The sequence below is a fragment of the Myotis myotis genome, unplaced genomic scaffold (assembly GCF_014108235.1).
Source record: "Myotis myotis isolate mMyoMyo1 unplaced genomic scaffold, mMyoMyo1.p scaffold_m19_p_1, whole genome shotgun sequence".
Classification (NCBI taxonomy): domain Eukaryota; kingdom Metazoa; phylum Chordata; class Mammalia; order Chiroptera; family Vespertilionidae; genus Myotis; species Myotis myotis.
Genome location: NW_023416313.1, coordinates 173,643,514 through 173,715,602, shown reverse-complemented (window position 1 = coordinate 173,715,602; position 72,089 = coordinate 173,643,514). Strand labels below are relative to the sequence as shown.

Here is a 72,089-nt window from a genome sequence, read left to right as displayed (position 1 = left end):
ACTGAATAAGTTAACTTCTGTAAAGTTCCAACGCAGGTACTATTACATTTATTACCACATGAAGATGCTTTGAAAGGCCCTCAATGCCCAAGGACTGTGTTCTGTTTTAGCAGTGACAACCTATCAAAATTGCATATTAGAAACGACCTAGGTTCACGTCTGAAAAAGAGAGATCTGGGGAGGGGAGAGTGCTCATAGAAAAGCATAGTTTCAGGATTAAAAAAAGAAGTGTTACATGTTTCAATATAGAAGCCCTCTTGCTCATCTTTCTGCCTTATTTTTTTAGGGTGCTAGCAGAAAGACTAAAATGAAAGAAAAAGTCTGATAAGCCAAATTACACACGGGAATCTGAGGGTCTGGGGATGGTGTGGTGATGGGTGGGAGTAGGGGCAGAGGCTTCGAGAAGGTGGTGATGCTGGAGCTGGCTTTGGAAAAAGAGGAAAATATGCTCAACAAAGAAAATTGCACAGGAAAGGCCCAGAGGTGACAGCTCTGTGTGTGGGCAACAGGGGGTCCTGCTTAGGAAGAAGGGCCAGTTCCTTGAGGCGAGTTGGCCGATGGTGGTGGGAAGAAACCAAGGCAGAGATGAATTTGGCTTTTCTCAGGCCACCTCCAGGACCAGTGCTCTGAATTGTCCTCCTAGATATAACCGGAACCAACCAAGGAGCTGGAACCTCTGCTACATTCCCACCGGCAATCCCCAGAGGGGAAGGGCAATAATCCCCACCCAAATCCACAGGGTTTCCACCTACCATTCCAGAAATCAGTTGAATGGGAGCATTTCTCTTATAGTGATGTATCTAGAGGAATCCACGGATTTTAAAGAATTTTTGCTAAGGAAATGTGGGGTCTAGTTCCACAACTTCAATCAAAGGAGGCACCACGAAATCCATGCTCAGGAATGGCCCATGAGTTCAAGCTCCCAACAGTCTGACATTCTCGTGGGTGTAAACAGGGGGATAAAGGAGAGGACTGAGGGTATTTTCAGGCATTGGTCCATGGTTTTTGTGTAAACAAAGGGACGAAATCGGGCTCAGGAGCAACTGGCGCCTTTACACCACAGATGACTAAACCTCTCTGTGGGAACCACACTTATCATGACATAGAATATGCCACTTGGGCCCTCATTAGCTGCAAATGGAAGACGTGTGAAATGAAACCCAGGCCTCCTATTTGGGGAATTGGGTGATGTGGAGAATCTGCCCTGGCCATCCGGGCTGGCCTTGAGTGAGCTTTACTTTTTAGTAATTTTTGAAGCAATTTACTCTTACATTTATCAATGTAAACCCCCAAGTTCTCACATCACTTATGATACAATAACCCATGAAGTTCCAGGGAGTAAATGTTACTTTTTCCACTACGATGACCAATCAAGAGAATGGAATTATCTCTCAGATTAGAAAGGAGAAAAGAACTACAGAGTTTTGCCCAAACTGAAAAGGGTGAGCATCCTCTTTCCATGTCAGCCAATGTCAAGTACTCTGATAGGGAGGGACCATGAGCTACAGCTTAAGGCCCTTGAGAACTGGGATCACGTACATCTCCTTGTGGATGGACCCCAGGGGCCTCCCCCGCATGGGGTTGGCCCATAAAAGGAGCTCAACAAATAGTCATTGAACTCATGAATGAACAAGTGGTTATGGTGCAGTATTATTTTCATATGCATACACATACCCATATGAAATAGAATTCGTATGTTGGGTCATATATAGATAAATAAAAGATATTCGGTGCCTTGAATGTGGTGAGTACGTAACTTACTGGAAGTATGTGAATGATAGCACATGTCCCTCCACCTGGGGAGAATGCTCATCAATCTTCATTTTCAAAATGTCAGCCCAACCACTTGAACAGAGAACTAAAACAGTTGGACCAATAAAAAACAGGACTCCAGGCACCTGTCTAAGGGATCAGCTGAGAACTGACAGGAATCTATACCTTGCCAAAGATTCATTTGAGACACTGGCTCTCTCAGAGACAATCCAAAGACACAGGAAGAGGCTATTGTGATGAGTAGGAGCTGCCTAGTCAATGGCCACATGTAGCTAATCTAAATGGAGTTGTGCTATACATGTAAAATACACAGCAGATATCAAAGACTTAATATAAAAAAGAACTTAACACATTAGTAAATGTTTTACTTTGATTATATGTAGAAATAATAAAATTTTAGCTGCATTAGCTTAAATAAAACGTATTTTTAATGAATTTCACTTGTTTCTTTTTACTTTCTTAGTTGTTACTAGGAAATTTCACATTACAAATGTGATTCACAAGAGTCAAAAGGTGGAAGCAACTCAACTCAAATGTCCCTCAGTGCATGAATGGATAAACAAAATATAATGTGTGTGTGTGCACGCATACGCGCGCGCGCGCACACACACACACACACACACACACACACACACTGGAATGTTATACAGCCTGAAATAGGAAGGAAACTCTGACACTTGCTACAACATAGATGAACCTTGAAGACATTATGCTAGGTAAAATAGGCCAATAATGAAAGGACAAGTATCATATAATTTTACTTACATGAAGTAGCCAGACAGAGAGCAGAATGATGGTTGCCAGGTACTGGGAGGAAAGAGAGTGAGAAACTATTGTTGAATAGGTATCATGTTTCAGTTTGGAAAGATTAAAAAGTTCTGGAGATGGATGGTGGTGATGGTTGTACAACAATGTGAATGTACTTAATGTTAGTGAACTGTATGCTAAGAATGGTTAAAATGGTAAGCTTTGTGTTATGTATGTGTTACCAAAAGAAAAAAAGAAAAAGAATGCAATTAACTGAAAGGACTTTTAGAGAGTTCCAAAAAGAAAAGAAAATCTTCGTTTTATTAGATCTTTCATTTCTAAATTGATAAAAATGCTAACTTCACTGCTTCTCATATTTCAACCCAAGAATCTCTCTACAGGAGGAAACCAAGATGGCGGCATAGGTAAACACCGGAAATTGCTGCCTCCCACAACAAATTCAAAAATACAATTAAAAGACAAAACGGACATCATCCAGAACCACAGGAAGGCTGGCTGAGTGGAAATTCTACAACTAGAAGGAAAGAGAAAAGCACACTGAGGCTCAGAGGATGTGTGGAAGTGCAGAGGTACAGAGGCGCATGCAGCAAAGGCTGGCAACTGAGGACGCGGCTGTCTTTTTGAATAGGGAGGGAATCACAAGCCCCCTACTGCTCTGAACTCCAGTTCCAGGTGAGTCTCTGGGGACCCAGACTCATACAGGGAGAAACTGGACTGTCTGGCAGCAGGCAGAACTCAGAACACGACGGCAGCTTTCTCTCAAAGGTGCTTGCAGCGATTACTGGGACACTGAGACACGGGGCCCCTTAGGGCAGGGCTGAGGATCAGCCATAGCTGCTTGCTCCACCCTGTTGATTCCCCGAGACCCCACCTCACCCAAGCTGCGGCAGAGACTTTTGTGTATTAATTCCCTGGCCCTTTGCAATCTGAAAATTTCCTAACAAACTGCAGCTGGGCCAGACAGACCCAGAACTTCCAAGAGAAGGCCTAAGGCCCCACAGCAGCTTGCATTGCTTCACAGCTGGGCCTCATTTGGGCACCTCCAAACCCCAAACAAGGAAGGGGAATCTGCAGATTTCTTCGTAGCCCCTGCTGGGTAGCCTCAGGCAGAGGCTAAATTAGCACCTCCTTAGATCCAAGAGCCAGTGTACACAGTGGTCAGAGTGGGACTATCCAATTACAACTCATAAGATCCATAGGGACACACTCAGAGGGCAGACTCAGTGAGCACCAAAGCCCCACTGAAGCAAGTCTTGCCCCAGAAGGGTGTCTCCAGCACAGAAGTTCTCCCACTGCAGACACAGCTGATTCTCACAGCCAATTAGCCTGGAGTTCAATTCCTCCCAGTGATACTTACAACAATCAAGGCTTACCTACAACAAGACTGTGCACAAAGCCCACAAAGGTGTGCACCAAGAGTGTCCACCTCAGGTAACTGGGGAGGCTGAGCCACTGGGCCCTATAGGACACCTAGCACACAAAGCCACTCTACCAACACAGGGAAGCATAAAAAATGTGGAGACAAAGAAACAGGTCACAAATGACAGAAATGGAGGAAAGCAAACGACTGGATATATAGAGTTCAAAACCACATTTTTAAGGTTTTTCAATAACTTTCTAGAAACCGCCAATAAGTTTAGTAAGACCCTCAAAAAGACTGGTGAGACCACTGATAAATGTAGTGAGACCCTCAAGAAATCTAGTGAGACCCTCGAGGTTATGAAAAAGGACCAATTAGAAATTAAGCATACACTGACTGAAATAAAGGATATTATGCAGAGTTCCAACAGCAGACTAGAGAATTGCAAGAATCAAGTCAAAGATTTAAAATACGAAGAAGCAAAAAACACCCAACCGGAAAAGCAAAATGAAAAAAGAATCCAAAAATACGAAGATAGTGTAAGGAGCCTCTGGGACAGCTTCAAGCACACCAACATCCGAATTATAGGGGTGCCAGAAGAAGAGAGAGAGCAAGATATTGAAAACCTATTTGAAGAAATAATGACAGAAGACTTCCCCTACCTGGTGAAAGAAATTGACTTACAAGTCCAGGAAGCGCAGAGAACCCCAAACAAGAGGAATCCAAAGAGGACCACACCAAGACACATCATAATTTGCCAAGAACAAAAGACAATGAGAGAATCTTAAAAGCAGCAAGAGAAAAATAGTCAGTTATCTACAAGGGAGTACCCATACCACTGTCAGCTGATTTTTCAACAGGAACTATGCAGGCTAGAAGGGAGTGGCAAGAAATATTCAAAGTGATGAATGCCAAGAACCTACAACCTAGATTACTTTACCCAGCAAAGCTATCATTCAGAATTGAAGGTCAGATTAAGAGCTTCACAGATAAGAAAAAGCTAAATGAGTTCATCACCACCAAACCAGTATTATATGAAATGCTGAAAGGTACCCCTTAAGAAGAGGAAGAAGAAGGTAAAGATACAAATTATGAACAACAAATACACATCTATCAACAAGTGAATCTAAAAATCAAGTGAATAAATAATCTGATGAACAGAATAAACTGGTGATTATAATAGAATCAGGAGCATAGAAAGGGAGTGGACTATTCTTGGGGGGGAAAGGGGTGTGGGGGATACGGGAAGAGACTGTACAAAAATCGTGCACCTATGGATGAAGACGGGGGGGGGGGTGAGGGTGGAGGGGGCAGTGGGAACCGGGTGGAGGGGAGCTATGGGGGGAAAAAAGAGGAACAACTGTAATAATCTGAACAATAAAGATTTAATTTTTTAAAAAAAAGAATCTCTCTACATTTAAGGGGATCTCTCACTGGTTATATAGAAGAGTTTTCTAGGTCATTCAATCAGGAATTCCATGGTTTGCTGAGCCAGGGGACCCCAAATGTGAGTGTATATGACTTGATAGGGGTGGAGAGTTCTAGTTCGGGGCTGAGGAAGCAGGAAGGAGGGTTTTTTGTTATTGATCACAGGGTATCCCAAGAGAAAGGAGAGAGGTGAGAGCAAGAAAGGGGTGGCACAAAGGACACAGTCCCTACTAGGTCCCTTGGGTCTCCAGAGGGACAAAGAAGTCAGGGCAGAAGAGAAAGGAAGCTGCTGTCAGGAGGAACCATCTGAGACATAACAAAAGCAGGGCCACTTGAGGTCCAGGTGACAAATGTAGCACCAAGCAGGGCAAAGGGCTCTTCTCCCTCCACTTGGGCACACCAGCCGCCTGAGGGTGACTGTGGGAGCGGAATCTGCTCTGGCACAGAGGCTGGCATTGCCACCAGGCAAGGGACTGAGCAAGGAGCAGCAGGGAAGGACCAGGGCAGAAGCCACATGGTGACTACAGATGCCGGCTGGTTTGTGGCCCCGTGGGGGCTTCTCTGTGTAAAGCCACAAAACTATTTGGAGAGGCTTTGTAGGAGGCTGGAGGGCTCTTACGAGCACGCGGGGGAGCCAGAACAGGAACTCAGAGTTATTGACATGAATGTGACTTAATTTGCAGTCAGACTGGTGAAGCCTGGGAGAGGGGTTGTGTTACATGTGTGCTCTAAGGGTGCCCCAGTTTTGCTCCAGAGGAAAAATATACCCTGTAAATACCAGAGAAGGGTTTGGTAAAATAAATTGAAGTTCCCTGAACAAACAAAATTCCAAAGGCAGGATGCTTTAATTCAGTTTGAAAGGACTGTAATGAATAACAAGGAGGAAATCCATTGTCCAGAGGAGATTCTCCTAAGAAAAGGCCCCAATGCTAGAAGCTGGGAGCACTTTTCCTGGCAAGAGGACCACTGAGGGAGAAAGTGAATGCTTTACTAAAGTAATTAGGATGCAAGTGACCCTGCGCCCCTGGCATAGCCAATGGGACCAAATATGCACAACCCACCTAGCATGAGGTAGCTGATCTGTGGGCTGCCAAAGCTATGAGCTGTGATCCAACGTGAAAAATTATCAGAAGCAACCATTTTCAAATAAAGAACAAGGCATTTGGCAGGAGACTTAAAGCAAAAGTATATATTGGGGGTTGCGAGATTGTAAAAAAGAGGGAACTCTCTCTGCCCCTCTCCCCCACATCTCCTGACTCTTGTGCAAGAGAAGGACAAATATGCCTGGACCAGGGTTCAGGGCACCGAGTGGGTCGTGTGTCCCAGGGACCTCATCCTTCTCTTGCCCCCGGTTGAGGTGAACCAGGGCCTTTCCCAGCACAGGGAGAAGTCTGAGCATTTAATCTTTTCCTCCTATTCTGCTTAGGGTGCTATTACTACCCTTTTGATCTCCAATCTATGCTCCTAACAATTTATGAAAATTTAATACATGCAAACTCTTCTGAATTAGAAAAAGCAATAAATAAATACAAACAGTCCCCAACTTATGATGGTTCGACTTTCAATTTTTCAACTTTATGAACGCAAAAACAATACACATTCAGTAGAAACCATACTATGAGTTTGAATTTTGATCTTTTCCTGGGCTAGCGATTTACCATGTGCTACTCTCTCCTGATGCTGGGCAGTGGCAGCCAGATGATTTTGCCCAACTGTAGGCGAACATCAGTGTTCTGAGCACGGGTGAGGTAGGCGAGGCTAAGCTATGTTCAGTGGGTTAGGGGTACTAAATGCGTTTCTGACTTACAATCTTTTCAACTTAGATGGGCTTATTGGGACATAACCTCCTCACAAGTTGAGGAGCTTCTGTATAAGGTTTGATGGCTACTACTCTTTTTATCATTACCATCCCCTTTGTGATTTTCATTATGGTCTGTAACAGAAGCATACCACCAGTCCCCAGATGGAATTTTTACTTCATGAGATATTTTCACATGAAAAAGAACAGCACGCTCAGAAGGAATTGAGACGCTCTGTTCTTTGGAGAGAAGGGTGAGAGCCAAGACTTCTGTGGATTATTTTTTTTTAATATATTTTATTGATTTTTTACAGAGAGGAAGGGAGAGAGATAGATAGTTAGAAACATCGATGAGAGAGAAACATCGATCAGCTGCCTCCTGCACATCCCCCACTGGGGAAGTGCCCGCAACCCAGGTACATGCCCTTGACCGGAATCGAACCCGGGACCTTTCAGTCCACAGGCCGACGCTCTATCCACTGAGCCAAACCGGTTTCGGCTTCTGTGGATTATTGATGTCCACTGATGCCTATTATGTTGATCCTGCGAAATCTAGAAGGCCTTCGGAATCATTAAAGAACGCTTAGACTGTGTCTAGTTTACTTGTTTAATGTTAAGTGTATTTCCTTGCATTTGAATTCTCCACAAAGTTGGAATCTGCCTGTGGTGACTCAGTTATTAAATCGTGGAATGTGCACTTTATTAGTCAACCGAGCCAGATACACTTCGATTTGGACCCAGACCACCTGAGATTTCATGTCCAGCTCCAAAATTCTCCATGTCTGTGCTCCCCTGCCTCACCACAGGACCCGAGGGCAAACCCTCCCTAACATCCTTCGTCAACATGTAAATTAAATCAGAGCAAAACTAGCTCCCTGAATCGCTTTTATGTAAATCAAAGCCCTTTGGGAAAATCAGGGCACCGCACAGAGCAAAGGCACAGCAGGTGGGCCTCAGCCGATGGGGCTCCTGGCCCAGCTGCAGCTGCACCTCCCAGGGGCCAGCTACCTATGCACTGCCGGGGGCCACCTAGTACTCGGTACTCATGCAATCGTTCCTCATAGGAGTCCATTGTTTTACATTCTTTTACTTTTTTAAATTTTTCATTGAAAATAATTTCAGACTTAGGAAAAGCTTGCAAAATTAGTACACGTATACCCTTCATCTGGATTCCCTAAAAGTGAACATCTTAACCATAGTACAGGCATCAAATCAGAATATTAACATCACCGCAATCCTTAGAACCTATACTGCACACCTCACTCACATTTCATCCATTGTCCCCCTGATTGTCTTTTCTGGTCCAGGACCCGGGCCTAAGCCACATGTTGCATTCAGCTGTCCTGTTTCCTCAGTGTCTTGGAGCCAGTTTCTCAGCTGAGGCCCCAAGGAGAGTGGGCATTGCGCTCTCCTGGAGGAGACACTCTCCGCTCCAGAAACCATGGGACGGTTCGTCTGTATCTCCCCACGCCCACACCACACCACACCGCAGTGAAACACCACCGGGGACTCGATGGAGTGCCCCAGACCTGGGACAGCCTCAGCATTTTCATTCTCCCTCCTTTCAGAGTCCTCACAAACTGCATTATTACTTACTTTTTTCTTGTCAAATAATTTGGATTTTCCACAGAGAAGTTTTTCATCCTTAGCAATGCTGTTTAATCAACAAAGATTCCTTTTCATCATGTTTTCCCCAACCACAATCAGAATATGATTACTATATGTCAGCAAGTTATATTCACCATTCTCTCTCTCTCTCACACACACACTCACGCATGCGTTTCTGAGTGCATATTAACAAGTTTTAGTTGTTCTTGAAAAATGCATAGTAGTTAAATGCCACATTCTGGAACCAGACTGTCTGAGTTCTAAACCCCGCTCTATTCCTGACTACCTCTGTGACCTTGTGCCTCGGTTCTTATCTATGAAACGGGGTAGTAACAGTGTAGACCATATATGTTAGGAGTAATGCTTGCAAAGCATTTAAAACAGCTTCTGGGATATAGTTAACACTATATGGATATATATTTTTAAATGTTTAAAAATAAAGAGACCAGTGAGACTACTTTACCCAATTAACACCCTTGCTATTAATATGCAATTGGCTATAAATCTTCCTAAGTGTAATTGGCCACATCACTTACATAGTTAAAGTTCTTGGGTTGCTGGCAGTGCTCTAAAACTAGCAGTTTCTCGAGGGAATTCAGTCTACGGATGTGTGTTATGTTCATGTGTGTTTTGCATGTGCATTTTTTTCATTTGTTATTGGGCCAACATGTAAAATGAAAGATGTCATGGAAAGTGAATTTCTGACATTTCTCCAAAATTCAGACTTATCCACATGAACCTTATGTTCCCCCAGAACAATGGCAAAAGGAGCTAAACAGATCCCCTTTAGAAGAGACTAGAATCAGCCGTGGGCAAACTATGGCCCGCGGGCCGGATCCGGCCCGTTTGAAATGAATAAAACTAAAAAAATAAAGACCGTACCCTTTTATGTAATGATGTTTACTTTGAATTTATATTAGTTCACACAAACACTCCATCCATGCTTTTGTTCCAGCCTCCTGTCCAGTTTAAGAACCCATTGTGGCCCTCGAGTCAAAAAGTTTGCCCACGCTTGGACTAGATGGTGCATCAGCCACAGCCCCCACTCCTCCTCACAGTCTTCCTGACACTGAAGTGAGAGTGAATTGCCATATATGATCCCATGTACACTGTTTTTCTCAGAGTAGAAAACTGTTTCTCTTTACCTCTATCAAGAGTAGAACAAATAATTTTCCAAGCACAGGTCTTTTACATCCTTGGTTAAATTTATTGCAATTTTTTTAATGCAATTGTAAATGAAATTATTTTCATAGTTTCCCTTTCTGATAGTTCGTTATTAGTGCATGAAAATGCAACCAATTTCTGAATATTGATTTTGTATCCTGCTACCTTATGGAATTCATTTATTAAGTCTAGTAGTTTTTGGTGGACTCTATATACAGTATCATGTCATCTGTAAATAGTGACAATTTTGCTTTTTCCTTTCTAATTTGGTTGTTTTTATTTCTTCTTCTAGTCTGATTGCTGACTTCCAGTACTATGTTGAATAAAAATGGTGAAAGCAGACATCCCTGTCTTGTTCCTGATCTTAAGGAAAACACTTATTTTTTTCCCATAGAGTATGATGTTGGCTGTGGTTTATTATATATGGGCCTTATTATGTTGTGTGATACATTTACACAGTGGTATACTACTCAGCTGTAAAAAAAGAAGGAAATCTTGCTTTTTGCAACAGCATGGATGGATCTAGAGAGCATTATGCTAAATGAAATAAGTCAGTTAGCGAAAGACAAATACCATATGATTTCACTCATATGTGGAATCTAATGGACAAAATAAACTAACAAACAAAATAGAAACAGACTCATAGATACAGAGAACAGATTGACAGCTGTCAGAGGGGAGAGTGTTGGGGGCTGGGTAAAAAAAGAAAAGAGATTAAACAAACAAACAAAAAACCACCTCATAGACAGACAATAGTATGATGATTGTAAGAGGGGAAAGGGGACGGAGGGAGGTAGATGAGGATAAAGGGGAGAAAAATGGTGATGGAAGGAGACGACTTTGGATGGTGAACATAATAAAAAGGACAGATGATATATTATAGAATTGTACACTTAAAACCTATATAATTATTTTTTTCATCTTTTTAAATTTGATTTTTAGAGAGAGGAAGGAAGAAAGAGAGAGAAACATTGATTGGTTGCCTCCCACACACTCCCCAACCTGGGATTGAACCCAAAACCTGGGTATGTGCTCAGGAATCAAACAGTCACCTTTGGTGTATAGGACGACACTCCAACCAACTGAGCCACACCAGCCGGGGCAACACCTATATAATTTTATTAATGAACTAGGGGCCTAGTGCATGAATTCGTGCACCTTGAAAAGAACTGTGGGCTGCAGGCTGTGGCGGGCACAGGGGTGGGTCTTGGCCCATCCTCTGCACCCCCACCCAACCCCTCCCACAGCAGCCCCCAATTCCTTGTCTACCAGCAACCCTGCTCCCGCCACTGCTGCTTTCATGCACTGATGGCACGGGCCCCACTCGCACCCGCTGATGCAGAGCAATTGGGGCAGGTGCCGTCAGCAGGTGCAAATGGCGGCTGCTGGCCCTGATTGTCCCTCAGGAGCAGAGGGAGGTGGAAAAGCCCTGAGGGGCAATCGGGCCAGCGCTGGGTGCTGGCAGCGGGTGCAAGTGGTGGCTCCGGCACCGGCAGTGGGTGCGAGCAGGGCCGGTGCCAGCAGCAGGTGCAAGCGCCAGGCAGGACTGCGGTGCGGGAGCAAAGAATTTTCAGAGGCTTACCCCAATGACAGCAACCGGCGCCCCGCCTTGGTCTGGCGCCCCCGCTCTACCTGCTCTACCACTGCAGCTGACTCCTACCATGTTCCACTCTCTGCCACCTGCCACCGATGCCTGCCATGTTCCAAGCACACGCCTTGGTGGTCAGCACACATCATAGTGACCAGTTGTTTGGTTGTTCCGCTGTTCAGTCTATTTGCATATTAGCCTTATATTATATAGGATGTCACCCCAATAAATCCAATTAAAAAATTTAAGAGTAGAACTAATGAAGAGATGTGAGGGTCACATTTAGAAAAAAAAAAATTACAAAGCATAGTTCTTCATAACCATGACATTTTTTTCTACACATTTTATAAGAAAATTGTGTCAGGTATGAAAAAATACAAATCAAAGCTGCCAATTCGTATACTAGACCTCTTCATTTTCTGTAGCTTCATTCATTACTGCCTGGCCACAGTAGGTTTTAGAGTTTGTGACCCCTGGTCCAGGAAATAAAGTACCAACATTTGGCCTAGAATTTCAGACCCTTCAGGACCTCATCATCCCTGTGGACCCACTCACATTCACTTCCCCACACACATATGCTATATTCAGCAATTTTGAACTATTTTCAGTAATGTGACTCCATGTCTTTTATGCCTCGCTGATGTCTTATAAATGGAATATCTAGCTATAAAATAGAAATATTAGCCTGATGCTCCATCTTAAATCACTGGTATTTATCAACATTATACATTCCAAAATATCCATGAAAAAAAAAAAAGATAACGTTTGGGTTAATCATGTAACCAAGTTTAGTTTGATGGTAAATCAAAGCTTGACCATCAAGAACAAAAAGTATCTATAAATCGTCAAGCATAATTCATTCTGACTACAATACAGTAAAAACATGCATGAGGAGTGCAGATACAATCCCATGTGCCACACAGCGATTTTAGAAACTGACATGTGCTATTATGAACTGGAAAATATATGTGACAGTATATATTTTGAATAGATTAGTAACATGCTGACATGTCCTTCTGGAGGTTCAGACTATGTATATATTACCAGAATCATCTGAGCCCAAACAAAACTGATCCTGGTTTAGGAAAGTTCTTCACTTGGTTGAGAGTTCAGAGTAAATGGAGAGGGTGCTGAAAAGAATTTTTTATTGAATGGATATCTGTGGGAACAAGAACATGATTGCTAGTGGTGATACCCACATGTCAGGTCCTTCAGGCAGGGGAAGAGGCCCTGGATTGGGGAGGGCAGAGGAGGGAGGGACAGAGGAAGGGAGGCTCTCTTATTCTAGCCCCTGGCAGCTTGGTGACTTAGCAAAACAACAGCATGTGAAATGAAGGATTCTTTGATAATTCCCTGAAAGAGGTGAGATCTGGGAAAATGTTCTCTGCTCAAATTCACACATTTATTGAGGTACACATAGCCCTTTTAAATTCTCGGTTTCAGGCGAAGAAACTCAGGCTCTGAGAGTTTGATTTGTTTAAGAATGCCCAGCTAGTAAGAGTTCAGGATTATTAAACTCCAGGGACTCTGATAACTAGCCCACAGCTGCTTCCCCTGTTGCAATGCAAATAAATGGGGACATTTCGAAGTTTCAATATTTTACTAAATTTTCTCTCATCTTAAAAAACTATTTCAGTGCTAAAAGTCTATCATTCTTTTGTTGTGGGATGGCAAATGATACAGAAGTAATGATACATCTCACATACGGAAATAATTGCCACGTTGCTTGAGCCCTACTATGTGCTAGTCCCTAAACCTGTGTCATCTTATTTCTCACAATAATCCTATAAAATAGGTAGCATCATCCCCACTTTACAGATAATAACACACAGGCTCAAATTAGTAAAATAACCTGTCCCGGTGACATAATTCACAAATGGTGAAGCCAGGATTTTTCAGGTTTCTCTGACTCTAAAGCCTGTGCTCTTTGCACTGCATTAAACTGTCTCTCCAAATACCATCCTATCTAATAAAAGCGTAATATGCAAATAGGCCGAATGGCAGAATGACCAGAATGCCTGTGGCCCATCTCCCTGGCTGGCCCTGCCCCCAATCGGCCCTCCACCCCAACCAGCCCACCCCCAATGGCCCCCATCAGGGGCAGGCTGGACACCACCGGTGCACAAATTTATGCACCAGGCCTCTAGTAGCATAATAATCATGATTCTTCATTGAATTTTATAGGTCAGGTACTGGACAGGATGCCTTACTTTGGTTCTCAGATTGTCATTACCACACCACCATGGGGGATGTATGATTGCCTATTCAGGGAGAGGTTGACTTGCCAAGGACACAGAGTCTTTCAGAGTCCAAAGCCAGGCTTCACCTTAGAAGGGCTCACAGCCTCTGGTAGGACATTGTAAATGCAGTGAGCAAGTGGTCTAGGTGAGTACATTGAGAATCGGCTGTACAGCTTTTTAAAATTCTATTACTCATATTGGTTAATGGGTATGGCGTTTCTGTTTGGGTGAAAAGTTCTGGAAATTGATCCTAGTAACAGTTGCACAACATTGAAGGAGGTTGGTATTGCTCCCTCTACAGTACTGGTATTGTAACGGCGCGTGTGTCCAAAGCGGCAAAATCACAACTTGGGGTCGGGTCACATGGGTGCATTTTGAAGACGCAGTAGGTTTGGCATGAGCAGAGGATTCTTTTTAAATTGATCTAAAACGCTGAAAGAAAACATTTTAGCACAGAGGTGTCCATCTCTGGCTTTTCCTTCTGCTTCCCTCTCAGTCCCAAACCAAGTCTTGCTGGTCCTGCCTTGGACTCCAGCTCCAGCATTCCTGCCCTGCCTCTACCCACCACTGTCTCTGGCCTGGAAACAGCCACTGGCGCCAACCACTTCCTTCAACCCAAGCTCTCCTCACCTGCCCAAATCCTCTTTCCAACAGGCAAGGCTATCAAGTCTCTCCCACGGGACTTAAACACGCCAACAGGCCCCGTGCCCTCAGGAGAAAGGAATCCCTTGGCCTGGCTACTGGATGCAGCATCAGTCCCTGGGCACTGGGCTCCATCTCCACTCAACTGCTTACAGGTTCCCACATGTCCTGCCCTCTCAGCGCCTGGATTATGCTGCTGGTCCTTCTACTCGGCTGCCCTGCCTTTTCCTTCCCCATTACCTTACCTGGGTAACTCTACTCAGCCTCTAGGTCTTAGCTTAATCATCCTTTTCTTCCAAATCCTTCCTGACCCTTCCCCCTCCATCTGCATCCTCAAGCTCTACTGAGGGGCCAGCCATGCTCCCACACTGTGGCAACCACACTGCACTGCAGCCCCACACCCAACTCTTTCTCCCACTAGGCTTGGGGACAAGAACAAGTAAATCTAGTTCGCAACTGGATCCCGAGCCCTGGCCCAATGTCTGGAACAGAAAGTGTGCTCAACATCAACTACTGAATTGTTCAAAACCTGAGCCCCCAGGGCCTTGAGGAGGCAGAAAGTGTGCTCAACATCAAAGTACTGAATTGTTCAAAACCTGAGTCCCCAAGGCCTTGAGGAGGCATGATAAAGAGCCTTCTTACCGGAAGCTGGTCGGCTGCCCTCCCTGGGAGCTCACCTGTCAGCATCCACCAGTGAGTCCCATAAGGAAAGGGAAGGGAACCATGGTACCAGGGCCTGGACAAGCCAGCAGCGGGCCTGTGTTCCACTCACAGTCTACTGACTCTGCGCCTGCGATTGTGGCGCTCCTCTGCTCAAACACCCTCGGGGACAAAGCTGCTCCCCTCGATCAGGACGCCACTCCCCACAACCCAGCCACTGCACCGCTTTTCAACCTTTTGCCCACTCTTCCCTTCATATGCCTCACAGTCCAGCCAAAGAAATGCCTCCATTTCCCCATGCACGCCCCAAGCAGATCCGCAGCCGCTGTCCTTCCACTGGATGCCTTCCTGGGCCCTGAGCCCGCTCTGCGAATGCCCAGCCTTCCTGCTGCCCGTCCCCGGTATTACCTTCACCTGAGAGTTTCTAAGATCCTCCAGCTGGAGAAATAGCTCCTTTCCTGTTGCCTCTTTCACATGACTGTCCCTTCCTATCACGCCTTATAGTTTTCTGTATATTTGTCCTGTCCCCGCGGTTCTCAACCTGTGGGTCGCAACACCTTTGGGGGCCAAACGACCCTTTCACAGGGGTCACCTAAATACATCCTGCATATCAGATATTTACATTACGATTCATAACAGTAGCAAAATTACAGTTATGAAGTAGCAACGAAAATAATTTTATGGTTGGGGGTCACCACAACATGAGGAACTGTATTAAAAGGTCGCGGCAAATACCTCATCTGCTCACAGTATTGTCTGCACCCCGCCCGCTCTTAGGCATATATCGCAATAACTAATTAAGGAGGTAAGCAAGCTAAATGGCAAGAGCATAGACCGAGAGAAGGCAGTGAATAATAATAACTACCACCACTACAATCACACTTTCTGTTGTGGAGCCTTTATACCTTACACAGCGCCTTCACAAATGCAACCCGCCAAGTCCCATGACTATCTCTACGCCAGCGGGTAGCTTCCACTCCGCCTAGTTTACAGGTTGGGAATGAGTCTTTAGGAGGCTCTGTGGCTTGTCCAAGACGCAGCAACTGGCATGAGGTGGGGCTAGGATTGAAATCTTCTAAATCCAAATCTGACCCATTTTTATTAAACCATGTTGCCCAAATAATAACAGTTTGGCCCACTCTTACCTTTTCAATAAAAAGTCAACAACAAGTACAATTTTGCTGTTCCTGATCCAAAGCCGCAGGAGGGTGGAAGGGAAGGAGGCAGCCTTCACTGTAGGGTTTCTCGTCCCGAAGAGGCTCCAAGCACCATGAGCCAACAAAGCCTTTCTTTCCTGCAGTTGGCACTGCCGGCCCCAGCCCAGGCCCAGGGAGCACGCCAGCAGGGTGATTGGCCAACTCTGGTCAGGATTAGCCCTCAGACTCCTTCTTCCCCTAAAGCCTGCAGGTTTTTGCATTATCTGTTCTCCATTCCACTTAAAAAAAAAAAAAAAAAAAAAAAGCTTCTGTTTTTGCTTAATTTTAATCCTGGCAATGGAGAAACACAGTTTGCTTTTGGTTTCTAACCAAAAAGGCTGTAGGAGTTTAAATCAGCTGAAACCTCCAAGTCCCCTTGCTTTCCTTAGTGTGAGGGTGATCTTAATGGGCCGAGCCTGCCCTGCTAGGGCCAGGGTGCTGAGAACCACAGGCCCAGCTCCCTCCCTGGGCCCCTGTGAATTGCACTCAGACCCACCATGGCTACTTCCCTTCTTCTAGGAAGCCTGCATCCTTCTGAAGGCAATGGCCTGAGACAACTCTGCCCACCTGGGGCCCAGCAGGCCTCTGAGAAGCCCATCAGGCCCCTGCCTGATGAATCTGGAGGTGCAGCCTTCTCAGGGCCAGGACTACGGTAAGGCAAGTGAGGCTCCTCCTTCAGTGCAAACTCTAAGGGACACCAAAAACCTCAGTCATCACAATATGTAATATGTAAATGCAGCATCAAAAAACCTAAAGTAGTGCAAAAAAACCATGATGAATTAAAGATCAAAATCTTAATTAAAGGCAGAATCAGTATTCCCAGTTTTCCTTTTGCCTCAGGCTCCAAAGTGACTATTTTGTTCAGCATAAATTTTTTGGCATTAATTTTGATTTTTTTTAAATACAGTATTAAAATATTTTATCTGCATTAATTACTGTGGTTTTTGGCAGCCCTTAAATTTTGTGCATGAGGCAAATGCCCTCTTCCTAGCCCAGTCCTTTCTGCGGGAGAGTAAAGTGGCTTGTTGTGTTAGCTACTCTGCCACATCCCCAGGTCGAGGCTCTGACAGCTACAGAAAACCTGCAAAGTTACTCTTCCTACAGTCTACCCAAGAGCCCCTTCTATCGCATTTCTGACCATGATCATCTGGCTTCAAGGTCAATGATTCTAAACCTTGGCTGCATATTGGAATCACCTGGGAAGATTAAAAAACTGCCAATGCTGGTTTAAACCAGCATCGCTGGGAATGAAAAGCATCAGTAAGGTGCCCAAGCATGTTGGTTTGCCCAAAACAAAGGGTTCCCCAGGACAAGGGATGGTCAGTACTAAAACTGAAATAGTCCATGGCAAACGGACATGATTGGTAACCCTAGTTGTTGTCTGCTTCTCACATGATCCCAGTGTGCAGCCATGATCAAGACACTGATGAATAAGTACTTCTAGCAATGGGGACTCACTACCTAAAGACAGCAGCTGTAGTAGATTCTCAAACCTGGGGCATTATTTGCTTCCCTCTAACCTAGCAGTTCTCAACCTGTGGGTCGCGACCCCTTTGGCAGTCGAACGACCCTTTCACAGGGGTCGCCTAAGACCATCCTGCATATCAGATATTTACATTACGATTCATAACAGTAGCAACATTACAGTTATGAAGTAGCAACGAAAATAATTTTATGGTTGGGTCACAACATGAGGAACTGTATTTAAAGGGCCAGAAGGTTGAGAACCACAGCTCTAACCAAAGCATAAACCATTACAGGAAACCACAGATGGGAGTCTCGATAGAAAGGTGTGAGGAGCAGAAGCAAAGTGAATAGTAAATCCAAAAGCCAACCTAGTGTGAAGTCAAGTTTGGCGGCAAAATTACATATGATTCAGGACAAACGGGTATGTAAGTAATGGAGACATTCCACATCTTAGCAGTACTGACCTACCTCCTATCATATCTGGGGGTGGGGCGGGCAAGACTGGAGAAGAGAATGGAGGGAGAGTCAGTTTATACATTAAATGTCATAAGCAAAACCCTGTGTCCAGGCCCACATCCAAATATTACTTGGCTACAAACTTTATTCATCCCTGTTTTTTTTCTGACAAGAAAACTTTGTCTTATTCTTTGACCTCCTTGCCATTGTCTGTGGTCTCAATCAGAGGGTTAATTGAATACTATAAAAGATATATTCAAGGAGACAGCCCTAAATTAAATTAGGAGAAACATTCCCACGGTTTTGATTTACTTCACAGGAAGAAGCAAAACATTGGACATCTTCTATTATTTCACTCGTGCCTGGAGGGTAAATGCAAGATAAACTTGCAGAAAATTCTAAAGAGGTCACTTTAATCCCTAACCATTCCTGGGATGATTTCATTCCTGGGAAGGAAAGGTTGTCTTTCCGATGCAAAGGCACCCTTGGCGATCCTGTGGGAATCTTCTCTGAGGCCAGTAGATCTCATCATTTGGGTTCTGGGATCTCTGAAGAGAATGGCACAGAGGAGCACTGACTTTTTTACTTTTTAATTGGAAAAGTTGTCTTTCGGCCAACCTGCTTCCGCGGTGGCAGGAGATGTTTGCTGTGCTGCTGACATCTACTGAGGGACTGTGAAATAGCATTTCTCCACGGGAAGGAAATGCAAGCTCCTCTTGAGAGAGCTGTGTCTCCCACAGGTGAAGCCATCTGTAGCACATCACGGACCTTTGAGCTAGCACTCATCGATTTCCGTGGGAGGTCAGGGGCCTGGAACACTTACCCAGGCAGCTTGTAAAAAACGATGGGGGCGGCCGCCCTTAGTGGAGAGTGGTTCCAACTCAGGCTTCTCTACAGGGCGAAAAGAACCAGTGTTTCTTAGGGTAGAAGGCGTGCAGGTGCTCCACACCCGTGTCACACTTGGTCCTCCTAGCAGCCCTTCCAGGTTAGTATCATTAGCCCCATCATACAGATGTGAAAACTAAAGTTCAAAAATCAGGCATGTCCTGTCTAAAGCTACACAGCTGGCAAGTAGCAGACCAGGAACGGACACGGAGAAGACTGGCTCCATCCCCAGGCCCTGTCTGCACTCCCTGTCCCCAAAAGCACAACACCTAAAACTCCCAACCCTGGGAACTACATGTGTTCTCTTCATTTCCAGGAGATCCCTATGGGTCTATGGAGGAAAATGAGACAGTAAGCAAGGAATTTAGACTCTGCGGTGAAATCAATACAACCTTTTCCTCTAAGTTATTATTTTGTTAATGACAAAAATATGCCACTAAAAAATTATCTATGCACTATAACCTTTGAAAAGATCTGAGTCAGATGGCAATTATATTTGGAAAATTAAGGGATTATAAAGACCAGTTTCCCCCTCACTCCATTTCCTTCTTCCATGTGACCCTTTTGGAAAGTCACTTTTATTTTATCATTGATCATGTGCCTTAACCCTGGGCTCAGGGCAGAGCCTGCCTCTGGGTAGGCTCATTCTTTATAATAAAGAGCTAATATGCAAATGGTCATCATGCCCTCGCACCCTCCTGCCAGAGCCGGGGGACCTAAGGATGCGCCCCCTGCCTGGTGGGCTTGACAGGGGACCTGAGGCTGTGCCCCCTGGGGGGTGGGGCCGGCCGGGTCTGGGTCTTGTGCGATTTCGAGGTACACAGGTGGGTGTGGACTTGACTCTGTGTCCCACGGCACGCCCCAGACTTTGACAGGAGGGAGATTTTCATATACATTTTACTAATTTTCTTTCATCTCTGACACTTCTATTATAGAGAAAGGGCAAGTAGCAATATTATAACATTTCCTCTAATTAATTCCCTTTTAATGTGCACGAATTTCGTGCACTGGACCACTAGTTTGTAAATAAACGTATCCCTCTGCAGGTGGATTTCAAATAATCAAAGGGGCCTTCTTTCCACACTCAGAGGCCCCTGTTTGTAAACATCAGAAGCCATCAGCCTAAACCGTTTTTTGACATCTGGCATCCTGGTCACAGTTTTTCTGGGCCATGACTGCTGAAATTAAAGGGTGGGGGGTGGGGGGATATCAAGGCTTAAAAATGTTTACTTCTTTGTTAAAGATCATGGTATTGGGGTTCCTGTTGGTTGGTCTGCCAGTGGGATAGGGAAGAACTGGTGTAAGAATATTTGTTTCTATACATTTAGTTGGGAAATTTGGTTTTCTTCTAGAAAGTTGGGTTCCAAAAGACTACACAGAGAAGACAGAGGGCTCAGTAAGTAGTTATTTGGGGGAACAATAGGTAATGGTGTACTTGGTCTAGATTTCAAAAGACTATACAATGCAAAGCTGGTCCCTCTCTGCTCTGGACCCTCGCCAGCCAGCCCGTCTTCAGGATGCAGCCAGTGTTTATATCTCCTTCCAGATATTTTAATACACAGATACAGAAATGCTTCTTAATTTTTTAACCTATGATAACATATTATGCACATCGTTCTCCCCCACTCCTTTCTCTGGACAATACATCTTGAAGACCCTTTGTCCCATAAGTACAATTTAAACAAGTTAGGCCACCCACCAGGACTCTGAGAGCACCCTGTAACGTTATAAGTCTTTCAAAGCGCTCACCAAAATGAACATTCATCCTGGGATTAAAAGCTCTCTTTCTCTTTTGAGGCACCACTAACCTTTGGCTGGGGATGCTCTCAGATTTTTCTCATCCGAGGTTTCTAATTCTACCTTCACATATTAGATGGGATGATCAATTGCTATTGTGTTGTGTGCATTTCTATTTAATTATCTTCTTCAATGAACCTGAGAACATCCATGAATCAACAACCCAGCCCTGAAGTTTAGTTCAAAGTAGCATTGTACAGGTTTTAAAATGAATGCCCTGGCATTCTCTTGGGGTGAGACAAGTGCTACAGAGAAAGCCTGGGGGAGGGGGCAGCTTTGCAAAGGGAAGGGAAAAACACATGAAACATGTACAAACAGAAACCAACATTTCCGGTCAAGAAAGAGGAGTCTCCACCCCATCCCCAGGTGATTGGTGAGTGGGACACTCAGCCCGTGACACAGTCCCGCTCTAACCCCCAGGTCTGAGAGGCTGGTGTCTGCCAAGTCACCTTACCTCAACTCACCTACTTCCTCAGTCCAAGTTCTTCCATGCAAACGGTACCACCACCCTATAGTCCACAAACCTTCTAAATTTTACTTTCATCAGCACATCTTTTCTCCTTAAAGATGCTGATGGCGACTGTGGCATCACTCCGCACGAGACCACGTCATTTAGCCAATTTGCAGACGGGCCTGGCCACGTCCGAGAGCAGCTTGTCCTCTGAGCTGGAAAACGGCGTCTCAGAAAACAGGCCTCAGCTTTCAAGCCCATTCAGATCCAGGGAAGCCTGAAGGCCCCTTCAAAATACAATTCACTCCTCTACTCCCAGAGCCCTCCGTTCCCGTGGATCCAGGAACACTGAGTAGAGGAGGTAAATCCTGACCTCTGACCTTTAGCCCGCCAATGATCTTGATAACAGCACCCAGTACACGGGCAGGGAGATTTGAAGTGAGCAGCGATCCTGCCCAGGGGTACTCTGGGCACACACAGTGTTTTCACAAAACAGTCAGATGCCCCGGGAAGGATGTCAAAATATGTGGCATGATCCTCAAAAATCCTCTCCCAGAGATGCACCCAAGGATGGTTTCAGACTGGCCTTGTGTTCCATGGAGACCAGGGCAGCTCAGATTCGTATCAACATTTCATAGACTCTAATAACAAAATGCTCCACACACAAAAAAAAGTTGTCTACCAAAGTACATGAAAAAAAGACTCAAATATTAAGACCAGATGTGGGCAATACTGGAGGAGGCATTTACTTTTGATATTGTACCCAGTGAGATATAAAAAAAAATGTATGTGATATCAACTGAATATAGCTTTGACTGGATTTCTCCCCCCCCCCCCCAAAATACTGACCAGTAACAAAGCAATTTGTACTTAAAGATTTAATCCCCAAAAAGAGGTTTCTTTCCATTGTTGGCAGGGACCGCTTTTAGCGTGAAGCTGTAATAGCTCAATAAATAAACAAAGTCACCTCTCATTGTCCAATGTTCAAATGTCAAGTGCTAGGGGAGGGCAAGCAGTTCACCTTCTCTCAAGTGCCCATCGATTTAAATTATAATCACTCCCCTGGTGACAGCCGAAGGGGTGATGGGGAATGTGCGCTGGGCGGCTCCAGGCAGATGTTTCTGTCTGGCTAACAGGAAGGTTCCATTAACACAGGGAACCCAGGGGTTGGAAGTTGGGGCTTTCTCTGGGGAAGTCTGCCTTCCCCACCAACCCTCTAAGAGAGGCAAAGGGAAGAAGGAGGCCTGCGACAGAGGGATCCCCCCAAATGCCAAATGAATGATGGGCAAAGCAGCCTGGCCCCCAGAGGAAGTCCAGGAGCACTGACAGTGGGTCAGGCTGCCCCGCTCTAAAGCCAGCCGGCCAGGGACAGGATGGAGGAACTTGGGACCCTCCGTTTCAAATTTCCTGGCCATTGTCAATTTGTCTAGCAAACTCCGTATTATCTACACTTAAGAGACTTTTAATTTCCTTTCTTGATAATAAAAGTCTGTCTGAGGTGGTTGTAAAATGTATATTTATTTACCTCTGGGAATAGGGCGGAGGGCAGTGGAGTGTGGGTTGGGAAGGAAGAGGGGAGGAGGAAAGCCTCTGGTTTCCTTTTGCTGAGCCGTCCTCACCCGCCGGCTGGTCCTCCCCTGCTCTGGCTGATCTCAGGAGGAGCACACTTACTAGTAATCACCTCCGCATCCCCGTCCACTTCAGCGCTTGCTGAGGCCGCTGAGGCCAAACAAGAAGGAAAAACCTACTGTGGGGAGGACATCCGGGAGGCCGGCTGAGCAGAGGGGCTTGTCCGGCGAACTGGCTCCAGCTAGAGCAGGTCAGCAAGCTGCAGCCAGCGGGCGACTCCGGCCACCACCTGTTTCCGTGAAGAAAGTTTTACAGGAGCACAGCCACATTCGGGCTGTGGCTGCTTCCCAGGGATGGCCGCAGAGCTGAGCAGTTGAGGCTTGAGTTATAGGCACATGGCCTGCAACGCCTAAAATATCTACTGTTTGGTCCTATGCAGAACAGGTTTGCCAGCCCCTGAGCAGAGAAGGTGCAAAGGCAGGTGGGAGGTTGTTCCCGTCCTCTGGGTGGGAGATAATAGTGTTTCCGGTTCAGTGCTGCTGATTTTCATCTTCCAGACAGGGTCTTTACGTGTTTGAAGGAAGGGCAGTGTGTTTAGGGGAAGTCTACTTTCTTTAGGAGCCTCTATTATATCTGTGACTCAAGCCCCGATGACAAAGAGAAGTCACTGAGAGCTGAGGAAGCTGGGGACAATCCATGCAGACTCAGGGATCTGAGCTGCATCTGATGGATGGGCAGGAGGGACATAACCTAATAAGCCTGGTGTTCCAGGGAAGGGTGCCATCGTGGGCAACACAGAGAGAAATCTCTGAGGCCTGTGAAGAGGCCTCAAGGGAGCTGAGGGCCCCTACTATTTCGAAGCAATAGGAAAACATCCTAAGAACAGCCACCACTTATTCAGCACTCTCAATAGCGTTGTCTGTATTAACTCTGTCCTTACAACTCTGTGAGGTAGGCATTATTGTTATCCCCATTTTGCAGATGAGGTAACTGAGGCACAGGGAGGGTAAGTAACTTGCCAAATGTCACACAGCAATTGAGTAGCAGAGCTGAACTTTTAGCATGGTGAGCCCCGCACCATGAGCTGATCGCTGTGCTGAAATAAGGCTACAGAGGAAGGATGGGAGACCAGGGTGATTTTTTTTTCTTGAAAACTGGAGTAAATTCATGAGAATGGTATTTGAGAAAAATTAGCTGATGACAGAGAGAAATTCACAGTCAAGGAGCCTGGGAGGAGACAGTTGAAGTAATCAAGGTGTGAGTGATGTAGGAGTGAACCACGATGGTGGCAGTGGGGATGGAAAGGAAAGTCAAGACCAGCCAAGACTGAGGTCCTTCTCACCAGCATTTATTGAATGCTGCTTGCACAGCTCCCTGCGCACCTCTCTTCCTGGGATTGCCTGGAATCCTTTACCCATATCCCCCCTTCTCTAGACTGAGCACCTTTGGGTCTCTTGGTGACTTTTATTCATCCCCCTACCCTGAGACCGAGCATGCTGTCTGACACCCAACAGGTGTTCAGTAGACTTTTCATAACTGACTCCAACGTTTCTAGCCAGGAACTCCTGAAAGACAGCGGAGCCCTGGCTGAAATGGATGCCTGGATGAAGCACCTGCACGTCTTAAAGGGGGTGAGCAGACGCAGAGCAGCGCTGTGAGCACACTCAGGCTGAGGGATCCAGGATATGTGAGTGGAGATGTCCTGTCAGCGGGTGGAAATGCAGTCTGGGGCACAGGAAAGGGTCATGGCTGCAAAGGTCGACTTGCACGTCATCTGCAAAGAGGTGCTAATGAAACCATGAGAATAGACGAGCTCATGGTGAGGGGCATGGCTATGATCAGGGACAGGGGCTGAAAGAAGCCCATTGTTGGGGAATGAGAGGAAGGAGAGGCACCCATTGCAGGGGCAGCCCGAGAGGTAAGAGGAGAAGAGCAAGGTCAGGTTAGGGGGCCCCTTTCTTTGGGAGCTGAAAGACACACTTATCAGCTGGCCCAGGCAGAGACATCAGGGTCCTGCCTTCCCACCTTGGGATCTTTCTGAAAAAATAAATAAATAAATAAATAAATAAATAAATAAATAAATCCTCAAGGAAGAGCAAAAATGTCCAACAAGAATGAATTCGGGTACTCTAGGTGGGAATTTCAGGGGGCTCAGCAAGCTCCCCCTTGCCTGAGGTTGCCTACAATCTCTATGGAACCTTCTTTTCTTTATTGTAAGACTTTGGTTCCAGTTAAAACAGGCCGCAGCTCCCAGGAAGAGCCCTGTTCCTGAGGGTGAATGAGTGCTCTGCAAGCCAGTTTGGGTACAGTGTCCAAGGATGAGTGACAGGTCACTGGGCTCCAGAAGGCACAATAAGAAGAGGTAAGACAAGCAACAAAGCAGACAAATGCTGCTCATTTCACCTTGCCAAAGGGGCAGCATACCACGGTTTTCCAGCCATTTCTTATTGTTTATTGACTAGTCAACATGGCAACAATAATCTCAAGAAAACTAGTGGTAATAGTGCAAAGTGAACAGCTTACATGTGGTTAAGCTTTCATGCCGTGTCTACTTGATGGGGAATGCAGACTCAGCCACAGGCAAAATGGCACGCACACCCCAGTACCTTCGATGAGCAAGCTCAGTGCAGGGAGTCACCGGAGGACAATGAGCTGGACGAGTGCTTGGAGAGCCGGCCCTTCACATAGGTGATACCTTTGAAGTGTCACAGGAGAATCGGGGAGCCGAGGCCCTGCAGCCTGTGGTAGGAGCAATGCCATTTCACCCCGGTTTGGGAGGCTGCAGAGGTCATTGGCAGAGATGGGGCAAGGGCGTCCGGCTAGTGGTGCAGAAGTGGAGAGCAGTGTGCAATGACTAAGAGGGAGAAGGGAGGGGCTGCAGGGGCTGGCTGGTCTCTGGCTATGGGAAGACATTGAATGTCAGATAGACACAGCCTGTGGGTGGGATAGAAGTGGAACATCAGAAATGGCAAGCCTCGAGCTGGGAAAGAAGGGCCTGCACCCCCAGCAGAAGCTTCACAGAATAGGGAAGAGAGAATACGAAACAATTCAGACCCCAGCTCTGCAGCTGACAAGCTCTGGAATCTGGGCACACTGGTTTCCCCATCTATAAAGTCAGGGTCATTATAGCACTGATTTCAAAGATTCATAGGGACTGTAAGTGAGATAGGGGACCGCCAGTGTTTAGCACAATGCTTCTCACATCCTGAAGGCTCCCCGGTATTCTCTATGACTGAAACGACTACTAGTCAGTAGGAATGTTAGGGGAGGGCGCCTCCCTGGGGACTGGCCCCACTGGGCTCTGCCTGCAGACTGCACACTGAGCCCCTCATTGAGAACCTGCTGGACAAACACTCTTTCTCTACTGTTCACATGCCAGCGGCGGGCTCGTCCAGCCACAGGTACAGGAACCAGGCTTAGGTAAGTTAGCAGTTGTGCTCAAGACCACACCTGAGTGTAGTGTGGACCTCCCACAGAGGGGTCACAAAAGACCAGGGAGAAATGGCCCAAACTTCAGGGGTTGGGTGGGATGGAGGTGGACAGGGAGCAAGCATCATGGGAAAGGAGCGCATGCCGCCTGGGACAGAAAGAAAACGGCTGGAGGCCTCAGGCTGCTAAAGACAGGGGAAGCCTCCTCCACTTTCACATTCCAGCCTCAAGCAGCCTTACACAGAGCACTAAGTCAGGTTCCAGGCCCTTCCATACTCTGGTCTAAGGCATTGGATGTGGAAAGGCAGGGATAGCATCAAGGCGTTACCGCACGTGGTTACTTCCGCTACAATGTGGCTAGTCACACTAATAAGAAGAACCAATACTTTCTGCACCCTTAATAGCGTCAAGCTCTGCACTAAATGCTTGTCATGCATTTGATCTTTACAAAATCCATTTTATGGGTAAGAAGCCTGAGATACAGAAGCCCTGAGTAACTTGCCCAAGGTCATTCGGCCAGGCAATTCGAACCGGGATGTCTGATTCAGGAGTCCACGCTGTCCTGGGGAAGGGACGCTGGGCCCTCAATGAGCAGGTCAGGAAGGGGCACTGATTGATGAGACAGACAGGCAGCCCTGGGTGGGTGGCCTTTGGTGTAGCTGGGCTTTACCAAGAAGGCAGGGCAACCCACTCTGGAGGCGGCACCGCCGGGAAAGGTTTGGGAGCTGTGAGGGGTCAAATGGAGAATCTTGCAATTCCACCTGATTCCTGTAGAGTTGTTCTCAGCTCTGGAGAAGCTCTGGGCTACATTTGAAATGTTAAATGCCCAAGGACAATTTGCAGTGTTAAAAAAAAAAATAACTATTTTTGAACTTCAGTGGCAAAATGTTAAAGACAGAACTTAAAATACGTTCTATCCGCAAAAAAGCTGGGAGTAGCCAGGCCAAAGAGGACAAAAACCCACCATTTGCAGAATTCTGCTCCTATATTATATATATTTAATATATTTTTATTGATTTCAGAAAGGAAAGGAAAAAAAAGAGAGAGATCGAAACATCAATGATGAGAGGGAATCATTGATCGGGCATGTGCCCGGACTGGAAATCAAACCATGACCTCCTGGTTCATAAGTCGACGCTCAACCACTGAGCCACTGCGGCCAGGTCACTCCTGTAGTATTTTAACTTGTATTTCCATCCCCCTCCCCCTTTTTCCCTTTGGCTGTCAGCACCTTCTGTCAGAGACCTGGGAAGCAAGTTTGCAATTCTGTCAGAGTTCTCTAGTCTATCCTTCCTCCCTCTGCATATAGGAATCTCATGATTGAAGAGTTAACACAAAGGAAAAACAGCCACTACTGTGACAGTTCATATGAAAGTGTACTGTTACTATCATTTCCAAAACTTCCTATGCTTTAGGGTGGGAAAGAAAATGGCTCAAGTACCACTGATGTACATCAACAGATGCTTTTTTCCCCCTTAAGATGAGAATATATTTCAGGTTTCAACTTTAACACCAAAACCACTAGGAAGTCCTCTCTAGGGATACATTTGGCCTTTGCTGCTGCTCCTCAGATCCCCCGCCACTCACACCCCACCTCCCTGCACTTCACATGTACTTCCTGGTGTTATAGGAAATGACAATACTGAGGTAAACATGCATATGCTTTCAATATGTCATCAATCCGTGTTACATTTGGGGAGCATTTAGCAACAGCAACCACAAAATTGGAACCTTGAATTCTGGAGAAATTTAAACTATGGAGACATTGCGACTCAGGGCTCACTAAGCCATGTACACAAACCATCCAGAAATTGGCCTCAGAGCAGAGTTCAGGGCCTGGCAGGTCAAAAAGAGGCTCCAGAATACTGATCGGAACACCTCTGGCCCGTCCACAGAGGAAACATTACAAGTGCAGATGAGTGAATCTCTGTGCAAAGAGCCCAAGGTCCCCTCTCCAGACTGCGATTCTTGGAGAATTAGCCTCTCACCATCCCATCCTCACCCAATAAGCTTAATAGTAGAAAAAGAGGATCCCACAGAGTGAAAAACCTCTCATTTTAAACTTACTTCGCGGGCCATTCAAAGAGAGTAGAAGAGAGAAACCCTGTTATTATTTCAATTTTTCAAAAAGCCTAAAGATATTTTAGATACGTTTCTCTTCTTTTGTTTTTGGCTGGAATTATATCAACTCTGTGAGTGAATGTGGGTTATCACAGACTAACCAGGGGAGTTGGAGGTTGATATATCTCCAACTAAGCTGGTTCGTACCAGGTTTGCATAAAGTTGGTTTCTAAAGAAAATCTTTCAAGCTGTGGGGTCTCTGGGAGGAATGAGTAACAGAGCCATTGCTGCTGAAGAGCCTGGGAGGCCCTGGATAAGCAGCGTCAATGTGGAGAAAATAGGGATTCTTCATTTCTTTCACATTTTTTTTTAATTATTTTTCAAGTACATTTTATGTTCCTAAAACCTTGCTCAACGGTTGTACCTAACATGACTCGTTGTTTTGCAATCTGGATGCTGGAGAGAACCGGAGAAGTAGATTTGGAAGTAAAAGATATTTAATTGAATTGCCTTTTGTTTTGACAGATGTTTTATACAGTACTTTGTCTGTTAAGAACAAGATGTTCCAATAAATATTGGATAAGTGGGAGAGAAAATTTACTACAAGGCCGTAAATCAATTGGCAAGAGGTCATAAACTGCAAGATTGGTGCTCAAAGCATTTATTAGATTATCAGAATCTAAGATTGATCTGTAGCTTTATCTACCTTCCCCTATCCATCATTTTTATGGGACATGAAAAAGAGTTATAAAGGACAAATTGCATTTAAAAAATTAAAATACAGGTTTTAGACAAAGCAGTATGCTAGGATATGGAACCAGATTAAAACAAGGGATAAATCAAGAAAGATATCCAAAGTTGAAATATTTTTGTCACTTGGTAGCAGATAAGTGCCAGTTTAGTAGAAAATGACTTACTAAGATAAAGGAAATCAAGAACTTTTTAAAATACAGAAGGGACTTAGAGATTGTCTCATCTGATCCCCCCATCATCTTACAAATAAAGAAACCAAGGTCCATGAGGTTAAGTGACTTCTAGAATAACACAGCCAGTTAATGGGCATCAAAGACCCTAGTTCTGCTAAAGATAATGCAGAAAGTTTTGTGATTCTTTTTTCTTTTTGGAAGAATATATTTTTATTAACAGAGAGGTATATATTTTTAACTTAAGACACACACTATAAACTCCTTGAGGACAGAAACTGACTCTCATTTTTACTACATATATCCTAAATATTTGTCTGCAGACTTCAGAAGTTTGGGAGACTTTTCTGGGTTCCTAGAGTATAGGTTTCCCACACCTGCTCTCATGCGGTAGCAATGAGCTGGTGGCCCCACAGACCGTAGGTAGGGACCTCAGCATCTGCATGCTCTGGTTGAGGCCAAGGGACATCAGTGGATAGAGCATCAGCCTGTGGACTGAAAGGTCCCAGGTTCGATTCCGGTCAAGGGCATGTACTTGGTTGCGGGCACATCCCCAGTAGGAGATGTGCAGGAGGCAGCTGATCGATGTTTCTAACTATCCTTCTCCCTTTCTCTCTGTAAAAAATCAATAAAATATATTTTTAAAAAAATTTAAGGAAGCACTCACTCCCAGTGTCATGCAAGTACAGTGTCAGTACTTGCACAACACTGGAAGTGAGTGCCTTCTTAAATCATAGGATCTAGTGCAAAGTAAGGGACCGCCTAAGAGAAGAGGGTGTCTCTAACGTTGGAGAAGACAACTTCTCCACAACCGGTTCCTAAGTGCCTCCAGACCCGACCCCCACACCCTGGACACAAAGGCTGAGGCGCTAGAGGGTGAGCAAGACAAGGTCTCAGCCCTAGAGAGGATTTCAGTCAAATCAAGGAGGCAGCCATGCAACATCTGACAACATGCATGAAGTCAATGACTCTGCCCTGTCCATTATCCCCAGACAAAATGCTGTGGGGGACGCTGAGAGAAAGACAAGGAAGATGGATTTGGAGGAGGCGGTATTGAAGCTGGCATTGAGAAATGTGAATGTGCTATTTATAAGAGAAGGTGGCATGGGGAGGTGGGGCTTTGGTTCTGCCCATCCACTGGCGTCTACTACAGGGGTTGGCAACGCCTAGGGGAGCCGGGGCCAGGGGCAGGCTGCTTCCAGATGAAATGTTCTACAAGCCTCAGTGTTCTGCAAAAGGCTGCTCTGAATATAGGATTGCCAGATGAAATGTGGGGCATTCCATTAAATCTAAATTTCAAAGAATCAACAAATATATTTGGGGCATTAGGCTTAAAATCCGTATTTGTTGTTTATCTGAAATTCCAGTTTAACTGGGTGTCCTGTATTTTTATTAGCTAAACCGAGCAGCCCCCTCTGAATGGAACCGGTGCAAGGTGGACAGGGTGGCCCTCTGCTCTAAAGGGAACGTGGGAGGAAGAATCCGGGGCTGGCGGAGGATTCAGAGCAGCATTCTCAGTCCAGGATGCACATTAGCATCTCCCGTGGGAGCTGTTAAAAACCGTAAGTGCTTGAGTCCATCCTCTGGTTTAATTGGTTTCAGCATGGCCTAGGTATTAGCATTTTTTTAAAGCTCCCTGGGTGGTTCTCATGTCAGACAGGGTTGAGAACCACTGCTTTACAGACCACCAAGCCCAGACCTCTGAGGCAGAGGGTCGGACAGAGCCGGGTTAAGATCAGCCTCTATCACTTCCTGGCTGTGTAACTTAAACTATGCCTATGTCACCAACTGTAAACCGGGGATAATAATTATTCCTACATTATAAGGTCGCTGAAGAGATTGCTTAAGACTTCCAGTTAAATACTGCAGATTGAGTGCATGCATTTAAATCCACCCTGTTCTGAAGCCCTCCTAGCAGAAGAATAAAAATTATACCAACCCATGCACCCTCCCACCTACTTGAGTAGAGAAAGCTGATATGTAACTGTCTACAGGCGACGAGAAAGCAATAAAGAATGAGCCAGTTTACAACACTGAACCCCACAATGGTTCAGAAATGGAGGCAGTGGAATTCTCTGAAAGATGGGCTAAAAACTGCAGGGTTTGCTGATGGTGTGCAAAGGGAGTGGACAGGCCCCAGACCCCTCCTCCAACCCCTGCATCTGGTGGTGGCTCCTCGAGAAAGAGACATCAGAGACTCGAGGACACTCAAGGATGCACAGTGAAGGTGGGGGTGAGGCAACTCATTAACAATAAGGGGATGGGGTGAAAGACTGCCAGCTGAGTGGGGAGAGTTCCGGGACGCTACCCTGAGTGCCTGACACTAGGGCACACCCCCAAGGCAGGAGACTTTCTGAAGAGCCTGGCCAGCATGAGGGAAAGATGGGCAGTTGCTGACATTTGGGGGTGTCCCAAAGAAAGGCTGGGTGCCCCCATCACTCTAGGCTCACACATCCTCCCAACAATTTTTTAGTAACTCACTAGACAGCAAGGCTAGAAAAGATCAGAAGAAAGCCTCTAACATGATCAAGAGACCAAAAGCAAATAGGAAAGAAAAAAAAGCACTTGAAAGAAACAGATAATTCAAGGAGTAGAATAAAACAAAAAAAGAAAACTATAATGAATAGAAATGTCAACATAAAAATAATCATCCAGAAGATCCAATATCTGACTAATAGAAGTTTCTGCCTGAGAATACAAAAATACAGAAATGAGTAAATTATCAAATAACTAATACCAGAAAATTTCCCAGGAATCAAGAAACACTTTTCTGGGTTGAACAAATCCAACCAGCAGCAACCCACTCCATACCTCCACACAAATAAAAGGGCAAATACCAAAGTACATCGTCATGAAACTTCAATATCCTAGGAATAATAATAATAATAATAAAGACCTGAAGGCTGACGAGAGAGAGAGAGAGAGAGAGAGAGAGAGAGAGAGAGAGAGAGAGAGAGAGAGAAAGATCATACACAAAGGATTTTGGGTCAGAATGCCATTAAATTTCTCAGCAGCTAAAAGACAGAGTCATTAATGCCTTCAAATCCTAAGAGAAAATGATTTCCTATTTAGAATTCTATACCCAGCCAAACTATGAATCAAGAGTAGGGGTAAAAATAAAACCATCAGACATGCAAAGGCTCCAAAATTTATTTCCTATGCTGCCTCTTTGCCACTTCCATAATTGATGGAAGATGTGTGCAATCGAAACGAGAGAAAATCAAGAAAGACAAAGATGCAGGATCCAGCAAACATATAATGTATAAGAGTGAGGTGAAGGGAATTCCAGGATGAGAGTGCAGGGAAGTCTCAGGGAAGACAGGGTGTGGCAGACCAAGAGACCAGTCAGCAGTGGAGCAGGACAGGGGCTCTAGCAAGGAAGACTCCAGGTAAAGGAGAACTGATGTGTATTTGATTTGTTTAGCAATATGCAGAGGAGCTTTAGGTTTCTGTCAGAAAACATGAGACTCCCTTTTCTGGGCACATATGTGATTATGAATCCCAAAGCAAGCTGAAGTCATATAGAGAAGGGCATGTAATCTTACAATACTTTGAAAACACTGTCAATAGGAAATATTGTTTATAGTTGTTATAATGTAGACACAATATTTAATAAAAAATTGGGAGCATGAGAGGGGCAGAAATGGGAGAGGTGGGTGGGAGACAAGGCTAAAACATACTCTTCAACCAGTAGACAGTGTTCAGTTTGAAAAACTGAACAAATTCATCATAAGCATGTTATTCAGAAATCTAGAGATAAATAACTGAGAAACAACTAGACTAATTGCTTTAGAGATAGAATGGGATTGGGGAGGAAATAGCTGTTTTTCATTATAAACCTTCTAGTTCTATGTGACTTTTTATGTTATATACATGCATCTATTAAATGTAGCTCCTGATACAGCACTTGGTATTGAAGACAAAGAACTCAATGGATGTTGACTACAATAATCACGTCCTAGGTCTAAAACTGGACAAATGGAGATATTATGACTTGCCTAAAGCTTTCTCCTTCCAAAATCACTAGAAGAAAACTAGAATTTTCTAATCAAAGCATTTTAAAGGGACATCCTCTGTGCCCAACCCTCTGGTGAGCTAGTTAGTCCCAGTCCACGAGTCTGCAGTCTGGTCAGGGTTGGGAGGAACCAATCTGTACCTGATTATTTCACAAAGGACACGCGGTGAGCGCCATGTAACAAGCTCCCACTAGGTATTAAGCCAACCACTAACCAAGACGGCCCCCCCGGAGGGGTCATAGTCATTGGGGGCCGCCCATCACAGAGGCTAACTTTTAATGCATGAGAGTATAGGCTCTCTGGAGGTAATACATGCAATTCATCACATCTCTCTGTTTTATTTTCAACTTTTAGGGGAAAGCTTGTATTCATATTATAAACTGTACATGAGCAAGCAACAGGACCATCAGAGGAGCTTTGCCCCCAACTCCACAGCTAGTTTTACTTCAGTCAAGTTTTCCAAAAGTTTGGCTCTCTTGATGAGAGCAGCACACTGCCCTTCTGATTCCTTCCTGACTAACCAAGGGGCAAATGACTCCAAACAATCGAATAAATTTGGTAAGAAGACCTAGGGAGTCCGTCTTCCCCTTTTATTATTACTGGTGTCCTTCTCTGGGGCTGGTCATGCTGAACAAGCTCAGGGAACAGCAGTGCTGGGGGCTGTAAAAGAGTCTTTGCTGAAAATAAAACAATAAAAAAATCAAGCTCAGCTGGATTCTGATTTAATAGTATCTGGCAAGCCAACTATATTATTTTTGAACACACAGACATAAATTTGATATGAATAATAAAACTGAAGTATAACATGGACAAAGGAAATATAAAATTCACCTAATCTTCAAAAGAAATTCTATACTTGAATAATTAACTATGCTCTATTTATAAAACGAGAATAATTGAAAACAGGATTTTCGGTTGATTCATATAGCCTCTGAAATATTTATTATTGCAAGTCGAAAAGATCTGTCTGGGGTTTGTCACTGAAAATGTCTAAACTCGGTGTCCAGATGTTTATTTAAGTTGCTCCCACAGAGTTCTAATGTCAATAACAGGGGTTATCAGAGAGCATCTCTGTGTATCTTCCTTGACTAATATTCTCATTTCTTCTGCATCTTTGATGTTTTCTTTCATTAAAATTCCTGGCCCATATCCACAAAAATCTGCTGGGCTTGCATTAAAAATTAGTCTGCAGACTTGACATATGATGATGCCCTACCTCTCCACAAAGATAATATTTATCAGCAGCTATCACTTAGGCATTGCAATCAGCAGCATAGAATCAATTTCAGAGAATAAAAAAAAAAAGAACACAGAATCCAGATTTTAGAATGCCTAACTTGCAGATTCTAACTTCCTGCCTATTCTTTTTTCTGTTAGATAAGGCCAAATTAGAACAAGTAATGGAATTTCTCACTATGAGCCCGGTTCACTCCTTTCTCTCTCTCACTCTCATTTACCCTCCCTTCCCCCCTCCCCCCCACCCCTGAAAATCTAAAGTAAGATGACTTTAAAATAAAGGAAACCAGGCTCTCTGTCAAAACTCACTTCCTAAAGTTTCTGCAGAACAAGACAACAGGGAGAACATTTTGAAGACGTCTGATGCCCTCTCCCCTGTGGGAAGGTGCCAAAAGACAAAAGGAGTAGATATCTGAGCCAACCAGATGAGGATTTTATTGAGAATCAGCTGTACAAACGAAACCTGTACTAAAAGTTCCTTCTTTCCAAAACTAACCGAGGTTTGCCCAGATTATTAAAGCACCTAGCACCCAAAGGAAGGAGGCAGAAGTAAATGAAGTTTGTGTGAACATTCCCTAAAGTCTTGAGCATCTGAAGGCTGGTTCAGTCCTCTGGGCTGGGATCTGATGGGCAGTTAAGACCAGCACCAGCTTAATATCACTTATCCTCTGCTGTTCACGGTACTAATTTAAAAGAATTAAATCTGATTTGAACTCCAATACAATATGAAGGGGAAAATTGGCACTAATGTGCAAAACCACTAATGATACTAAACAGTGCCCTGTGGAAGGAAGCCACTCCTGGGAGAGGGGAACAGATTAATTAGAAGATGTTATCTGCAGAAAAAATCTCCATCTCCACTGTTCATTTGATTAAATCATAAGATTCATAAACTGACGTAATACAGCCCAAGAGGTAACTTCCTCGCACAAAGTAGGCGCTCAATAAATGTTTATTGGCTTTTCAATGAACATCTAGTCTAACATTTCTATATTAATAGGTAGTACATAAAATTGGATCTCGAGGCGAATACATCTGGGAAATGCTGAGTTAAATAAAGTTAAACGGGCTTTTTACTCTAGGGCCCATCAAAATCTTTAATATACTAAAGTGATTTTGAATTCCCATAGGACAGAGAGTGAAGGGGGGCAGAGATTATGCCACATTTCTTCAACTTATTTTACCTCCAAATTCCATTTTTCTCAGCATTTCTGTTTTAAGACACACATTTTGGGAGATGCTGACCAGGTCCAATGCCATTTTAGAAAATGGACTTTCTAAATCCCCAGAAGTTAAGTGACTTGGCCAAGCACTCAATGTGTTAATAGCAAAGCAGAAACTCTCTACTCTTCCACTCTCCCCACCTCCCCCATCCCTTCTTCAGGGCACCTTTATTGCTCTCTTGCTGATATATTTATTTTTGCTCCAAGTGGAGCCCAAAGGGAATGCCCTTTTAAACCCAATACTTGAGATAATGTAGCATTACCTGCTGATGCTCTGTAATAATTTTAGCAAGATGTGGTCTCCTTTGAGTGGAAGAGAGTGAAGGGAGTTGTTAAACTTGGGGGTGGGTGATTAGAATTCAGGTTTACTCCCACAATATCCTTCCATCACACTTCCCACGTTTGTCATTATTAGTATTCTCCACTAGACTGTCAGCCCTACAGTCTCTAAGTGCCTGTTATATAATAGGTGTTAGTAAACATCAGCTGAATGAATGAATGAATGAATGACCAATGGAACGAGCCAACTAGCTGTTTATTGTCTTAAAGAACTTCATAGCTCTTTGAAGGAAAGAATGACTGAACACCCCTCTACTCACCAGAACCAGAAGACTGAAAGAGGAAACCATGTCTGTTTCCAAGGGAGATCCAGCCTGGGACAGAGGAGCTGACAGAAGCCAGGCAGAGTGATCGCCAAGTGGCTTCACGGGACGGCACTCACCTTGGTGATTTCACAAGAAGAGTCAACAAAGCCAGTTAGATCAAAATTAACAAGCTGGTTTTGGTTCTTGTGTTGTCCATACTTTCAAAATACGGACTTTAGTTGGGGGAGGGGCATATAACAGGGATACGTAGCTCATGTATCTAAAGTCAACAGTAACTGTCATCTGTGGCAAATTACCTTGTTGGGAAACTAACTTTCCCTGAAAATCTGGACGTGGGCACTGGCTATATACTCAAACCACATTTTTAAGTGTACAATTCGGATCCGGCCCCCTAGTGGTGAAAGCCCATCGTATTGTTCTCAAAGTGCTCTCTAGGTGAAGGATACCTATGGGAATTTCTGGATGGCCATTGTTTCTCCCTAGTCTCTGGTTGTATCAACATGAATTTTATCTCAGACTTTTTTTTAATGGAGGAGAAAACGCCCTTTAACATTAATTATGTGTGCAATGCTTCTGTATGCAAATTCTTCTGGAAGGACATGCACGGGCCCACGCCCTTCTGCTTGGGCGTTGAATGTGCGGAGCCAACATTCCTGAAAAATAGATGTGGTTAAGAGCATTTAAGAAATCTGTACATCATCTACGCTGTTCTCAACTAAGTGACCCTTTTTATGGGTAAGAGCATTTTTTTTTCTAAGAATCAGTGTAATATGAAGGGAGCAGTAACTGAGACACCCACCCCTGAACTCAACCCAGGTATGTTTCTGGGATCCAGAGAGGGGGCAGTTCCAAGGCAAGGAATGTGGCAAGACCTCCTGATGAAAAAACCCATCTGGGACTCAAGAAATCTGGATTCAATTCCTGGCTCCATCTCTAGCTCACCACATAATTAAGAGGGCAAATCGGCTAATCTCGCTGTCCTTCACTTTGTCCTCTTTAAAACGATAGTGTCTGGCCTCTCCCCACGTCTCAGGAATGCCATGTCAGCAGATGCTGGGATGTGAGGCCTGCGGAGCCAATTAGCTGTAGGCAGCAGGGACCTGTGCCCAGCCCCGGCTGCCCCTCCTGCCCCAGCCTGTCTTGCAAATTAATGTCTTTGGTCACACAGAGTCAGCATGAGAGTGTGTGACTGAATTTCAGACAACTCAAAGCACTTCCCTTCAAATAACAAGGCAAAGTAACATTTCTTTTGGCAAGCACACATTTTGTTTCATGCATAAAAATACTATCAGTGTCATGAAAAGACCTGATTTGGCACATGCAGATAGGGGGGGCCTATTACAGTCCAAGGGCCTTTTGCCTGAGAGGAAATCTCGGTTCTGATCCTGTTTTTGGCGGCTGTGTGACCTTGGGTACACCCTGCATGGAAATAGCTACTGTTTACTGGGTGCTTACACACAAGTATGGACTCATGTACAGGCCTGCCTGGCTTATATACAGTAAGCGCTCAATAAATGTTAGTTACTGGTATTATCATCTAGTTTTGTCTCTTGGCAAACTTATGAGATGGGTCTTATTATTATTCCTATTCTGTAGGTGGGGAAACTGAGGACAGAGAAGTGACTACTGTGATGCACTGTCCAGATCCCCTTTAGAAATGAAGAACACACTCCCCAGGCTGCTGGGAGGGCTGCCAGGCAAGGCCCTCAGCTGTCGGGCCTCTGCAGATTGGCCCCACTGGAGAGCACTGCCTCACCCCAGGTCATGCTTCCCTTCAGGGACAGTCCACATCCCATGACTGATCGCACATGGTGAAATGCCTGGCCTCCTGTATTCGTTTCTAGGGCTGCCATAACAAATCACCACAAATTCACAAAAAGCTTAAAACAACAGAAATGCATTCTCTCACCGTTCTGGAGGCGGGAAGCCTGACATCAGCAGGATGGTTCCTGAGAGAGATTTCGTTCCAGACCTCTCCCCTAGTTTCTGGTGCTGCAGACCATCCTTGGCACTCCTTGGCTTGCGGATACATCACTCCAGTCTCCACCTCTGTTTTCACATGGCTTTCTCCCTGTGTGTCTAGGGTCACATCTCCCTCTCTCTTAGAAGGACACCGGTCATTGGCTCACCCTAAATGCAGGATGATCTCATCTCAAGATCTTTAACTTAATTACATTTGCAAATAAGGTCCTATTCACAGGTACTAAGTGTTAGGGCTCAGACACATCTTTTTGGGGCCACTAACCAACCCACTCGACCTCCCATGAGGAGACTGCTCTGCAGGGCCGTCCAAGCTCCTGAGCTTCCTGTGAGGCCACCTGAGGTCTGTAGTGAGGCCTCAGCCCCACTCCGTGTCTTCCATGCCTGATCCTGCCCCCTTCCCTTCCCTTCCCTTCCCTTCCCTTCCCTTCCCTCCCTTCCCTTCCCTTCCCTCCCTCCCCTTCCCTTCCCTTCCCTTCCCTTCCCTTCCCTTCCACAGGTATTTCTTTGAGGAGCCCTCCCTCATAGAAGGCCTGCACACTACTCTCCAACTCAGTGTCTGCAAAAACAGTATGCATTTCAGAGTCTTCCTAAACCTCAATGTTTGGCTCACATATTTGTTTAAATGCTTTTGAATTCAAATCCAATTCTGCATTACTCTCTGAGTGCCTCTGGCCAGATATTAACCAGGAGTCCTGAGTTTTTTTGCCTCCTTGCCTTTGCTGATGCTGTGTCTAATCATCTCCCAATCCTGCCAGTCCACATCCCCCTCAAGGTTCAAAGCCTAGTTCAAATGCCCTCCTTCATGGAGTCTTCCTTGCCTTTATGCCTGGGAATGAGGTCCTGGGTCTTAATCACCTGACTCTGTCTACTTTACATAAGAGTGAGTTATGCTTGTGGCAGCTCTATCGGGTCTGTGAGGGCAGGATTCGAATCCAGTGTGAGATGGCTACATGTCAGGCCTGCGCATGCCACTCTCTTATACTTTGCATGGTTCTGACCCAGTCCTTTCTCTTCCTGCTCTGTTCTCCCTGAGCATCTAACCTAGGGGCTTCAACCACCTCCTCCCAAGGGTCAGGCTTGCCTTTCCAGCGGCAAGATCTCCTATAGGGACCCCACAGGTCCAAGTCCTAACCTAATGCATATGTTGTCACACCTGAAACCTGAGCTCCTCCTGTAACCCAATCCTTCCCACCCTGGCTCCCCAATTTAGGAATCACAATGTGACAGAACAGGCCCCATTCCTAAAGGAGGGTCTAGTTCTCACTCTGAATGCTGCTGCTTCTGTGACATGTGAAATGAGGTCCCTCCCGGGGACTGAAGGGCAAAGCCATGCCCATGGAAAGGCTGCAGTGGGCAGCCTGACCCTTCTGTTCCCGTCTACCGGACAGTGATTCTGAGGGTGCAGGGTGGGCAGGTGTTGAATGGAACTCTCCTCAGGGAGCCAGGCAGGAAGCAGGAAGAATCGCAGCTAGCAGTTGTTATAAAACTTAGAACCATCTCATCCCCACAACAAGCCTGAGGTGGGGATACTACTCTTGTTGTTCCCACTTTTCAGATGAGGCTTAGAGCGTGGGGTAACTTGCCCAACATTACCTTGGAGTACGTGGTGTGCCAGGAGCCGGTCCATCCTTGCTGTTTCAAGGGACCTGGCATATATGGCATACTGTTCTTAATATGTTTGCTCACCTTCTTGGCACTATGTGTTTTAACCAAGGTCACCTCTCTGAGAAAGGTTGTTTCCCCAGGTAGGGATTTTCCCCTGAAGTTAGGGAGGGAATAAAATCCCTTAACTAAGTGCCAGGCGGGTAATTAATCACTTTAACTACGAACAATCATGCTTAAGCTACATAATCTTTACTCCCTGGAATGGAGATAAGAAACGCCCTAACCTTTGGAATAGAGATTGATAGGATTGGAATCAACTGGCATAAATACAGATGTAACAAGACAACAGAACACAGAACCTAGACACAGAACCTAGACACAGAACCTAGACACAGAACCTAGAGACAGAAGAACTTCGCTGGAGAGAACATGGCGAAAGATCCTGGACAGAAACTGGCCACAGAACCTAGAGACAGAACCTAGCTAGAGAACATGGCAAAAGATCCTGGACAGAAACTGGCCATGGAACCTAGAGACAGAACCTAGCTACAGAACCTGGATAGAACATGGCAAGAGAACCTGACTAGAACCTGGTGACTGAACCTGGCTGGAGAACCTGGACAGAACCTGGCTGGAGAACCTAGCAAGAGAACATGGACACAGATCTTCGCTGGAGATCCTAACCAGAACTTCGCTGGAGATCCTGACCAGAACTCGTCTAGAGATCCTGGCTAGGCTGCTGATCAACTGAACGCTGTCTCTGTGTCATTCCTTCTTCGCCGACTCCGTCCACACCTTTGGGGACCCCTGGACCTGCTGGGATGGGACCCCAGCAGTGGTGGTCTGAGCTGCTGGTCAGGCTGGGGCCTGAGTGCTGGCAGCCCTGTGGGGCAAGGCAGTGGCCACAGAAGCTAGCCCTGGAGGGAGCCAGCTAGAGAAGGGTTGTAATTCGGGCTGTTTTCATGCTTTTGCCTTCTGTTTCCCCCTGTTGTCTCTTACCAAATTGAAGAAAATATCTGTGAAAGGTACAACCTGTCATAGCACTTTGGTCAGGATCAAAGGGGAGGGCCCACCTGTGGGCCCAGTGCAAAGCTTTGGTAACACCCTCTAGGGTTCTTCCCTGGCTCCATCCTTGCCAGTCCCCTGCAAACGCCAGGCACTGGCTGTCTGTAATTCAAGCAAACGGGGCAAATAGGAAAGGCAGCATGGGGGATTGAAAAGGGCACCTGACCTAGGGCAGGTCTCACTAGTGTGTGACTTTGAACAAGAAAATGCTGGAATAATACCAATCTCAGGGGCACATAGGAGAAGAGAGGCCACAGATGCGAAATCCCGTCCTAAGTCACACATTGCTCTGGGTCAGGGAGCCATCTCAACACGTGCTCGAGTAGACCGTCTCTACACATTTACTTCTTTGTGTCATCATACTGCCAAAGGAGATATAGAATATTCATATTAAAAATCTAAATAATCAATTGAAGCTAGGCTTTTATTTTCATAACAGAATCACTAGAAGAGCTATTTAATTCAATGCACATATACGTGGTACTGATTAAGAGAACTGATGCATTTACTAGCAATATTTTCAGACAAAATTTATAAGCACCAAGCTGAGTTTCCATCTTTTAAGGAGCATGCTTGAGGAAGGCCTTGATTTACAACTCTCATTCTTTTGCCTTAATAATGTGAAATTTTTCCATACGAAGCTTGGTCTGTCTTTCGCGTAATGTCCTAATTTCCCCTTGTCAAAACAGCTTTCTCAGGGAGTCTCTATTGTTCTCAGTTAATTTTAACACTAAATTAAAAGTTTCATATGGTGGTGATTTTAGAACATTTTCCTTCGCATGCCAAAAGGTGCCTCCTAAACTACTTCCAGTCATAATTGTTACCATCGTTACAATAAGGTTTTCATATAGACTCTCTTTTAGACCTCAAAGCGTTCTATAAAGACCACACTTTGAAATTTTGTTCTCTCAAAACATACCCCATACATTAGATAAGGGGTCAGTGACCTCATCTTACAGACTTAATAGTCATGAGAGTACATAACTTCCCACCGGATTCAAAGGAAATAGTGGCATTTAAATCCTAAATCTAATAATCTAATGCTATTTCAGTGGCTTACTCTCTTTTGCGCCTTTTTTTCATTCCAAGTTTTCTAAAATCATCTGGGAAGTAATAGATCATCTTTAATTGTTCAGGCTTTTATGCTGTGCTTTCAGAATCGCTTCTGATTTGTGGTCTGGCTCTAGTTCAGTATTATCCAACACTAGGTTTATTTCATCGGCCCAGTATCAAAGCTTCCTCACTTTAGCCAGAAATTAAAATAATAGCTTTAAGTTTCTCCTCCCTGTCAGGGAGCTAGTCAATAATGCAATTTGCCATATTTCTTAGATGATTCTGTATGCTCTCTATAAAAGCTGGATATATAATCCTTTTATTTATTTAAGCACAAGCATTCTCAACTTTCCCTCTACAGAGGCAAAGTCTTTTCTTCCCTAACAACTTTACTTTCTTTTAGTGTTCCAAACTCATGACGCCTACAAAGAACAAACTGCCAGATTTCACCTGGTCCTCTGGACAAAGCCTTTGATACCTGATGTCACTTTTTCCTTACATCTCTTCTCCAACAAGCTTTATGCAGCCAACTACCAAGCGAGACAGGAAGAGTGGAGATACCAGCAGTGCCCAAAATGGTCTAAGATGATTAAAAACAAATCATTTCAAATACAAAATGTTATCAGAAGAAATACAGTTCTTTGTAGTGTAAGTCACAGAGACATGGCAAATTCCCTGTGAGTAATCTGAGCTCTTGCCTAGCATGAGCACTTTTTAAAGCCCAAATGCAACCTTGATGTGTGGTATTCATGTGCAAGGCCATGCAATCCAGTGCCCAAAATTCTTGGCTGACTCTGAGTAACCTTGAGCAAATCAACTCAACACCCAGTTGCAGGAAACAGAGATAATTCTACAAATTATTTTGCCTTCCACGTTGAATCACAGCTCCTGGATGCCCAGAGAATGTGATGTGGATTAGAGACAGGTCCTATGATTATGAAAAAGTATTATCCTAGCCCAGCCTGTGTGGCTCAGTGGTTGAGTGTCAACCTATGAACCAGGAGGTCACAGTTAGATTCCCGGTCAGGGCTCATGCCCTGGGTTGCAGGCTCAATCCCCAGTAAAGAGTGTGCAGGAGGCAGCCAATCAATGATTCCCTCATCATTGATGTTTCTATCTCTCCTTGAATCAATAAAAAACATATTTTTAAAAAGTTTTATCCTATAGATGACTATTATTTAATGAGATTAATCCTCATAACATATTCCATGGTTCAGGTTAAGTCCCAAACTTTAGCACTTAACTTCCTTCTCTTAAACTAATCACTTCAAAATTGAAGGTAAGAGTTCATGATTGCAGATTCACTCCATTTTCCCATTTTAAACCTACATTTGACATTTTTTTAAAATTCTCACTTGTGAATACTTCTAATTAAAACTACACAATATACACAATAAAACAATGGTCTGATTTTTCTACTTAACTTGTACACACTAAAAAGTCATCCTAATTGAAAGAATAAGTGTAATTTAGTTTATAATTGGCAATGTTTCAAATCTCCAAAGCTTCAAAATATAGAATCTTAGGAATAAAAAGTTAATTAATGACAGAACATGGCAAGCTGATTCTAAAATTTATATGAGGCCATCATTATCCTAATTCCAAAACCAGATAAAGACTCTACAAAGAAGGAGAATTATCCCTGGTGAACATAGATACTAAAATCCTCAACAAAACATTAGAAAATTGCATTCAGCAATATATTAAAAAGATCATACAACATGACCAAGTGGGATTTATTTCAGGGATGCAAGGCTGGTACAATATTCAAAAATCAATAAATGTGATACATCACATAAACAAATTGAAAGACAAAAATCACATGATCATATCAATAGATGCAGAAAAAGCACTCGACAAAATCCAACACCCATTTTTGATAAAACCTCTCAGCAAAGTGGGAATAGAGGGAGCAAATCTCAACATGATAAAGGCCATACATGACAAACCTACAGTGAACATCATACTCATTGGGCAAAAACTAAAACCATTTCCCCTAAGAACAGGAACAAGATAGGGATATCCACTTTCACCACTCTTATTTAACATGGTACTGGAAGTCCTAGCCACAATGATCAGATAAGAAGAAATAAAAGGCATCCAACTTAGAAAGGAGGAAATAAAATTCTCATTATTCATGGATGACATGATGTTGTACATAGAAAACCCTAAAGACTCAACCAAAACACTACTAGATTTAATGAATGAATTTGGTAATGTAGTAGGATACAAAATCAACACCCCAAAATTGATGGCTTTTTTATACACCAATAATGCATTCTCAGGAAAAGAAATTAAACAAACAATCCCATTTACCATTGCAACAAAAAAAGTTAAGATACTTAGGAATAAACCAGCATTATCCTAATTCCAAAACCAGATAAAGACACTACAAAGAAGGAGAATTATCCCTGATGAACACAGATATCCCTGAGCACAAGTCTTTCCTGAGGTAAAAGACTTATACTCAGGAAACTACAGGGCATTGAAAAGACATAGAAGATATAAACAAATGGAAGAATATACCATGTTCATGGATTGGTAGAACCAACATCATTAAAATGTCCATACTACCCAAGGCAACCTACAGATTCAATGCAACCCCTATTAAAATACCAACAGGATATTTCACAGATCTAGAACAAATACTCCAAAAATTTATGTAGAACCAAAAAGACCTTGAATAGCTGCAGCAATCTTGAGAAGAACAAAGTTAGAAGAATCACAATACCAGATATCAAGCTATATTACAAAGCCACCATAATCAAAACAGCCTGGTACTGGCACAAGAACAGGCATATGGATCAATGGAACAGAAGAGAGACCCCGAAAATTAATGCAAGCCATTACACTCAATTAATATTTGACAAAGGAGGCAAGAGCATGAAATGGAGTCAAGAAAGTCTCTTCAATAAATAGTGTTGGGAAGCTGAAACCGGTTTGGCTCAGTGGATAGAGCGTCGGCCTGCGGACTGAAGGGTCACAGGTTCGATTCCGGTCAGGGGCATGTACCTGGGTTGCGGGCACATCCCCAGTGGGGGATGTGCAGGAGGCAGCTGGTCGATGTTTCTCTCTCATCGATGTTTCTAACTCTCTATCTCTCTCCTTTCCTCTCTGTGGAAAATCAATAAAATATACTTAAAAAAAAACAAAAACAAAAACAAATAGTGTTGGGAAAATTGGACAGATACATGCAAAAAAATGAAACTAGACCACCAACTTACACCATACACAAAAATAAACTCAAAATGGATAAAACACCTAAATGTAAGTCAGGAAACCATAAAAATCCTAGAAGACACCATAGGCAGCTAAATCTCAGACATCTCTCATAGCAATATGTTTACAGATACATCTCCTAGGACAGTGGTCGGCAAAGCGCGGCTCCCGAGCCACATGCGGCTCTTTGGCCCCTTGAGTGTGGCTCTTCCACAAAATACCACGTGCGAGCACGCACGTACAGTGCGATTAAAACTTCGTGGCCCACGCACAGAAGTCAGTATTTTGTGGAAGAGCCACATTCAAAGGGCCAAAGAGCCGCATGTGGCTCGCGAGCCGCAGTTTGCCGACCACTGTCCTAGGACAAAGGGAACTAAGAAGAAAATAGACAAATGGGACTACATCAAAATAAAAAGCTTCTGCACGGCAAAATAAACCATCAACAAAACGAAAAGGGAGCCCACTATATGGGAGAACATATTTGGCAATGATACATCTGATAAAGGGTTAATGTCTAAAATATATAAAGAACTCATACAACTTAACAAAAGGATCCAATTAAACAAACAATCCAATTAAAAAATGGGCAAAGAACCGTAACACCCACAGCCCTCCCCACTCACTTCACCCTGCTTCCCAGTCCAGAACACCCACTCCACCCTGCTTCCCAGCCCAGAACCCCCCATCCACATACTTCCCAGTCCAGAGTCCCCACTCCACCCTGCTTCCCAGTCCAGAACCCCCACTTCCACCTGCAAAAAAATTTTCCAAAAAAAAATGGGCAAAGAACCTAAATAGAAACTTCTCTAAAGTGGGCATACAGATGGCCAAGAGACATATGAAAAAATGTTCAAAATTAATGATCATCAGAGAGGCAAATTTAAAACAACAGTGAGGCATCACCTCATACCTACCATCAACAAATCAACAAATGACAAGTGCTGGTGAGGATGTGGAGAAAAGGGAACCCTAGTACAGGTGGTGGGAATGCAGACTGGTGCAGTTATCATAGAAAGCAGTTTGGAGTTTCCTCAAAAATTAAATATGGAACTGCCATATGACCCAGTGATCCCACTCCTAGGACTATAGCCTAAGAAACCCAAAACACCAATCAGAAAGAATGTATGCACCCCTATGTTCTTAGCAGCACAATTTACAATAGCTAAGATCTGAAAACAGCCCAAGTGTCCATCATTAGATAACTGGATAAAAAAAGCTGTGGTACATTTTTTATACCATGGAATACTATGCAGCAGTAAAAAAATCTCTTACCCTTTGAGACAGCATGGAGGGACCTGGAGTTCTAGTACCATGCTAAGTGAAATAAGTCAGTCAGAGAAAGACAAGTATCACATGATCTCACTCATATATGGAATCTAATTAACAAAATAAACTGGTGACCAGAGTGGTTCCAGAGACAAGGAAGCATGGAACAGAGTGCAGCATCTCGAGGGGAAGGCGGGGGAGATTGGGTGGGTGGGTGGGAGGTAATCAACCAAAGACCTTGTATGCATATATGCATAACCATGGATGCTGACAGTGGGGTGGGAGGGCCTGGGGTTGGGGGCAGGGTAGGCTGGAGGGGATCAAGGGAGGCAAAGGACATATGTAATACTTTCAAAAATAAAGATTTTTTAAAAATAAAATAATAAAAAAATAAAATAAAATTTATATGAAAATGCAAAAGGTCAAAGATGCCCAATCCACTCTTGCAAAATAGGATGGCAGACTTTACTCCAGCCTTACCATAGAGCTGTCATAAATAATGTGGTGAAATATTAACACAAATAGATTAATGGAATCACAGGGAGAACCCAGAAAATAACAGACATATACATACACTCAATACGCGGAAGTGCACTGCATGATGCCAGGACAAGCGGCTATGCAGAAGGATACTCCCTCACACAGCCACAAATAATTTCCAAGTGGAATCACAGACGTAATGGGAAAGGTAAAATTATGAAACATTTTTCAATGAAAAAGATTTTAAAAGGCAAGAGAATATTTTCATGACTTCAGGATAAACAATGATTCCTTAAGATACAAAAGACACTAAACATAAATGATTGATAGACTTGCTATTAAAATTAGAATTTCTGTTCATCAAAACCACCATGAAGAGAATGAAAAGTAATCCAGAGAAGATAAGGAGATTTACAACAAATATAACCAAATAATGATTAGTATCAGGAATACATCCTCCAACTCAATGAGAAAAAGACAACAGAAAGATGAAGGAAAGACTTGGATGGGCGCTTTTTAAAAGAAATCCAGTGGCCACTAAACCATATGAAGATGTTCAATGCCATTCCAAACAGGGAGGTGCAAAATAAAACCCAATGAATATCTACTGTAAACACATACTGGCTAAAATTAAAGTCTGGCAATACCAAGTGTGGATGAACTGCAAGTGTCACACATGGTGGATGGGTTGTGGTGGGAAGTCAATGTTAAAGATGTGCACACCACCTTCTATTTCAGCTCCTAGGTAAATATCCTACAGAAATTTATGTGCACAAAGACACTCAATGCAGCATTGCCTTTAATAGCCTAAACTAAAACTATCATAGAAGTGACTAATGGTATTAACAGAATGGCACATGAAACAGCAATGAAAATGAATAAACCACACTTAAACATGACGTGAATTTTATAAACAATGTTGAAAGACATCAGATACAATGTACACTATGATTTCATTTTTGTAAGTCAAAAGTCAGCAAAACAAACTAAATAGTTACATACATAACTGGTAAAACCATTTTTTAAAGATGAGGGAAATATTACCATAAAGTTAGGATAGTAGTTATATTTGGGGGAGGGGGGTGGTAACAGGGGACACACAGGGAGATTCTGGAGTACTGGCAGTAGCTTTTCTGCATCTGGTTTGTGATAACATAGCTGTTTGCTTTATCCATTAAAAAGCACCCCTGTTTTACGTTACAGTTTATAAAATTTTATAATTAAAAAGGCTCTATTTTACAAAATTTTAAAGAATGAAATATTAATGCTAATTAAAGCCATAATTACTAAAAAGTGTGGGGAAAACAAAATAGGTCCAAGACATCTATGACTATTCTATGGCAGCATTACAAATCAGTGGGGAAATGGTGGTTTATACTAAACCAATTGATCAACTATTGGCAAAAATTAAAATTAAATCTCACCTCATACAATATCCCCAAATAAATTTGAGATGGATCAAAAATTTCCTTTTGAATTAAGGATAAGTATAAAAGTGAAATTTTTAAGAAGTACTAGAAGAAAATAAGGATAAATATGTATCCACCTTTGGAGTGGGGAAGGCATGCTCAAGCACAAGCATATCTGCAAAGGTAGAATCCTAAAGAAAACTTCTACATCAAAAACACCATGAACTGTATTAAAAGGCAAATAATACACTAAAACAATAACAACATAACAAAAGATGGGCATCTTAATTTATAAAGAACTTATAAACCAATCAAAATCACAAATTCTCCAAGAGAATATATATAACTAGAGGCCCAGTGCATGAAATTCATGCACTGGGGGGGGGGGGGGGTTGTCCTCAGCTGGGCCTGCACCCTCTCGTAGTCTGGGAGCCCTTGGGGGATGTCTGATTGACAGCCTAAGCTGTCAGTCGGACATCCTTAGCGCTGCTGTGGAGGCGGAAGAGGCTCCTGCCACCACTGCTGCACTCGCCAGCCATGAGTGCAGCTTCTGGCTTAGCAGCGCTCCCCCTGTGGGTGCATATTGACCACCAGGGGTCAGCTTCTGCATTGAGCATCTGCCCCTTGGTGGTCAGTACGTGTCATAGCGAAGAGTCGTTCCACTGTTTGATCGATTTGCATATTAGCCTTTTATTATATAGGATAGAATATAGAATGCCCCCAAAAATGTATATACTAGTAAATGATCAATAAACATGAAAAAAAAAAAACCCTTCATTAAGTAATCAAAGAAACACCAATTTTATAGGTATCCTTTTCTGCAACTATTCAATTTGCAAAGATTCTGAACAGCAATTTTCAATTCTGGTTGTTTGATGTATTGCTAGTGGGAATGTAAAAGGACAAAATCTTTGTGATGAGTGATTATATATATATATACATATATATATAAAGATTCTCAAACACTTACCTTTCACCTACCAATTTCACTTCTAGAAAAAGAGTTTCTGGAAATAAGTCATTTTGTACATGTGTGATTATCTCTTAAGAAGTTGATAGCATCATTTAGTTATAATTAATAATCAAACTGTTAAACACTAAGTTGATTTTTAAAAGTTATGGTACACCCATAAAATGCAATAGTCTGCAGCTATCTAAAATGCAGAATATTTAATATGGGAAAATGTTTACAACATATTGAGCAGACTATGAGTTAATGTATGGTGTGATTGCACTATCCTATATAATAAAAGCCTAATATAAAAATTGTTCCCTCAGGCTGTCATTCCACCGCTTGCTTTGACATGCTCTGGCCACCAGGGGGCAGCGCAGAACAGCAGAGGCTGGCATTGGAGAGGCTGACGGCTCCAATGGGCCCCGACAGGGCCCAATGAGAGAGGGGCTACAGCGGGATGGTGGAGCAGGTGAGCGGGCGGCGCCAGTTCAAGGCAGGTGCGAGCGGGGGGGTGGCCGATCACCCTGCAGTGGCGGTGGCAGGGGGCTGGGCCACCGCCTAGCTGCTAGACATGTATAAATTCATGCACCAGGCCTCTAGTTGAAAATATACATGGATAGCTATGTATAGAAAAAAATATGTACAAGTACATATACCCAAGTGTTCACAGAACCTCTCTGGGTAGCAGAATTACAGCAATTATGCATGTATGCATGTGAACTCTTCCACCTTATCCTACTTTCCAGACATACCAGTAACATGTGTTATTTCATCCTCTAACAAAAAAAATCAAATAACTTTATGCTGTGAAATCATTTACTATTAGTTTTACAAACTAAAAATAATGAAATTGTTAGCTCAGTATAGTTTTAATTTGCTTTTCTGGGGGCAATGGGGGCTTGATATAGACCTCAGCCCTTACTCTCCTTGTACATCTGACCTAAATGTATTTGAAAAGTCTTAAGCACCAGTAACACATCACCATTAAAATTTTGAAGCTGCTCTAATTAACATTTTATTCTTGCTTTCAGCACTGTTTAAAAGCTCCAACATATTAAAGAAATCTTTGATAACATACATGTTAATTTCTCTGGAGACAATCATATAATCCTACAAACATGAATATATAGATTGAGGTTTCTGTAGCCTACATATGTATGTTTCTTTGGGGGGGGGGGGGCAATGTATTGACAATAATTCAATTGTAGCTTAAAAACAAAAAAAACTGTTTTTTTCACCAAACTGAATCTATCATCTGTTAAGAGCAATGAACTCAAATCAGGTCAAGTATATGAACAGCTACTCCCTTCACCTCATCGGTCATCTTAGACTTTCCTATATTTCACGTTACCCTGGGCAAAGCTGGTCATTCAGAGACCATCCACCCTCCAACATGAACTAAAAATAGTTATATACAATTTTCAACTCATCAGGTTGGCACCCCTAACCCCCGCGCTGTTCAAGAGTCAAATGTAGTCCTTATTCGTAACCAGAAGAAAGATAACATTCTTTCAAGGGAAGACAGAAGAAGGAAACAAACATTTAAGCATTTTTCCATGAGTGTCTTCCTAGGTATTTCCCATCCAGTGCCTCAATAAGCCCATGCAAACATGCATAGAATTCTTTAGACTGCTCCCTTCATTACTCAAAAGAAGAGGGAACTGTATCTTCCTAATTCATTTTAGGTGATGCCTGGGACAACTAAGTATTTCACTGAAAGGCATGTAATAAAAGCTATTTGATAGAGGTAAAAAGAAGGGAAAAAAGCATTACCTGCTTTCATTTGGCTTAGAGGAAAAAAATGTTCTTTACTATATACTAAAATATCAGACAACACACAACATTCTGCAAAACTTTAATACGTTTAAACACAACATTCAAATGTTAAACTTTTCCAGTACATGAAAGTTATCTTCTGAAAGACAAACTATTTTTATAGCTACCGTTGCGTAACTTTATAAAATTATTTCCCTCAACGTCTGACACTGATCTTGATACTTGTTAGAAAGTCTGATGTAAGAAAATGACATTTCAACAGGCAGAGTCAGGAAAGTACCCCATTGCCCATCTTCAGAATTCACCATCAGAGGACTGAACATCATCTTCATCCCTTACTTCTCGGTATTTCCTCGAAGACTCCCCTTCTGGGTTATAGCTCTGCATTTTAATATTCAGTCTTTCAGCTAATTTTTGTGCTGCGAGCTTGGCTTGCATCTCCTTTAAAATAAAATGTAAAGCAAGAAGTTACACACTCACATATTGTCCCTACAATTCCTAAACTTAGAGCTCTTCAGTGATGCACCGAGCCTGACAGCTTGCAACAGAGCTGTGCTGGGAGAACTACTAGCCTGCTACAGCTGTAGTTACAGACGTCCATTAATGAAGTGCATGGAAATATCCCACCTCTTTATGAGAAACTGAGTAATCAGTTCACATTACAACAGTTAGAAAGACAGATATATTTTTAAGTATGTGGATACACACATGTGTATATGCAAACTCATAGAACAATCTGAGTTATCAAATGTCAAAAATCACTAATGCTGTGCTGATTCTCGAACTAACAATCATCTTTCCTAGATTAAATCATGGTTTCTAGGCTTATGCGTTACCTTTCAATGCCACAATAAAAATCAAAAAGTTAATACTGGAAAGCTGACTATCCTTCTCCAAATAAAGTCCCAAGAAAATTACTATGCAGAAAAGTGTTCAAGTAAATTCCAGATTCTAGCAATGTGCTTATATACACACAAGGATAAACCGCCGATGTATGGATGTATGGCAGACAGCAACACTCATTTCTAGCTCTGCCCTTCACGTTCCTCATGCTTTCTCCCACACCACAGGAGCTCCTTTAGGACCGTCCCCTCAGGCCATGGGCATGATGGAAAAGTAGGACTGAAGCAGGAGCTACGACTACTCTGCCAAGGAAGTCAACTTCAAACTGACAGGTGTAATTCAACCTAAAAACGTCTTAGGACAGGCATTTAAGACCATATAGACAATTTTTAAAAAATTCTTCGATGCTATGGTTGTATAATTTTAATGCACTGAGAGGAAGAAAAATGGCTTTAAAAAGGAGTGCCTTGACGATGCCAATCCATGCCAACTGAGCTATTATGAAAAGCCAAGGCAGAATAGCAGCCTGGTTCTCTATTAACTGCTATACTAGTATACTACCTAATTAAAATCTAAGCAATACTAAGATGTTAGGCTACTATTTTTCTGGAGACTCAAATTATTACTAAGTATATCAAACCCTTTCTTTTCTCACTAAGGTTCTCACACATATTTTCTTCCATCTCATTATTCTGTACACAAATTGTCAATATACTTGTTTAAAGTTCTTGTAGAACATACAGATCTTCAAAAACAGTCCTATACAAACATGACTAAGTCACTGTATGTAGGAGATTCTTCTATCTTCATAAGAGCCTGCCGATTAGGCTTCTAACCCTAGTGTCCAACTGTCTGTTGGAACACAACACTGTTCCCACACCCCCTTTATGCCCTCCCATGTATCACAGGAGATGGGAGCCGGAGCCACATTTCCCTGGTTCTCTTTGCAGGTCCTGGTTAGATCCCACCACCGAGCAGCTCTCCCATGGGCTTTAGAAGAGAGAAGACACAAGTGATACTCCTGCTGTCCTAAGAGCCAGGGCTTTCGGAGATATGCCATGTGGCAGCATTTCCTGGCGAATACGTTTGGTGCTGCAGGTTGCTGTGATCACCTCCAGCTGCTTCCTGCAGTTCTATCAACTTCAAGACTGAAAACTAGAGGCACACATCTGAGAGCTGATGGCACTTACCTGTCATTTCTCTGGCACCTAATCCCTCTGTTAAATACGTCCTCCCTGAAGTAAATTCTGACTTACGTAAGTAGCATCCAACATACAGACAGTAAACAAGTAATGTTCTTAAATACCTCATAACTCTGTTTCTGCTGTTGCTGAAGTGCCAAAGACTCTTCTATGGAGAGCAGCTGTGCAGGCAGATGGTGCAGTGGTAGGAGCCGAGCCGCTGTGATGTCATCGAGATGCTGCTTATCCCTGCGCAGCCTCTCCTCTGAGGAAAGAGACCCTCTTCTCTGCTGGTGCCTCGATGAATCATTCTGATGTGAGGGTAACCTGAAGAAGGGAAACTTGTTACATCCCCTTCCTGTAGACATACATCTACCACACTCACTCACACAAGGGGCCTTCAACCGTAGCTTTGTCCTTTCCTTTTCTTTTCAAACCTTATACTTGAACTGAAGCTACCTTTTTTTTATTTTATATTTTTTTATTCAAAAAACATTTGCAAAGGGGCTTACTATCCATTAGAGGGAAATAAATTTATCAACCATTTCAGCACAACATAGGGGTGGGGCAAAAGGAGGTTTATAGTTGTGAGTATGCCCAACAGTTCATTCCATATTATTTATTAATGACTAGAGGCCCGGTGCACAAAAATTTGTGCACTCGGGGAGGGAGGGGGGTCCCTCAGCCTGGCCTGTGCCCTCTCGCAGTCTGGGACCCCTCGGGAGATAACGACCTGCTGGCTTAGGCCTGCTCCCGGGTGGCAGAGAGGGCAGGCCCAATCCCTAGGTGCAGCCCCTGGTCAGGCTCAGAGCAGGGCCAATTGGGGAGTTGGGGCGCCGCCCCCTGTCATGCACAGAGCAGGGCGGATCAGGACATTGCGATGCCACCCTCAGTCACGCTCAGGATAGGGCCGATTGGGGGGTTGGGGCACCGCCCCATCACACTCAAGGCAGGGTCGATGGGGAGGTTGCGGGGCCACCCCGTCACGCACAGAGCAGGGCCCATCAGGGGGTTGGGGCGCCACCCTCTATCACCCACAGATCAGGGCCGATCAGGGGGTTGGGGCGCCACCACTGTCACACTCAGGGCAGGGCAGATGGGGAGGTTATGACTCTACCCCATCACACACAGAGCAGGGCCCATGGGGGGGGGGGGGGCGCCACCCTCTATCACCCACAGAGCAGGGCCGATCAGGTGGTTGGGGCGCCGCCACTCTCATACTCAGGGCAGGGCCAATGGGGAGGTTATGGCTCTACCCCATCACACACAGAGCAGGGCCCGTGGGGGGCAGGGGGGTTGGGGCCCCGCCCCCTGTCACACACAGAGCTGCAGGGTGATCAGGGGGTTTGGGCGCTGCCCCGTCACGCTGATCCCGGTGCCGGGAGGCCTCGCGGCTCCGCTGATCCCGGTGCTGGGAGGCATATTACCCTTTTACTATATAGGATAGAGGCCTGGTGCATGGGTGGGGCTGGCTGGTTTGCCCTGAAGGGTGTCCTGGATCAGGGTGGGGGTCCCCACTGGGGTGCCTGGCAGCCTGGGTGAGGGGATGATGGCTGTTTGCATCTGGTCACACCCCCTTCAGGGTGGGGGTCCCCACTGGGGTGCCTGGCCAGTCTGTGTGAGGGGCTGAGGGCTGTTTTCAGGCAGGTGACGGAAGCTCCCAACTGCTCCTTTTTTTCTTTTTTTTTTTTTATTCTGGGCCAGCTTTAGCTCTGAGGCCTCAGCTGCTGAAAACAGGTTTCTGGCCTTTGTTTACCGTCTGTATTTGAAACAATGTTGCGGTCCGGCTGGCTGAAGCCCCGCTGAGTAAAGCAGGTTTCTGGGTTTTTTTTAGCTTCTATATTTGCAACACAGTTACTTAGAGTTGCAGCTGAGAGGCCGGCAAGTCAGGCGGGGAACTTGGAGTTCTCCATCACTGAAGCAAGCAAGCCTCCCTGTTCGCATCAGCTGCCTGGCTGCCGGCCGCCATCTTAGCTGCCAGTTAATTTGCATATCTCGCTGATTAGCCAATGGGAAGGGTAGCGGTTGTACGCCAATTACCATGTTTCTCTTTTATTAGTGTAGATTGTACTATTTTCCATATGAACAACTGTAAACCTACCCTGTATACCACCACAGGTACCATGATTCATATCTATATACGGTACATGGGAACATAAAGGAAAAGTCGATTCTAATGGGAGACAGGGAGGTTGCCAGAAAAACTTGAAGATGGTGAAATCTGAGGAGTCCTGGAATAGTGCCCACCAAGAAAGTGAGGGGAGGAGGGCACCCCAGCAGACGGAGAAGCGCATGGCTGCAGCACACAGGAGGAGCAAGAGGGAGAGTACAGAAAAGGCAGCCAGACAAGCCCGGGAAGTAGACTGGGTCCAGACACAGTGAAAAGCTCTATTCTGGGGAACAGGTTCCAATTTGATTTTACAAGTTTTATTCTGGCAGCAGTGAAGATGGACTGGTGAAGAGGTAAGGTGTGAGGCTGGAACAGGCCATAGTTATAGCCCGAGAGGTGACAGTCCTCCCTTAGGAAAGAAGGTGAAGGCAAAGGAAATGTATTATGTAGGTCTTCATGGCTAGAAGATATGGAGATGAGGAAAAAGGAAGACACCTTGGGAAGGGGAGGGGGGATGAGGAGGTGACACTAAGAATTAGGAAATATGGGGAAAGTCAGTTTGGGAAGAAATGAGTTCTACTTGGTACATGATAAACCTGAGGTGCCATGGATACCCACACAGTCACATTTCATAGGTAACTGCAGGTAAATCTGAGGTTCCAAAAGACCAAAGCTAGAGGTGGGAGAGGGCAGCCTCCAGCATCCTGGTGGCCACGGAGCCAGAACATGCAGGTGGAGGCCAAGGGAGAGCAGAACTGGAGCCTTACCCACTTTCCAACTGCCAGGCAGCTGCTCATGCTCCCCTCAACCCCTGGCCCACGGCCTTCTATCAAGGCCCAGCCTTTCCTGACCTGCTCTAAGTGGACAGGAGCTCTTTCTGCCCAACTTCCTTAACCCGTGGTAGCCCTCACTGCTACTCCCGCTTCCAGCTAAATGACAGGATCACAAAACTGGGATCAGGGTATTCTCTGTTATATGTTTGTCTTCCCAGAAGTGAGGAAACATACTTCTTTGCACACACCTGAGAGGTTACTTAATCAAAGACTACTTTTTACTCCTAAAAATTAATAACACAATCCTGGTTTTCTAGACGAAAGAAATAAAACGTTTTGAGGCTAAAGTGGGGTAGGATTAAACTTTAAAGTCTCTTTATAACAATAAAAATGGTTTTAGGTATTTTCAACTAGAGGTCTTCAGTTTTTCAAAGGCAGGCAGTAGTGGCTCCACTTTGTACCTGATAATGCTACACCCTTGTAAATCTAGGCTGTACCAGTTCCTCCCCCGATTTGAATGCCACATCTGCATACAAATAAGTAACATTCTTTCCTCTTCAAAGAGCTTTTCTTTCTCTGAAGAGCTCAGAAACAAAACTATGAAAAGGAACTTAGAAGCAGGGTTTGTGCCCTACCCCAGTTTTTTTAACCTCTTCTCAGCTTCTTTCCCTCTGAAGTTGTTACATGGTTTGTTCTTCCAAGTGTATAAGCCCTGGGTCCTGATCTAGAGCCTAAACTCTTTGATGAGCAGAATCTTTACTTCTGTGTCACCACAGCACCTGCTGCTATATCCAGTGAGCACACAAAATATTTGTGCTGAGAAAGCCCGTGGGCTCCTGCAATTGCTTTTTCTTTGGCTGACATTCTAATCAAAGGGGGAGCTCTACACCAGAAAATGGTTCTGAAAAAGTCATAATAAATTCTGTTTATTATAAAATATTGGCTAAGTATCCTGCAATTTAATACTCCATCTGCTATTTAAAACCTTTTCAATTATTTGGCTAAAATATTAAAGTGTTTTCCAACATGAATCCTCCACTCCAGGCAGGCCAGGCCCGTCTCACTGTTTCCACAGTACACATTCCTAAATACAAGTAGCTCTCACACAAAGTCCCCTGAACGTAAGCGTTCTCCCAATTTTTTGAGTTTAACAAATATTATGTCCCTGTGACAGGTCTGTCTCCAAGGGTACTTACACATTGGTTTTAAATTTACGTGGTGGGGGCACTGGGTTTTTGGCTCGCATGTCTAGCACTTCCATGTAATGAGGTTTCTTCTGTGTCCCACTACGAAGGCCTGTCAAGTTCTCAGTCCTCGTGTTTTCTTCTGAATGTTGCCCATCTGGGTCTGCAATTGTGATCCTTTGTAGCCTGTCAATGAAGAGGTCGTCGGAGCTGGTAGAATTGTCTTCTGCTGGACCTGACACAGGAGGCTGAGGGAGACACCAACTGGCTTCGGGTGGGGAAGGTGCGGTGGCGCTGCTGCTGGAAGCTGGGCACTTGTTCACTGGGTACCCAACCTGGGGAGCCTCTTCATCACCTCTGTGACTAGAATGAACAAGTCCCTGTTGTGAGGCTGTGTTAGATGACGTGATGTTATCTACAGAAGAACAGCCAGGAACCAGTGATGAAGTATCAAGTATCTGGTCAGAATTCTGGGCCTTATCTGTGTCCACGTCAACTGCAATTGCTGTTTGCCTTGGTTTACAGTCTAAACTAATAGGATGAAACAGTTCACTTTTTCCTCTAACTTCTTCACGTTCTGCAATGGCAGCTTTCAGTTTGACAACAGAGTCTCTGATCTTTTTACCGCTGTCGGGCAATCTGCAAATGAATTTTCTGTCAAATGGAAAAGAACATGTATGCATTAGAGCCATGTTTTTAAACTTGAGACATAAAGACAAAGCATTATCTTCAAAGGGGAAAAAAAATATATCTTTATGTTAAAAACCTGACTTCCAATTGCCCCAAAGCAGGAATGTAATTATCCAACTACCAACCCCCACCCCCCAAAAAAACAAGGGAATCCAGAAAGAATAGGGAATATGCCTCATCTGTCTCATCTAATTAGGATTTCAGCAAAAGTATTTTATACAACACTTATATAAGATATTCTAAAAATCAACAGAAGCATGAATGATCTACAAGACCTTTCTGGGGAGGGGAGGTGGCCCTGTCTGGAAAGCCAAAGTATTTCCGTAATAATGCTTTGCCATTTCCGCACTCATTTTCTCACATGGGTAGAGTGGAGTCTTCCAGAAGCCACGGGGACATGTGGTTGTCACTGCCCTGGCTAACAGAATGTGTGAGCTTGTATACAGTAGGTCCTAGGTTAGGTCGGAGATCCGCTCCTTCGAGGCGAGGTAAAGCGATTTTTGCTGTGTAAGTTGGAACCCACCCACATGAGCACCTACGTCACTCACATGGGGCGCACACACAGCAGTAATGAAGTCAAACAGTAAAAAAAAAATTAAAAGAAAGATAACTATTCCTGACCTTGTGGTAAATACAGTAAATAATAATAAACATAAAGCACATACGTACATAGGTGGAAATGACGGAACTTTTTTTTAAATAAAGAAATGGGAGCTGGCAAGGTACATGGAGTCCCACGTAACCAGAGGACTGCCTGTATTCCTGTGTGTTAAAGATTTCGCACTTTAACTCCTGACGCACTGGCAAACAGCCACAGACATAAAACAAGAGCTCTTCGGGATCCTCAGTAAGTCGCCAAGAGTAGAAAGAGGGGCCCTGGGGCCCAAAAGTTAACTTGCTGCCACAGATGAAAAACCCACTCTCACCGTCAAAACCCCTGGGTCTACTAAGAAGCCCCCGGATTCCCTGGTGCCTTTTGCTGGGTTTCTTCTCCGATTCCCGCGGCAGCCGCCCAGGAAGTGGGGAGGGAGGGAGGGGACACCGCAGGCCCCGCGTTCTTCCTCCGACACATCCATCCCCCGGCGGGGGTTCCCGTTTCCCGAGCCGAGTCCTCTCGCGCCCCGCGACCACGTTCCCCACGGATCCCGAACCTCGGCCACCCCCGCCAACCACCTGCTCACATCGGTCCCGGCCCACGCGCTCCCCGGCCCACAGCCGCTTTCCTGGCGCACTTTCTCCCCCTCCCGTCGGGACCTTCTGCAGATGCCCTCCCGGCGCCGTCACCCTTCCCCCCCCCCCCCCACCGCCAAGGCCGGTTCCCTTCAACTTCACGCCCATTATGTCGCGCCCCTGCCCAGACCCACCACGCCCGCCAGCGGGAGGGGAGGCCAACTTCCTCCGCCGGACAAACCCCTCTTTCCTCCCCAAGGATCCGGGAAGAGCAGGACTTAGAGAGAAACTGTGAAGATGTGTGGGACACGATGGGGGGGGGGGGGGGGGCACAGGACGAAGGCCCCAAGCCTCGGGTCGGGCACCGCACACCGGGGGGCACAGGAGGCCGAGGAGGCCCGGGCAGCGCGGGCACGCTCGGGGGCGCGCACACGAGCCGGCCCGCGGGAACGCAGGGCCCGGGCGGCTCCGCGCGGCGCGTAGGCCGTCGGCTCCCCGCGGGGCCGGCCGGCGCCAAGGTCACCTTCCCGGGGAGGGCGCCGGGGGCGGGGTGAGGCGGGGGGGGAGGGTCGCGTCCGGGAGCCCGAACCCAGCCCGGCGGCGGCGCGGCGGGACCCACGCTTACTCGTTGCGCAAAAGTCTCTCCTGGCGCCTCAGCATGTCCCGCAGCTCCGCCGAACTCCGCCGCCCCCAGTCCTCGGGAGCTGGCGGCTCGGAGCCGCGGGGCCGCGCGGACATGCTGCGGGGGCTGCGGCTGGCGGGGCGGCGGGCACTCGGCTCCCTCGGCAGCCCCCGCTGCCAGCGCCGGGTCCGCGGCCGGCGGCGCCTCCGGGGCACTCGAGGGCGTCGCCATTTTCCCGGAAGGACTGGTTTTATTCGCGCCGAATCGAGCTTTATTGAAACGCCGGAAACAAACACGGACAAGGAGAGGGGCGGGGGGCGTGGGGGAGTGCGCAGGGCGGAAGTTTCCGAGGAGGACGTCGCGCCGCGCCTGGGCGTGAGCGCGCAGGGGTGGTGACTTCATCCGTCAGTTCAGAAAGTTCTCTCTGCAATGCTGTCAACAATTCTGTGAACGTTTAATTTAAATTTTAAAAAGTTTTACTCATGCCCGGCTGGCGTGGCTCCGTGTTTGAGCTCGACCGGGTTGCAGGCTGGACCCCCAGTGTGGGGCGTGCAGGAGGCAGCCGATCAATGATTCCCTCTCATCATCGATGCTTCTCTCTCTCCCCCCCTGTCCCTTCCTCTCTGAAAGCAATATATATGTTTTAAAGAGTTACTCAGTGCCACCATGATCCCAACAATAGCCACTGCCATTGTGGAGTTTACGGAGTGCTGGAGAGGGCAGACATCGGTCAGATAAGGAAACAATATAATGGTAAGGTTGGAGTGGGCACCAGGGGAGGTATCTGGGGAGGGAAATGTAAGTCCAAACATTTGGTGTCTGGCTTTAGAGCCTCTCTTAACGATTTCAGATTTTGCCTTTAGAAAAACAGAGGCACAAGAACGGAAGTAAATATTCCCAGGGCACAACACTAGTGACAGCACCAGCTTTCAAACGCAAACGCCCAGCTGCTCTTTCTACAACACCAATCTGAAAATCCCCTTCACTTTATGCCTGTTTCAAATGTTTAAATTGGTTGAAAGGTGTTGTGTGTATTTTTTAAAGGCTGTTGCGAGGAGGAAGGTGGCACCTCAGTCTGATCCTCTCTTTTTAATTCAGCTACACGAGCTGTGTCTCAAAGGAAAGACTAGGAAGCATGCAAGAATCACAAGAAATATCAACTGGGAGGTTTGAATGGCCCCAGAATGCCTCCCCATTCTCTGATACGGAAAATTTAAATTTTCTCAGTCCCATGTAAGGTGCTACAATAAACACAGCAATTTCCTCCAAAGCAGACAGACGCTCTAAGTAATATCTGAAGCTACCCCAGGGAGCACAGTTGAAGCCTTTTCTGTGTCCTCCCAATGTAGTCCATTCGGATCAGATTAACTGATGGATCAAAATTCTCAACATAAGCCCTGCTTTTAAGGACTTCAATAACCTGCTCTGGCCCTAACTAAATGAGAAATACTGGAGTGAAATCCTTGGCTCAGGTAATTGTCCCCTGGCAAGTTTCCCCAAACCTTTCTCATCTTGTCCCTGGGCCAAAGCTGAGGCCTTTATTACCCCTCAGTAGTGAACCCTTTCTTCTGATCCTGTGCCACAGGTGTCCCAAGGCAAAGATGCCTTCTGTCAAGCCTCAAAATTTTGCCCCCAGCTGTTTTCCTCCTGTGGAAGGCTGTCCCTTTTCCCTGCCTATTATAAATCTTAGCTCAAGTCTCATCTTCTCCCTAGGTTATCCCAACCCAAACTGCTCTCTTTTGAGCGTAACTACCATGCTTAGTTGAGTTAGAACCTCACTGCATGAGGCATATTGTGTTTTTCCAGTTGTGTTATGCATGGTGATTCCTTTGTCCTTTCTAATAGAATTGTAAAGTCAAGGAATTCTATAAGGGGGCTATGTTTGTACTTCTGTCTCTCCTAATGCATACTGACGAAATCTCATCATTTTTCTCTCTGCCTTTTCCCCATATTCCTCTTACTCTTAATGAAGTGTCCCATTCATACATAGAAATCTTAAACTTTTTATACAAATATTAACCATAATGACTGTGGAGATATTTTCTGTGGTATGGGATAGAATCTTTTACACACACAACCTAGCTTAGGACTTCAAGGTTTCATAATGAATATCTGAATTTGTAATAACACCCATACACAAACTCTCTAGTTCTAAGCTTTGGGTACATAATAATGAATAAGATGAGTTTCCTGCCACACTCAAACATATATTCCATCAGAGAGTATAAGTGTCACACAAAGATTTAATCAGGTGACGTGATCAGGAGTGATTGAGAGGCTACCTTGATTGATTAGATGGTTGAGGTTGGTTTTTCTGATGAGGTAATTTGTAAGCTGAGACCTGAATGATCAGAAGCAATTATCCATGGGAAAATCCGACATAAAAACATCCCAAGTAGAGAGAAGAGCAAGTACTAAAACTCTACAACAAGCATGTCAAACTTCCCACCAGTGGGCTGCATGTGGCCCACAACAAATATTTTTGTAGACCAGTCAATATAACGGTACGTAAGAAGCGTTTTAATAAAAATTTTGTAACTTAATTTTTGCAATATCCTGTTATACATAATTATTAATAACAAAATACAATGTTCGCTAATGACTGATTACTATAATTGTATTGCATCCATTTCCCTCACGCGCCTGCCTTATGTACAGGCGCACCATTTCTCCCCACTAATGCAAGCAGCAAATATTTTAGCAGCCGATTGCCACGTCATTAGTCTTGTAGTGACTTGTTTGGTGTGCACAATAGGAAATATTTCGCTTTCAGAGAACAAGAAAAATAGGTTTATTTGTGTTGTGCTTATTAATTTGTGCAGTTATTCAGTGTCTGGTAAGTTAATGTTCAAGAGAAAATATTAGTTTTTATTAAAATGTTCTATTTTATGTTAACAATGACTCATTTATTTCAGCCCTTTGTATTCAGCATGTCTCTATTGAAATAAACCTATGTTTCTATGAAAATTGAAGCGTTTGCTTTATTGAAGCCCACATAAACTTATACTTTGTTTATTTGGCCTGTGTTAGCTTTTGAGTTTGACGTGCTTGCTCTACAAGGAAAAAGAACTCAAACGTGTCCAAATAACAAGCAAACAAAAAGGCAGGGCTAGATGTTGCAGGCCTTTGTAGACAAAGATATGGAAATTAAATTTTATTCCAAGAGAAATGGGAAACCAGCTGTCATTGCCAGCTCTAGGATAACACCCACCAGTCCTGCCTTGGTCTAATCCCCTCCCATTGTATGTGGGCCAGACTTACTGAGTTGCTTCCAACAAATAGAATATGGTCAACAGAATACAATTGGTGAAAGTGATGGGGTGTCACTTTAAGATTAGATTATAAAAGATTTGAACAGACATTTCACCAAAGATGAGGTACAGATGAAAAATAAGTACACAAAAGGTGACCAATGTTATTAGCCATTAGGAAAATGCAAATTAAAAACACAATGAGATACTATTACACAACTATCAGAATCTGTGCAAGACTGATCATGCCGAGTGTTGGGAAGGATGTGGAGCAACTGGAAGTCTTACACACAATTAACGTCAATGTAAAATAGCACAGACACTTTTAAAAACAGCTTGGTAGTTTCTTAAAAGCTGCCATGTGACCCAGCTACCCCTCAGCTAAATTTTTACCCAAGAGAAATGAAAGTATGTTCATGTGAAGACTTATAGATAGATTTTGACAGCAACTTTATTTGTAATAGTCCAAAACTGGACACAACTCAATGTCCATCACTAGGTGAATGATAAACCAATCATGGTATGTCCATTTACTTGAATACTATAGTCTATGCAACAACTTCAATGACTCTCAATTATACTCAGTGAAAGAAGACCCCCAAAAAGAATTTATGTAGATTCTAAAAAATGCAAACTAATCTATTGTGTCTGAAAGCAGATCAGTGATTGCCTACTGATGCAGCGTGGCAGGGAGAGGGTGGAGGGAAGGATTGCAAAGGGGCAAGTGAAAACGTTTGGGGGTGATAGATATGTTCATTATTTTTATGTTGATAACTCACAACTTATCACATGTATGGCATGTCAGTTATGCCCCTAATTAAGCTGTTCAAAGTGCATCTCTGGCTTCCACCCTCTTCTTTTTTCAAAGATTAACTTCTTCAAAGAGTTAGCTACACTCTCTGACTGTACAACTCCACCACTCTCACCAGTGCCATGAACCATCTCCTGGTGGCCAAACCCAAGGAGCAGTCTTTTTCGTTTTTCTCCTCCTTGCTGCATCTGACCCTGTTGACCACTTTCTCCTTAAAACTCTCTCCTGGGAAACCAAGATGGCCGCGTAAGGTACAGACCTGTGCGTGCTGCCTCCCACAACAACATTGAAACTACCAACTATAAGACAAACAGCTATCATTCAGAACCATGGGAAAGCTGGCCCAGTGGAAGCTCTACAACTGAAAGGAAAGAAAGAAGAGCATTGAGACTGAGTAGGATGTACACAGGCGCCAAGAACAGAGGTACGGAGTCGTGCGCCAGGTGGGCTGCAACTGGATGCACGGTTTTTTTCAATCAGAAGGGGTTACAAACTCTCAAATCCACTGAGCTTGTTTGGGGTGGGATTATGAGGTCTCTGACCCCTACGGGGAGAGGCGGGATGGCCTTGCAGCGGGTCGGAGAGCGAGGGTAGCTTTCTCGCGGAGCTGCTCGCCAGCACTCCGGGATGCGGAGTCGCGGAGAGGCGAGGAGTCAGGAGACGCCATTGCTCTTTGCTCCGCCCTGGTGATTCCCGGAGACCCTGCCCTACTCAATTTACATCCCTGCCCAAGCTGTGCCAGAGGCACAAAAGGAACCACATGCACTTTTACAGCATAACCCAACAAACTGCAGATTTCAATTCCTCGCATCCATAAGGGACACACTCAAGAAGCAGAATCAGGTTCGGAGGAAGCCGGAACCGGACTCGGCTGGGCCAGTGACATGGAACCGCTGTACCAGCAAACACACAAGAAGGTCCACCAGATCCAGTCTCACATGGGATGCTGGGAGATGACAGACAAGCAGTCTGTGCACTTAGTAGAAAACGAAATCCAAGCAAGCATACCAGATATTCAGCCACCAAGAACGCCTGGAGATTTTGTCCAGCAAGGAGCCGCCCAACAAAAGACAGAATGCCAAACTTCATGTTGACCAGTTAAAGTATGATGTCCAGCACCTGCAGACTGCTCTCAGAAACTTTCAGCATTGGCGATACACAAGGGAGCAGCAGGAGAGACAGCGAGAGGAGCTTCTGACTTGCACCTTCACCCCCAACGTGGGATGCGGCACCCCCTGTGAGGCCGTGACAGCCCCTGCGAGTCTGCGATGGCCCCTGTGAGGCTGAGATGGCCCCTGTGAGGCTGAGACGGCCCCTGAGAGGCTGCAACGGCCCCTGAGAGGATGTGATGGCCCCTGTGAGGTTTCGACAGCCCCTGTGAGGCTGAGACAGCCCCTGTGAGGTTGTGACGGCCCCTGTGAGGCTGAGATGGCCCTTGTGAGGCTGAGACGGCCCCTGTGAAGCTGGGACGGCCTCTGTGAGGCTGGGACAGCCCCTGTGAGGCTGAGACGGCCCTTGCAAGGCTGTGCCGGCCCCTGGGAAGCCAAGAAAAATACCACATGATCTCACTCATTTATGGATAATAAAGACCATTATAAACTGATGAACAAAAACAGATACAGAGGCAGAGCAGCATTGAACAGACTGTCAAACTACAGTGGGAAGCCTGGGGAGGGTTGGGGGGGGGGGGCGGGTAAGAGATCAACCGAAGGACTTGTATGCATGCATATAAGCATAACCAATGGACACAAGACACTGGGGGGTAGGGGAGGCCGGGGGAATGTCAAGGGGAGGGGGAGAAGGAGACATATGTAATACTCTTTGTCATACTTTAAGAAATAAAACAAAATTAAATAAAAAAAAAACCTCTCTCCTACCATAAATTCCATGTTACCAGTCTCTCCAGGGTTGTCAAATCTGGAGTTTTGTCCTGATCTAAAATTAGAGTCAGGGTAAGGGCCTGACCACCTGGCAGTCCCAAAGGTTTCTTAGGTTCAAGTTGTCTAAAACTGAACTTATATTTTCCTCCCCCATCCCACTCTTCCTTTTAAAGCTCCCACTGTTTGGCATGGCTCAGTAGTTGAGTGTCGACTTATGAATCAGTTTGATTCCTGGTCAGGCCATACGCCCCAGTTACGGGTTCCATCCCCAGTGTGGATGTGCAGGAGGTAGCCAATCAATGATTCTCTCTCATCATTGATTTTCTATCTCTCTCTCCCTCTCTGAAATCAATAAAAATATATTTTAAAAAATAAATAAAAGAAAATTCCTACTGTTTAATGGCAATACCATTCACCTAGTTGCCCTAACCAGAAACTAGGTATTCATACCTGACTATTCTTTTTCCTTCAACCCAGCTGATCACGAAATCCTGCAGCCTAAATACCTTCTTCTCTGTACACTCTGCCTCTTGACAGTCTTTCAGCACCTCCCCATACACCCACTGCTGCCTCCATTGTCTCTGCCCAAGCCCTTCATAAAAGCTCCTAAAAGATCTCCCTACCTGTAGCCTAAGCTGTTCTGTTCCTCTGCTGTCAGATAGTTTTTACTTAAATTTAAGTTTGCTTCCTTCACTTGGAATGCTGATTGGGAAACACCAATATTGATGTAGCAAAGACTGGAAGTGTTCAATTCCACACTTTTTGGGCCTCTCAGCACACAGAGATGGTCTGTCCCCACATTGGGATTACTGGAGCAGGGATGGGGGAGGGGAGGGGTGAGAGGGGAGGGAGTACAGCAGGGGGCCAGGGAGTAGCATGCCCAATCTCTCTGCCTAGAACTGACCATCATGGTGTGATGCATGGTCATTGTGGCAGTGGCACATGAGGCAAGTGTAAATTAAAAATTTAGCCCAACTCCTGCCAAGTGGCAGAAACTCGGGCAGCAGAATGATGGTTAGTGGGAGGTTAGTCCCAAAAGAGAATTTAAAGGAGTGGATAGTCAAAGATTGAAACCAGACAAGGCCATTAGAAACAATGATCACCAACAAAGGAGCCTGTGATGGTCAATTTTATGTGTCAACTTGCCTCGGTCACAGTGTCCTGATAGTTGGTCCAACATTGGTCTAGATGTTTCTGAGAAGGTATTTGTTGGCTGACATTAACATTCAAATCAGTAAACTTTGAGTAAAGCAGATTGCCCTCAATAATGAGGATAAGTCTTGTCCAATCAGTTAAGCCTTTGCCAGAACAAAGACTGGCTTCCTGGGAGCAAGAAGGAACCCTGCCAGCAGATGCCCTTCAGACTTGAACTGCAACAGTGGTTCTGCCCCCGGGTCTCCAGCTGCTGTCCTGTGTTGCAGTGATAATCACAAGAACCGATTCCTAAAACTGAGAGATTCATTTTACAGAGTCCAATAGCATTAATCTGTTAGAAAAATCAAGGCCTGATTGATGCCTGGACTTTCTGGTGAGAGAGCGGACCGAGAAGAGGGAAGGCTAGCTTTTGGTCTGCCCTTGCTATGTGCTGGGCACATGGAGAGGAGATGGGAACCAAAGGTCATAAACAGATTCAAATAAATTCTATTTTCTTTCGTGTTGTTGTTTTTTAAGCATCCATTTGGGAATGAAACATGCTGAACTTTCAAACCATAGCAACCATAGCTAATAAAAAATTAATAAAGAATGGTAAACCTAAGACTTTATTGGACAATAATAGCTGACATCTGCATACCATTTACCAAACCTCCTCTTCCAGTCACTCCCCAAACTACTTTCTCAGGTAGAGCGCTGGGGACTAGGCTCACGTCACAGAGGGGAGACAAGTGCTAATTCCTCCTGATCCCTCCATCTATGGGCCAGTCTTGCCCTGCTGCCTCCTCTGTCTGTCCCTCAGCATAGAACTTCACAAATTACTGACAGGAGCCCTGGCCAATTAGGGAAGAGAAAGTAAGGGAGGTAACAGGGAGTTGGAACTAGGTATCAGAAAATCACAGTGAAAAAAAAGGAAAATAAAGGAACTGGTAAAGAGGGAGACAAAAATGTGGATGGAGTAGGAAGAGCAATAACATTTCTCTGCACAGGAATCAGAAACAGAAATCTTCATAGGAAGCTCTGTGCTGAGGGAATCACAGCTAAATTCTTCATTTCCCTTCCAGCCCTAAAACTCTATACTTTGATAGAAAGCCACATTTCCCCTCTTTGTATTTCACGGTGCTCCCACTGCAGCAAAAGGTTTTCCTCAGCCACCCAAGGGCTTAGGCTGTAAAGAGAATGTACTCCACACTAAAAGTAAATTCTTGCATTACTTATCCAAACTGTTTGAAATGAGGGACCAAGTTTTCAGCTCCTATCTCCCTCTTTATCAGCAAACAGTAATTTAAGGCCATTTACCAGAGTTGTGGTTCCCGGCTGACAGACTGTGGCCTATTAAAATTAATCCTGACAGAAGATCCTGGTTGCTTTCTCCAAGCACATTCAGGCAGCGGGTTTATGAACAGGATGCACAGCGGCCCATCCCAGAGGGCTGGCGGGAGGAAGCGCATTAACATGGCCGCCTACAGCTTTGTTTGCTCAGCTGCTTGGAAAAACTAAGACTGAGGGAAATGGGATTAATCAAGAGGGCAGTTGCCCATGGAAAAAAAAAAGAAAATAGGAAGACTCTGGTGAGAAAATCCCAGCCAAATAAAGTTCAAGTTGAAGGGAAAGAATTTTTTTTCCTTCGTCAGACTTTCACATGGTTGAATGTTATTTGGTGTCCAATCTTCCATTGCAGGCCACCAACGTGTTTTATGATCTTTTTGATAGTGTGGGAAGAGATCATTTAGAAAAAAAAATTATTGAATGTTTGATCCTCTAAACTTGCATGTGATTTTGTTTTTTAATTAGATTATGTGATGAGTTGTGGTTGAATAACAACTTTTTATGATTTTTAAAAAATAGTTATTGAGAGAGAAAGAGAGAGAGAGAGAGAGAGAGAAAGGGAGAGGGAGAGAGAGAAACACTGATGCAAGAGTGAAGCATCAATCAGCTCCCTCCTGCATGGCCCCACCAGGGACAGAGTCTGAAACCCAGGCATCTGACCCAACTGAAATCGAACAAGAAACCTTTCAGGGCACAGGATGACACTGTGCACTGAAAATGAGCCACAAGGGCTAGGGCCTATGATTTCTCATATGAATAAACTCACAAATGAGAAAGAAAAAGTCCTTGAAAGATCACACATACTGATCTTTGGTACAGATGGTATAGGCATCACAGCTGAGTCCCTACTCTTACTTTAGAAGAATCTTGAACAAGATTTAAATCTCTTCCCCGCTCCTTGACTTACTTCATTTTCCTTTGACAAATTAGCTGAAATCCCACCAATAAGATTATTTGGTTAACAAGGATCTTTCTTTGAGACCATAGATCTTCTGGAAGGGTTGTGGCCTATCAGTCATGTACTCGTGAGTGTGAATTTGTTCCAAATGGATTTCTTACAAAAGCCAAGCTGAGGTGATGACTTACACTAAAAGAGTGGAATTTGATAGGTGGGAAAGGGAGAAAATGGAATTAATTTTGAGTAATCGGAGAGGAAGAATAGACCAGAGAGAGTATTACAGCAGTGAGTTTAGGATAGCAGGAAGACCCCAGAAGACCTCCTCACCAAGATTTGGGGAATATATAGGGCAGGCAAAAAGGAAGGATGTCAAAACCAAACTTTACTCAGAATTGGTTCAAATGCCATGCAAGAAAGCAGGATCTCCATGTAAATGGGCCTCATCTAAGATTTTTCACAAGACATCCCATACATTGTGTATCATAAGTCTGGCTATAAGAATTATTTCATTGCCTGGCCAGTGTGTCTCAGTGGTTGAGCACCAACCCATGAACCAAGAGGTCACCAGTTCCATTCCTGTTCAGGGCACATGCCCCGGTTGCAGGCTCGATACCCAGTGGGGCATGTGCAGAAGGCAGCCAGTTGATGTTTCTCTCTCATTAATGTTTATTTTATCTCTCTATCCCTCTCCCTCTCTCTAAAAAAAAAAAAAAAAAAAAAAAAATCAATAAAAACATATATTTTTAAAGCAAGAATTATTTCATTAGTAAAATACATTCGGTATGTTTATACTTCTTTTGTGTTTGAGGAAAAATGGTTTCACATACATTTATCAGAAAACAGAAAAGAAGATCAAGAGAGGTAATTTGTAAAGTCACCAAAGGTGAGATTACATGATTTCCTTTCAAGTTTCATCAGGGAGGGCGTGGGAGCTGTTCCTGTACCGGAGGAAGGAAGGACAGGGCCTCTGAAACAATCAACACACCTTACGTCTCACCCTTTGAAGTATGATGTGCATCAGAGGCCATGACTTAAAGAAACTGGTGATCAGCAACAGGATGACGTTAGGGAAAACTGACTACTCATCTCTTCTCACTGGACCTGGCCAGAACCAAGTGTCTAGCCGCCTTTAACGTTCGGTCTTGCATGAAAAAGAACACAGCTCTGAAAAGCTTCCGCTAGGCCCTAGCTGCTAGGGGAAGTAGAAAAGGAGGAGCCAGGGATGCTCGTGTAATATAGAGTCAGGGGAATTATTCAGGAAAAAAAAAGCCCTCCTTGATTTTCTTCCCAAAAATGTGGAGGAGAGAACAGTCAGGCATAGTATAAAGGACAATAAAGGTGTACCAGATCAGAAAATGAAGGGATGTGGGTGAAATTTGTCAATCCCCACTATGCTTTTGGGGGAAGAGGGTTTGCATACCACTAACTTTGTGAACAATTTGACTTCTCTGGGCCTCCGTTTCTTCCTGTTTAAAATGAGGGTATTGAACCAGACAGATTCCAAGATGCCTTTCAACACTTAAATTATATGATTCCAGTATGATTAATGTTATAATACATTCTTTGGCAACATCTGCATCTATTTAAGCTCATAAATGTTGAGAAGAAATATTTGGTATGCAGTAAACCAGGAAGCAGGTAGCTCCCTTTAAATAAATACTCATCCAACACTGATGAAGTTTCAGGTTTTATCAACCTCTGCTGGACTCCCACAGTTGCCCATATCTTATGAGACTGGATAATGTTTCCCATCACCTAGAATTCTTGGGCTTAATTTAATTTTTATATCTAATGGATGACAGCTCTGAGTAATTTCAGATTGTTTATAAGGTTTTTTAAAAACTGAAGTTGTCCAAATAGCAGGAGACAAGCAAACTATAATTAATGATGTGGGAGGAACATCATTCCAAGCAGACTGGAGGAAAAGATGGTTTGAAGGAATAAGAATTTTCTTTATAACACACAGAAAGAAAAACAGACAATGCAAAATTGTGAATTTGAGTGACTTTAAGATGGACATGTACTTCAATCTGGGTGAGCATCCTCCATATCCGCCTCCCACCAGCCACTCACCCCCATTATTCTACCCCAGACCCTTCCTACCTTCATGCAAACTTCCTGGGCATCAGGGCATCTGAGTTTGGGTGCGTGATGCAAGTATAAGTGAAAAATTTTGCCCATCTCTTTCTTTTCTGAGAGTCTACAATGTATATAGCACAGAAACATCCTAGATTACTAGCAGGAGATATAAACTTGTTATAGGAAAGTGTTCTTTCCCTCTAAATCTCCATCTTCCTAAGACTTCTGTGCTTTAAGAATACCCACAGCCGGGTAGAGGTGGCTCAGTGGTTGAGCATCAACCTATGAACCAGGAGGTCATGGTTCCATTCCTGGTCAAGGCACATGCCTGGGTTGTGGGCTCCATCCCCAGTGGGTGGTGGGAGGAGGGTGTGTAGGAGGCAGCAGATCAAAGATTCTTTCTCATTGTTGATGTTTCTGTCTATCTCTCCCTCTCCTTTCCTCTCTGAAATCAATAATAATATATTATTAAAAAAAGAATCCCCACAAATGGTTCTCAGATAATTCATAGATTTAATATCCCCTCATATGAGACTACAGGGTTTTGTTTTTATCCTGTCCACCCCCACTCCCTGGAATCAAGTGTGAAAGGTGAATTTTAATTCAAAAGGACAGCCTTTCTTTGGGGAGAGGAGAGATCAATTTCCTTATTTTATAGTCAGACTAGTAAGTGCTCTGTCAAAGCGCCCTGTTATTTTGAACAATTCCTAAAGAACTGTTTGCGAGCATCTCAAACAAAGCATAGGCATTGTTTACAAAGCTTGATATAACATTTTTATCTATGACAAAAGCCATTTTAAAAGGTCAAAGAAAATTGGGAATTTTTATGATCAGTGTGGACACATTAGCATCTTTATAACATCTCCTACTCTAAATTCATATTGGAGGTTTTGTAAGGAAAAAGGTTAACTCGAGATAACCCTTAATTTATTTTCCTTCAGCACCCCAAAAATGTTCAAATA

At 44.4% G+C, this 72,089-nt stretch overlaps 1 protein-coding gene across 2 annotated transcripts; it reads right to left on the bottom strand.

The window, feature by feature from the left end:
- Positions 1–50,542: 50,542 nt before the first annotated feature.
- Positions 50,543–59,982, bottom strand: POLR2M (RNA polymerase II subunit M). 2 transcript variants are annotated; one of them, XM_036302825.1, is made up of 4 exons: positions 59,731–59,982; positions 57,258–57,899; positions 53,304–53,505; positions 50,543–51,595 (listed from the first exon to the last, which is right to left on the bottom strand). In XM_036302825.1, the coding sequence occupies exons 1-4, from the start codon at positions 59,841–59,843 to the stop codon at positions 51,449–51,451; spliced, it is 1,104 nt and encodes a 367-aa protein (XP_036158718.1). In that variant the 5' UTR covers positions 59,844–59,982; the 3' UTR covers positions 50,543–51,448. The 2 variants fall into 2 exon arrangements, with proteins under 2 accessions (XP_036158718.1, XP_036158727.1); XM_036302834.1 differs by lacking the exon at positions 59,731–59,982 and adding an exon at positions 58,297–58,526.
- Positions 59,983–72,089: the final 12,107 nt, after the last annotated feature.

Coding starts and splice junctions, on each gene's coding strand:
- POLR2M (XM_036302825.1), bottom strand. CDS start 59,843: ATGTCCGCGCGGCCCCGCGGCTCCGAGCCGCCAGCTCCCGAGGACTGG. Junction 57,900..59,730: donor GAGAGACTTTTGCGCAACGA/GTAAGCGTGGGT, acceptor TCCATTTGACAG/AAAATTCATTTGCAGATTGC. Junction 51,596..53,303: donor AGCAGAAACAGAGTTATGAG/GTATTTAAGAAC, acceptor TTTATTTTAAAG/GAGATGCAAGCCAAGCTCGC.